Source organism: Homarus americanus, unplaced genomic scaffold, assembly GCF_018991925.1.
Source record: "Homarus americanus isolate GMGI-L3 unplaced genomic scaffold, GMGI_Hamer_2.0 scaffold32583, whole genome shotgun sequence".
In the NCBI taxonomy this organism is placed as follows: Eukaryota; Metazoa; Arthropoda; class Malacostraca; order Decapoda; family Nephropidae; genus Homarus; species Homarus americanus.
In genome coordinates, this window is record NW_024713129.1 from 21,516,181 (window position 1) to 21,580,432 (window position 64,252).

At 40.1% G+C, this 64,252-nt stretch overlaps 1 protein-coding gene across 5 annotated transcripts; it reads right to left on the minus strand.

The window, feature by feature from the left end:
- Positions 1 to 239: 239 nt before the first annotated feature.
- On the minus strand, positions 240 to 36,193 carry LOC121869316 (transcription factor A, mitochondrial-like). 5 transcript variants are annotated; one of them, XR_006089531.1, is made up of 8 exons: positions 27,364 to 27,625; positions 23,861 to 24,006; positions 22,949 to 23,051; positions 17,354 to 17,558; positions 12,965 to 13,089; positions 10,752 to 11,722; positions 9,744 to 9,768; positions 240 to 5,747 (listed from the first exon to the last, which is right to left on the minus strand). XR_006089531.1 is itself a non-coding variant. In XM_042370612.1 (7 exons), the coding sequence occupies exons 3-7, from the start codon at positions 23,913 to 23,915 to the stop codon at positions 11,629 to 11,631; spliced, it is 582 nt and encodes a 193-aa protein (XP_042226546.1). In that variant the 5' UTR covers positions 23,916 to 24,006; positions 31,061 to 31,147; positions 36,078 to 36,162; the 3' UTR covers positions 10,313 to 11,628. The 5 variants fall into 5 exon arrangements, 4 of the variants coding, with proteins under 4 accessions (XP_042226546.1, XP_042226526.1, XP_042226537.1 ...); XM_042370612.1 differs by lacking the exons at positions 240 to 5,747; positions 9,744 to 9,768; positions 27,364 to 27,625 and adding exons at positions 31,061 to 31,147; positions 36,078 to 36,162 and having other exon boundaries at positions 10,313 to 11,722; XM_042370592.1 differs by lacking the exons at positions 240 to 5,747; positions 9,744 to 9,768; positions 27,364 to 27,625 and adding an exon at positions 36,078 to 36,193 and having other exon boundaries at positions 10,313 to 11,722.
- Positions 36,194 to 64,252: the final 28,059 nt, after the last annotated feature.

Here is a 64,252-nt window from a genome sequence, read left to right on the forward strand (position 1 = left end):
ATCTTTCGGAACTCCCGGAAAAAATTTTCCCGTGCCCAGAACAGAGAGATTTGGAGAGATTTTCTGATTTTTTCCAGAAAATTACATGATTTTCTTCCTCAGAAATTCATTGCCATGCCTGGAATGGAGAGAGTTTTCCCATCTACTGAAGAGTTTCTGGGACCCAGGATTCCAGCCAACGGGGAGATTACTCATCCTCTTCCCCGCACCACCATCCTCAGGGAAAAATAAAATAAACATTTATATGAACACTATATTTTGTTTATAATTTCTTCAATTATTATCATAAAAAATAAAAACAATATTTGTAGTGTTCACAAGGTCATATATACATTTTTACAAACATTTATTTCAAGTCCCGTGGTAGTGACATTTGTATTCTTATGATTACTCCAGAAAGGCTTCACATAATCAGTGGTCACTTCAGCATTATCCCATTCATAATCTTAAGAGAACATTTCAGCTAAGTCTCATGAGAATGAATTTATAACAAAATTTATTGAGATGTCACTGATGTCTGTCTATACACTTACAGACCTGATACATTCTTGTACTATATATTCCTACCACTTTAAGTTGAGTCAAAACTTGGTACAATAATCATTATCTGATTACTAATATAAAATTCTCAAAGGCTTAGATGAATTTACTGACCCACAAGAGTTCCCTTAATCTCAATGGAAAACTGTCGGGATGTGTGTGGGTCTCTCTCTTAAGCACAGTAAGTCTCTTGTTTTAAATCCAATATTGACAAAACTCAGTGGAAATGATCTTCAAGATAAAATTCAGGATGGGATTGCACATGAATGGTTCCTGTATGTTCAGCACAATGAAAATATCACTATCATTTTTAAACAGACATGAAGGCCAACTTTAGCAAACTTTATGGAAAACCAAAGTACAGTAACATAGGAAAAACATATAGGAAGCATTATCAAACACCCTGAAGCCCAACAAGTATTGAACAGCAGCAGTAAAGTAGGCCTAACAAACACTGTCCTTCAACAGTGGATTTTTTTAATTTAAGCCTCCCAACATTCACCTAATATACTGCACACAGTTCTTGATTGTAAACATAAGAATCAATTTGCATTCTCAACTTATCTTGACTCAAAAAAACTGAGAATAAGAGGAGATATCATTTAAGTATAATACGTAAATTAATCAAAGGACTCAATAAACTTGATGTGCAAAAGTGAATTGAAATTGAAAACCAGGATTTTACAAAATAGTGCAAACAAAATTATCAGATGGATCTTTTAAGACTATTGAAACAAAATACAGCTACAGTATCCCCCATTATCCCAAATTTTTATTTTGCGCCTTATTTTCATTATTCAAAAGCAATCCTCGCTTATCCAAAAGATAGATTGAAAATTCAAATTCACTAAATTGTAATTCAAATCAGCCCACCCTATATTGTACTTCATCCTGTGGCAAGTCCTGACAGCCCTCCAATAAGGAAATGTACCAACTGTACAGTACAATTTATTTAGTTTAGCAATTACCAGATAGGTACAGTGTTAAATTACAGTAGTTAGAAAGTTTTTTTGTTGTCCGTGAACCGATTTAATTCTTTTAGGTATAATATTGAAGTTTTCTTGTCACTGGGAACTGGACTCTATTTTTCCCAATTGTTCTGTTATTCGCTATACAAATGGTTTTCCAGTAACTTAACCCATTAGGATAACGAGGGATACCTGTACTCATTCTTTAATACTGTACAGTACAGTACTGTAGTAAATTTTATGTGGAATCAGTCAATAACAGAAGTAAAAGTGCTGTACAGTAGTGGGAAGCACTGCAATTATTACATAATATTGGATTCACCAGAACCTCACTTGTCTCACTTTGTTTGTGCCAGTTGAATAATATAAACACTAATACAGTACTGTAATAACTTCTTAATCCTTATTTTTTCCATTCTTACCTTACTAGTCTTTATCTTCTTCCATACTGGCAAACAGCATTGAAGGGACTCATTGCTATATTGCTGTTGGCTATCATTTGTATTTCTCTTAAAGTTGCTTTCTCTTTATTACATTGTAACAATGTGTTTCATGGTGGTAAATTTAATGACTTGAAAAGCAGTTGTGTTGAATGATATATGGTAACAAATATATCATCTACTGTACCATTTTCTTTTATAAATTATCACTGACAGTTTACTCTCCTCATTTTTGTAATGGTAAGAGCTGTCTTCTATCAATAAACAAAGGAGAATAAATTAGAAACTAAAAAAAGTTATATCATAGTATTGTGCTGTAATGATTTAAGACTTTCACACAGGAGAAAAACCAATTAACCCCTACGCCCCAGTTGACATTGTGGAACGAGCGCCCTTTCACGGCATTGTTTGAATGCCCAGCGCAGGTTACAAGGTTCCAGCATGACTATTTGGTGGTCACTCCACACACAGGGTAGCGTGGGTGGGCTCAGTACGTTTAGTACACATTAGCCTGTCGCCATGGAGAGTCGTACCTCAACCTCTCACACTAAAAGTAGTGTAGTATTACTGGAAAATAATGCTATGATTATGTTATAAATGTATTTATTTGTGGAATTATTATTCCGATAATTATTTGTATGCATAACTTGCTCTTAACTTGCAATTAAATATTCTAAATTAATTATTTATAAGAAATATGTATTATGATCAGTAAATATATACCGTATTTTGTGGCGTAGAAGACGCTCCCGATTTTGGAAATGTAATTCCAGGAAAAAACTTTTATTCTTACTAACCGACACCAGTGAAATCTTTGCTTGACATACAGACCTTTTTGCACAAGTACACGCACCTCTTTGAATATCATCACTTAGAACTACTTATCAGTCGTCATTTTCATCAATTTTTAATACAAAATCTGTTTAAGTGGAAATCTTTAATATAGCACTTATTTTCTACACCTGGTCACCTCCACGTCTAGCGGGCTGTAGTGTTTACATTCTTTCTCTTGATTTTGTCGATATGATAATGACGAGAAATATTTTCCATCAGTAGAAGGTAAGCAAATGTAAACAAGTATATCAATGTCTAAAGAAAAAAAGTGTTTATGTTCTTCACTCAAGTGAAAAAAAAAAATTCCTGTGCTTTGAGACCAGCAGACAACCTTTCGCAATTTCTCAATAGATGGCGCTGTCACACCACTGCCATTAGTAAACAAACCGCACAGCAGCAAGGGTTGTGTAGCTGCAGCCGTTTATTTTTAATTTTTTACCTACTAAGTAAATCGTATTTTTCACAGTGTATCAACAATATTAGGTAACAGTCTTTGTAAGGGGCTGATTTCAGTTGACCCTAAGAAAACCTCTGCTACAATCCATCAACTAGGGTCTTGGAAGACGCATGGTAATTTTCAAGGTATATTTTCGTAATAAAAAGTGCGTCTTCTACGCCGCAAAATACGGTATGCATTACTGGCCATCCCGGACACAAAGGCAAACAGAAAATTACCGCTAAGTGCGTAGTGACCACGAGTGCGAGCCATCAAAACAACACTGTCCCCATATCTCCCTTACCACTGTGGCCCCAGGGAAGTTTCTAGAGGGTCAATATATAGTTTTTCTTACTTGTTTTTGATTGTTTTATCATTTAAAAAGGCCAAAAAAAAAAAAATTAAGAAAAGTTGATTTTTCTCGATTTAACCCACATAGGGGATACGGTCAGTAGCACCCTAGCCCAGGGGGTAGGGGTTAAAGAAGAAAGTAATTTTTTGCATGAATATGGGTGTCATGCTTGCTGGCCCATTATAAGCAGTGTGGATACAGCATACTGATGACCAACCAGGTGGGTCAACTGGGGGCATCCCATTTATGGGCTAGCCATAAGACAAAATAATGCATGAGTTTAATAGATAATAAAATGTTGAATGTTTTGAGGGATGGCATTATGATTTATACTTCCCTAAATGAAAAAATAATAATAACCTGGTGTAGACTAAAAGTTATATTTCAGAAAAAAGTAATGGAGGTACACCACCAACTAAAACACCTGATGAAAGACGAAGGAAACACAACACAACTTCATTCCAACATCCAAAGGAAGTGTTTAAGAATCATTCACCACTGGCATAACAGAATTTACTGTACTGTATGTATACATTTTTCTGAAATAATTTTGCCTTTTAATTTTAAAAGAGGAGAATACCAAACTTAAAGATCAGGTAAGTACTATACATGGGTTTCATTACATTATAATACGGGGACTGAACACAAAATTAAAATTAATATGATTAAACCATAAAAAAAAGGAAACTAAAATGAAAATGTTTAAAGAATCTGTTAGTCACAATCTATAGCATAATGAATCAAGATTAGAAAATGATGAACTATGATGTTATAAAGAATGACAGGTGCTCAGATCTTAAATTTGTTTTGCTTGATTACCTATGATGTTGTTTTCAAGTGCCTGAGGTATACTGTATATTCAATCTGGGACGCGGCTGAGAACTAGTTCAGGGCCTCGTGTGGCTGTGGTGTTTGAATGACCCATTAACTGTATGGAAGTACTGTATCAATATCTGTGTGAATAGCTGGATGGTTTTATTGTGACTGGATGGTGTTATTGTGATCAATGGATGACTGGATGGTGTTATTGTGATCAGTGGATGACTGGATGGTGTTATTGTGATCAGTGGATGACTGGATACTGACCACAATAACATTATCCAGTCATCCACTGATCACAATAACACCATCCAGTCATCCACAATCACACCATTTAGTCATCCATTGATCATAATAACACCATCCAGTCATCCACAATCACAATAACACCATCCAGTCAATCACAATCACACCATCCAGTCATCCACTGATCATAATAACACCATCCAGTCATCCACAATCACAATAACACCATCCTGTGGATGGTGTTATTGTGATCAGTGGATGACTGGATAGTGTTATTGTGGTCAGTGGATGACTGGATGGTGCTATTATGATCAATGGATGACCGGATGGTGTTATTGTGGTCAGTGGATGACTGAAGTGTTACCTCTAACTTGTGGATGACTGGATTGTGTTATCTCTACCTGTGGATGACTGGATTATGTTATCTTTACCTGTGGATGACTGGATTGTGTTATCTTTACCTGTGGATGACTGGATTGTGCTATCTCTACCTGTGGATGACTGGATTATGTTATCTTTACCTGTGGATGACTGGATTGTGTTATCTTTACCTGTGGATGACTGGATTGTGTTATCTTTACCTGTGGATGACTGGATTGTGTTATCTCCACTTGTGGATGACCGAATGAGGTGATCCTGATCTGTGGATGACTGGATGAGGTGATCCTGATCTGTGGATGACTGGATGAGGTGATCCTGATCTGTGGATGACTGGATGAGGTTATTCTGATCTGTGGATGAATGGATTGTGTTATTTCTAGTTGTGGATGACTGAATGAGGTGATACTGATCTGTGAATGACTGGATGGTGGCAACTATATTTGGTGATGACTGTTTAAACGTATCCAGAGCTGGAGATGACTGAGTTGATGTACTCGAGACATCCACATTGGGTAATATTTGAGAAGTGGTTTCCACTTTTAATAATGATGAGTTAGGATCATGTAGACTATGGTACTCTTGAGTAGAGGAACTTTCATCTTGTAAATAGTCACTGTCTTGTGGGGAGTTTGGGGGTGAGACACCCGGCAGAGGAGGAAAGACTTCTGCAAGAACATCATCTATCCAGGTCCACAAGTCGGCCCAGCCAGTCCCCAGAAACCACCACCAACCTAGTAAAGACACCAAGACAAAACTGACTCATATGATAAAGAATGAGAACAAAAACAAATACATAAATAAAAAGAAGTATTCCTGTACTGTAAATTTTGTGGAAGAGCCCTCAGTTAGGATGATTAATAGTGTCCCTCAGACACCTGATCACAATACACCTCAGCCAGAACTAACCCAAGGGTGAAAGGAAGTTAATATAAGTTTGGATAAGATTTAGGCGAGTCAATTGGAAAATATATAGTATTAGCGAAAGATATATATTAGTGAAAGCTTAATGTAAATAATTTATGAAAGTGGCTTTGAAGACAGGAGGAAAAAGAAAGACATTCATAAGATGTTAAAATTCCTTGTACAGTAGATTGATTTTGGGATCATTAACAGATTCTAAAAGAGGAATCGCCAAAGGTTCCAGTGTGTGTGATGATTTTAGGTAACAAAACTTCTTTGGTGACAGTTCTGAATTTACCTGGAAAATAGACATTCTAGATTGTGAGAGGGCAGATACCTTCTGACTTACATGATTGAGGGAGCACTAACTTGTGTTCTGAATACACTTACTTACCTAGGTCTCGGCTGTGTTGTGGACAGAGGCTCTACACCTGTATACAGTATCCAGATCCTCATCTGGTTGTTAAACAGTCAGGACTAAAGAAATTTGACTTGTGGCATCACACATTCAGAGTTCTTGTAACCTTACCTATCTTGATGCATGACTCCTTTGGTTGAAACTAACTGTGCATAATTTTTTTAAATGAATTATTGCATGGAAAGAATATGACAACCCAGGAAGTTCTTTTATCAAGCATATTGTCATTAATAGGCTCCAAACCTTATAGGTCCATATCTAAATAAGTTAAGTAAAGATAGGGCTCAGTGAACAAGAAATGTACATTCCCATTCTCAAAGAATTGAAAAATTATCATAATGAAACAGTCAGTAACTTAAGTTCCCGTGGACACAATTTCACAGGAACCCTCTGCTGAGTTATTAATCATCATCATCATCATAGGTGTTACAGCACTTGTATATCTTAAACCCTTAGCATGCGGCCAACTTATAAAAAAAAATTGTAGGTGTTTGCGGCCAGCATATACAGGTACACCACCGATTTTCCGGCACCCTTGTTTCCAAAGCCTTGCCGGATTATCTGTTTTGCCGGACCAACCGAGGTTAGGTAATAACAATTCATAATTCAACAATACACCTCTGACCCACTAATTATACACCTCCTGTGTCTCAAAAGCACCATGGACTGCTAGAAACTTAAATTAAATAAATATGAAATGTAAATTAAATGTGAAAAAGCCATAATTTTGAACAACATATTACTGTACAGGTAGTTCTGCTATAACGCGATAATTGTGTTCTTGTAAAATATCGTGTTATAGAAAATCGCGTAATAGAAATAACAGGGCTTATGGAGAAAATAGGGTTAGGTGCAGATTACTCGAAATCGAAAAAATTTAGTAGTTAGCCTAACACAAAGGATAGCACAGTCTAAATAAATGTTACATTCATATATAATAATGAAATCATACAGTAAATGTAACACTTTACCTTGAAAAAATATGAATGTAACTTGATGGGGGAGAAGGGTGATTTTGAGGTTGATAACATCGAGCTTCTCTTCAAGTGTTATATCCTTTCTTTTACGATAATCACCGGGAATTCTATCATCAGAACGCTTTTTGGAGATATTCTTCTTTACCATAATCACAGTTAATACCACAAAATTGGAGAAATAGTAAGCAAAAATCGCGTTATAGCAAACAGGCGTTCGCGTTATACAAATATTGTTCCGAATTCATAAATCGCGTTAGAGCAAATTCGCGTTATCAAAACACGCGTTATAGCAGAACTCACTGTACTCACTTTGTACTCAAATGTACTACACTAAAGGACTAAAAACTTTATCTCTTGTGCAAACTATGGGATGTTATACTCAAATTAATCATTATCTTACAAGGATTCCAGCAATGCAAGCTATGTTCTGTTAAGTTTAGTCTGTGACATTTTATAAGATAAAAATTTTAAGCCAAAAACTACCTTCACCCTGGCTGGGAGGGAGGGAGGGAAGTTAAGTGCCCTCTCGTAATTTTTTTCAGACTAAAGGAGGTTCCAGACCATCAGTTCCCAGAAAATAGGTGGTGTACCTGTATAAATGTTGTGGCCAACAAATATAAACACTATAATTTTGCAGTGATATTTTTAAATATTTGCACAGGCTTGAACATCTGAGGTGAATTTGGCAGGAACAAGAACTCTGCCTCTGTTCACTGGCTACACATCTACACACATTACACTCTACACTAAGTAATATAGGTAAGTACAGTAAGTAAATAAGATAGAGCGGGAAGTTAATTTTTTTTTAGTTAGAAATACGTTGTGTACCAGTAATTTTATAAAGTTAATCAGTAAAAGGGTTTGTAACTAAGTAATTTATCATATGGTAGGCATGTGATCAGTCCCCTCACCATGGCTGCTATCACTAAACACACCCCTCTACATTTCACTCTCCCCTAAAATGTTGGGGATAATCTATGTATGATTGGCACTAAGAAAGAAACAACTCCACCAGATAACTGTAAAGGTATTTTTTTTAACATTACATCTTTCGGCATGTCTCTCTATTACTATAAGGTTACAGTATTGCACATTTTGGGAAGACTTAATAATCCAATGTTTTTTTTGGGGGGCATTTCGGTGATTGATGAGATATCCGTGGCCACTTAAGGGTTAAAATAATGTAAATTATGCAGAAATGAGTAGTTGTAACCCAGCAATTACCTTCATATTTATTCAGCCATGCATGATATGACTGAACCTTGTCACTCAACTGTGTTGTTGTATACTGTACATATAATAAAAGAATTTACAGTACAGAGAATGTTTACTTAACTCAATACTGTACATGAAGTAACTCCTTAAATTATATAGAGCAGGTAGGATAAAAGCAATAGCCAAAGAGACCTTAATGTTCACCTGGGATGGTTTAGGTTCACATCAGACATAACTCTGAAAGAGAAGTACTGAAGGAACATGACAGAAGCTTCAACAAATCTGAGTCAGCAATTTTTAAAAAAAGGAAGAATATTATAACCTCTGGACAGATGGGCAATGAGCCACACAGCAACAGCTCATCCAGACTAAAATTATGGTACAGTGGTCCCTCGGTTAACGAGTTACCTTCCATAAGATTCTTAACTTCGGTTAACGAGCAATCCCTCAATTAACGAGTTTCTTACGAGTCGACCTGAACATGTTTTCGCTTGAATTTGGCGGTCCACCAGTTGTAGTATTAGTCCGCCAATACAGTTATCGGTTCTAGGGCCTAAATTCCTTACCATTTTAGCAAATATCAAGAAGTTTATACTATTCAATAATTTTAAAAGTTTAATATTAATTTTTTTCGTCATTTTAACAATTATTGAACATAATTGAAGATAATGAAACTAGTTTTATGCGCGCCATCCAGCCTCTCAACACACCATACAGGCGTCAGTCTTTGTGTCTTTTCAGTGGAGGTAACATCTTGCTTGAGACTCTCTTCAACTAAATGCTTTTTTTGTGTTTGCAAGCAAATTATTGGTCATTTTGAAATTTATTTTACATATTGACAATATATAATGCAGTGCAGTGTTGATTTAAAGAAAATAATCTTGAATTACACCAAAAGAGCTAAAATTTTATAGGTGAAATGGCGCCATGGGGCGACTTCTCTTCCACCCCAATGCCTTCTCTTCTCCCTTCTCCTCCACCCCCATTCTAATTCCCATCATCATCATCATCATCATCATCCAGGAGCCTTCTACATACACACCTCAAAGTAAGTGTACTTTTCTACCTTTTTTGTTGAATTTAGGCAATTTTCGGTGAGCTGGAACCATTTACCCAAAAACCCATTGAAACAATGGTTTCGGTTAACGAGCAACCTTCTAGAACGGATTATATTTTAATGTTTTTAATAAATGTTTGTTTTACCAGAAAATACTTACTAAGTAATTTTCCTTGTGTCAAGACCTGGGGAAAAATGTGGAAGTGTAAAAGTGTTAATCAGATCATGTAGAAGTACTGTACAGTATATGAACTAATCTGAATCATTTGGCTGTTAAAACTATTCAGTACCAAACCGGAATTATGCTTGAGAGACAATCTTGTGATCGCCTGAAGATTTACCCTTCCAGAATATTTCACCTAATGATTAATCACTCTGTTACAGTGTGTATGATGGCTGCTTCGTGATTCACCAATGATGTGATGAATATGAAAAAATATACAGTAATTTTCAAATGTTTATATCAAATTTTTTTTAACCTTAACCTGATTTTTCCACTCTGGCCATTGACAGAAAATGAATTCTTATGTTATTCCCTTGAATGTTTGTCCCCATTAAAGGCTAGCCCAAAGAAAACTTTACAATGAGCAATGTTGGTCAGTGTTAAACTACTTTCAAAATAAATCTTTTAAAATGAATTCATTAAAAAATATAATATTTTACAAGCCCAGAAAGGCATTAATACCCAATAACCTAGCTGTTCACAAGTGGTTCACTGAAACATTCAACAAAAAAGACATGTTTATTTTGTATACCGTACATAATAGTTACATTCACTAAATGACACAGTAAAAAATTGTACTTCCCATGAAAATATTGAATAAATCCAAGAGACTTAAGTTGAGGCACTGAGACGCATAATCATGATTCATGAAACAAGAAATAACTGGATGAATTGAAACTAAAAATTGTCCTTCTTTAATGTGTGATAAATGACCCAGAAATGAAGAAACACCTTCCATACTAACAAACACATCAGGATGAAATACTAAATCATTATTCATATCAGATAATGCTTTAAGTTTATTATATGTTAATCTTTTATTACAAGAATGACTATCTTTCAAAAAGTTATTAATTTTAGATTCATCAGTGACTGAACTTTCCTTCATATTAACTACCGGTATATCAACCTTATGCTTACTACACCTGGAATAAAAATGTTTACCTTCCTCCTGACCAGTTTCCTGCACTGTTGCCTCAGGAGACTCTGCTGGTGATCCTTCTTGCTCACTGTTACTTAAAAGTAACGGCTCTGCCTTGTTCTCCTTCTTCAAGTCAGTCTCATTCTCACTTATGCAATGCTTCACTGGAGTCTTTGGCAAATTCTTAAAATAGTCTTTGAGAAACACCTCATCCTGAGATCCAGTACTTTGTGTCAACAACGCCTGTCTCTTAACATACATATATGTAAACTTGGCCACCTCAAGTTCACTGAAATTGCCAATATCTATACAAAATTTGCAATATGCATTTAATAAAAAGCTGCAATTAGTACATTGAAAACTGGATGTCCCTTCAGATATCAGAGGCACACCATAAATAGCACCTAAACTAACACAATTGTTTTTGCTCCTGTTCTTATGTGTTATCACTACAACACTATTAACTTTTTCAGGTGATAATGTAGAAAGTCCAAAAGCCTGCACATTATCTTCCCCTTGCCTAGCTACTGCCTGCCTGTGTGTGGACAATGGCTTTGAATTGTGAATTTCTGGACTTGTCAACTCTTGAATTATGCCCTCTTGAACAAAGATAGTTTTATCCCTCTCCTTTGTTTCACCTTTTTTCCTTTTTTCTTTTTTTACTTTCTTACTCAACTCCACACTAGAAATATTACAAACTGTTTCATCTCCCATCTGTTCTGCTAACAACCCTGATATGATTTTTTTCCCATACCTCCCTGACTCAGCTGCTGCTTTATGACTATGTCTTTCTTTATCGGGTTCCTGCTGCAGAGAATGTCCTACCCCCTCCTGGGAAACTGGTAAAGAGTCAACCTCAGCTTTGAAAAACTCTACTTCACCATCACCTGATGCGTGTCCCTAGTGCTGATGTTTCCGAGACTGAAGGTCTTGTTTCAATTCTGGCCCAAGCTGACTGCTACGAACCAAATCTACTCTGCCGGCTTTCAACATTCTGAAAAAAATAAATAAAAAATTGTGTTTAAATAATTGTAAGATAACTCTATTAACAAAGTAATTCTTTAGTTAAAATTGTGCAGTACAGCATATATAGTGCTGTATACACTTTTCCAGCAGTACTGATCCACAAGGATGCACCATACTTGATTTATGGTAATTCTAGTACAGTATATGGTAAAGAAGGTGTAAGTAGTACCGGGTATCTTAGAATTTAGTTCTATAAAACATACAAGTCTGCCTGATCACCAAAGTGCTTAAGCCCAAGGTTTAAATATATATTTATACACTACACCAAAGTGAAGATGGTTTATGTACACTTATTATCTCTATCTCCTTAATGGGAAGATGAACGAGATGGTCAGGAAAGATTCTCCTGCTATCCTCTCATGATCAGAATGGCTATAAAAAATCTAAATATTATGCTGGTTAAGATTATAATAACAATTAATAACAGTTGATTGTTCCTATGCTTCAATGTGACTGACTCTTCTCTGAAATCTTATCTAGAAGAATATTTCTATCAAGTCTCATACAAACATAAAAGAGAAGACTCATCATGTCTCAAGGATCTCTGCTCACACACACACACACACACACATGGATGAACAGCACAGTACTGTATGTAGCTATATCCAGAAGATGTAGACATTTTCTCAGTCTCATTATTTCACAGCAAGACAATAATATCACCGAGTGTTGTGGCAGCCTGGACAACTTTAGAGAGCATGAGTAACCCATCTATCAGCTTCACTCCATTCCTACTTCAGTAAACCTGGATTCTCATAGTGTATATTTCTTTTCTCCTTTACTAACAATGTGGGAATACTGCTATCTTTATGGAAGAATCTCCAAGTAATTTTGATGCCATTACAAGAGAATCTTTGCTTTACATCTCAAGTGAGCTAATCAAATGTATCCTCACTTCCCCAATAAAGAATAAATCTAATATATAATCCTCATTGAACCTAATGTTACTGTACAAAACTTGCAGATTATAGGTCAATTTACCCTTCGTCATCCACCATTAGGAAAATATTATCAAGAGCTAAATGATTTATCCATTTCATAGCGGTGCTCAGCATACCCTGCCTGACAGTTTTTACCTATTATTCTGTATGAAGGTAAAATACAGAGACTAAAGGAGAAAGAGAGGAAGAGGCAGGGGAGAGAAGGAGAAATACCAGTATATCCTCTGAGCAGAAGAAACTGACATGAATGTTAACAGTCCACCACTTACTTAGCTTCCCACTCTGCAAGTTCACGCTGATACTCTTCTAATTTTTTCTTGGCTTTTTCTCTAAATACATTCTGCCTTTCCTCTGGTAACAAGTGCCACTGTCTTGCTGCTCCCGACACAAAGTCCTACAAGGAAAAGAAATCCAATCCAATGGAATTATTCTTACGTGTGCAGGAATTCCAAGATCTTTATGCGAGCATCATCCAATCATCACTATCATCATCCATCACAATCATCATCCATCACAATCACCATCATCATCCATCACAATCACCATCCATCATGTGTACATTTTTTTTCTAAATTCTAATTAGTGTGTCAGACATTCCCTTTAACTACTGTAACAAAAGTGGTTGAAAAAAATGCATTAGTAACAGCAAATTGTTAAGATATATATATAATGTTGACTTTAGTGAGGAAAAGATTGGCCAGAAATTGTAGAGAACAACGAAGATGAATAAATGAATACGGCATTGACATAAAAGAACGGGAAGACAAGACATAAATAGATGTAGTGGAAACAGGCAGGAATCAATAAAAGATGTGACAAGACTAACACCTGGGAGAAGTTTAAGCCAGAATCTCCCTGCTGGCCACAACAAAGGATATACATTATAAGCAACAGACTACCATACAGTGATTTTTTTTTTACAGGGATTAGCCCACGCAGGCACAGGTCACCGACCCACATCAGGGCCCAGGGAATGAAAAAAATAAAGACAGTACAGTACAGCAGACCCTTGCTATTCGCGATGGATAGGTTCCAAGAAATGGCTCAAATTGGCAAAAACCACGAATAGCCACCTATATATACCTTAGTGCACTAATATACAGGTATACCAATACGTACTGTGTATGAGAAACTTTAGTCACATACTTACATTTGTATGTGGAAGTCTGGAGCTTGATGAAGTGGTGCACTGTACGTAGGTAGACATCTGGTTACTGAAGCTTAGGTGTATCATCAAGATCACTACAGGAAGAGGGTGAATCAGTGGTGGTTGGTGGAGAGGTAGGTGGTGGAGAGGTAGGTGGTGGAGTGGCACACGACCGGGTGGATGCGCATGGCTGGGAGGAAGAGGAGGGTGGAGTGGCAGCGGTAGTAGCTGGTTCTTTCTTGAAAAACATGGCGATTGGTAGTTGTTTCCTCTTGACTTTGAGTTCTTTAAATATTTCCTGATAGAGAAACAATACCTGGTTGATTCCTAGAACCATCTTAAGGCTGCGTCCCATGGAAGGGTCGTGGTCAACAATGAAATCATTCACCATCTTTACCTGATGAAATAGTTCACCAAAATTTTCCAAGCCCCAACCTTCTTGTTGTAGTTCCATAATGTCTTTCTCTTCATCTTCCTTGGCACTTTTTACCAATTCTTCCAAATCCTCTTCTGTCAGTTCCTCTCCATGCCCATCAATCAGTTCTTCCACGTCTTCAGCAGCCATGTCCACAAACCCCTCACCACCCAACTGACGTGCAACACTCACAATGTCATTCACATCCTTTATTATGGACGGAAATCCCTGAAAGTTATTCACACACTCAGGCCATAAGGTGCACCAACAAGCATTCACCGTCTCTGGTTTGAGTTCATTGAATGATTCACTGATGTTGGTAATGCAGTCTGCAATGCTGTACTCCTTCCAACACTTACTAACATCAAGGTCAGGGTCTTCATCCATGGCACTATGTATACGACCAAAAGAGCGGCGTGTATAAAATGCCTTGAAGATACGTATTACACCCTGATCGAGAGGTTGGATAAGAGCAGTGGTGTTGGGGGGTAGGAACACCACCTCTACACCTGGATCGCTAAACTGTAAACTTTCTGGGTGGCCTGGTGCATTGTCTATCAATAATAACACCCTTAATTCCATCTTCTTGGAAGCAAGGTATTTTTCCACTTCCGGAACGAAGCATTAATGGAACCAGTCCAGGAATGTTTGTACAGTTACTCATGCTTTTTTGTTGAACTGCCAAAACACTGGCAAAAGGTTCTTGTTTTTTCCCTTTAAAGCCCTAGGGTTTGCCGAGCGGTAGAGCAAGCCAGGCTTGATCATGTGGCCGGCAGCATTGCCACAGAAGATAGCATCACTCTGTCCTTGGCTGCCTTGAACCCAGAGGCATGCCTCTCCTGCTTGTTTATGTACAATCTACCAGGCATTTTCTTCCAATATAAACCAGATTCATCAGCATTAAACACTTGCTCTGGTCTATAGCCGTTCTCTTCTATAATTTCTTCAGCTTGGCGGGAAATGCACTTGCTGCTGTGTGGTCAGCTGATGCGACCTCCCCGGTTAGTTTCACATTATGGAGCGAGAATCTTTTCGTAAAATTCTCAAACCATCCTTTACTGGCACTAAAAGTTGGTTCAGTTACTGCAACTAGCCCTTCACCACCTGTTGACTCATAAAAATGTGCATAAAGACTTTTAGCCTTTTCACGAATCACGTTGCTGTCAATCGGAACATTTATGCAGTGCTGATCCTCAATCCAAATGTTCAGTGCTTTCTCCGTTTTCACAATGTTCTTGCCACGAACAACCTGCGCCACTTTAGCACTTAAAGAAGCACTCACTTGAACAGAATCACGAATTGCTTGTTCATTCTTTCTTAGGTACAACACTGTGGATTCGTTCACACCAAACAACCGACCAACCGCGGCAGCACTTGTCCCCTCTTTTAACTTGTCTAATAATTAAATTTTCTTTGCCAGGATCATCACTGACTTTTGCCTTTTCTGTTTCACTCCACTAGCATCACGAGCAGTGACACTAAGCAGTCTTTTCGCGGACATTTTCACAAAGAAACATGAAAGTATTGAGAGTATGACACGGGATGCTAGGTCACGGGTACTGGGTGAGGGCAAAGAGAGTGGGATGAGACACCGCAAGCGCGTGGGGTGACTCGTTGCGCTGTGGGAGAAGGCTCACATGCTAGCCACCAGCTGCTTACCGTGGAGTCAAAATAAAGAATCATAAACCGCGAATGGGAAGGGTCTACTGTATATCATAATAAAACAAAGGGTAGATTTCTTTGATTAAGACTATGTAGTTAAGAGCCAGTTGTATTTTTTCATATTGGTAAATATTTATTTTACTAACTTTCTATTTACAAGTTACTCCTTTCCACTTTTGTGTGCTGTAGGTCAGGAGGTAGATACCTCAAACAAATGGAATGAATAAATAGGGAAAAAGGTGAGAGACTAGTGTAGAAGCCAACAGGAAAGAACTCACACAACAACTAAATGTACTCACACATACTTGCTAATATCCTCAGCTTACTTACACAGCATATATATATATATATATATAGTATATAGTGAATCCTTAACATCAACATTGCATTACACCACTTGTGTGAACTTAGTGTAGATTGAGTTGTCAGTTACTGTACTTTATTATCACGCGAAGAACATTAGTCTTACCTATAAAAGCAAGAGCTATTAAACAGGATGATAGCAACACAAGGCACTACAGTGGGGTCGGGATATATAGCGACTTTATATGACGATTTTTTTATATCATGGCTAACAAATTATCGACATTTTCCTATATATAGCGATAAATTTATTTACAGTAGACTCACAACTTACGTGGGGTTATGTTCCTGGGACTTCACATAAAGCCAAAAACCGTATAAAGTCAGAAACACTCCTAAAAATCCCATAAATCGCCTCAAAAATACGAGTTGAAAAACTGTACAGTACTCAAAAAGACAAAAAAATTTCTCTTGTGCAAAATATATATACTTATATTCAAATTATTTGCTGTCTTACAAGGATTCCAGCAATGCAATTCATATTCTGCTTACTTTAGTCTATTACATTTTATAAGATAAAAACTTTCAATCTTGCTGGAAGTGGAGGGGGAGTTGATGTATTATGACAACTGTGGCCAAGGTTACCTAGTGGTATTTATTTATCTGTCATATAGGGGGAGTTTATGTTTTTCTCTTCTAAAATGTCAATGAATTGACTTAAGAGAATATAATTAACATTGCTGGAATTCTTATAAGATAGTGATTAATTTGAATATAAACATGCTATAGTTCACAATAGAAATAAATATTTTAGTAATAATTAGTAATTTTCCAGTACAAAGACTAAAAATTTTATCTCTTGTGCAAAATATATGATGTCTATATTCAAATTATTCGCTGTCTTGCAAGGATTCCATCAATATAATTTATATGCTGCTAACTTTAGACTGTGCCATTTTATGTCAAGTTTAGTCACCTTTATTTTGCCTCCAGAACCTAACCCTATTTTCCCCATTGATTACATGTAATTATATATCACGATTTAGCATATAGCAAACATCAGTGGATCCTATCTCGCAATATATCCTGACCCTACTGTACTGCATCATATAAATTCAACGCTAACAATACCTTAGATGCTGCTTCTCCTCTGTCCAGCGTCGACACATACAGTATAAAGGCATTACCGGGATATTTTGGCTTCCCTAGTTCTTCGACCTCTTTCTTCTTCTCCCGGCGTAATTGACGTTTAATCTTATCCTCGGAGCGTTTTTTCTTTAGATTTCTTATGCTCTCCAGTTGCTTTGGGGAGATCTTCTTCATATAGTCAGTATACCTACAGTGGAGAAAATATTAATACTATACAGTAGTAACAATCTCTCCAAACTAGAGTATAAAGATGTTAACTTTTTTCTTCCTCATTGATAAAAGTCTTGTCCTGCTGTACTGCAGTGACCAGAACCAAGAACAGACACACTCTCTCCCTTCATTCACTCTCATTATTGTAACATACCATAAACCACTTAAAACATATACAGTACTGTACTATACTTTCCACTCCTCTCATTCATGTACTCATGTGCTTCCTGGATGATCATCACCTTCACCTACAGTACAACAATCACTCCATCCTTCCAGTGGGCATTGTCTTTAATGATAAGACCTGGAAGCCTTAAAAAAAAATTCATATAACAGGAAAAAAAAGACAATTTAACTCCAAATGCAAACAGAAAGTTGGCTATCTGCCACTTAAAACCACTTTAAAGAAATATATGAATGAACCGTATTGTACACATTTTCTAGTGTTCCATAATTTCATCTAAGACATGAATAAAGGATACCTTGATGTGGCGAGTCCCAAATTTTGTGAAAATTTGCTATTAAAAAGTAATAGTCATCAATTCAAATATAGAATGTTGCTATTGTATATGGAAATCACACACACACCTCTATCTACAATACAGTACTCTTATCCTGTCACAAATTTTAAATAAAACACCACACATCATAGGCTGGCAACACAGGGGACCTCTAACACCAAATTCTGTTGTTTAAAATCATTGGAACTTCCATCCAGAATTATCTAGCATCACCTCGCCACACACTACAATGTTACAGTGATATGCTTATACAATGCATATATACTGTTGCAAATATTGGTGATGATAATGTTAAATACATACATATAATAATGCATTTCATTACTGGAAGGTAAGATAAAATGTTTCCTTGCAATATGATTCAACCTTCTTAAAGAAAACTAAAATACAACCAGCTTGTGGAGAAATTCCTTCACACATACTTCAATGTTTTTAAAATACAGTATTTGTAACTAACAGAAAAGTAACAGCTGACAAAAGCCACAAGTCACAGAGAAAGAAGAGAGAATTCAGTGATATCTTTTTGGTGGGGTCTATGATCCACCTACCATAGGAAGACCTGGTACAGTAGAACGTCGATTTAAAGCGATTCAATTTAAGATTATTGATTTAAAGCGACACCCACAACTAAGGACAATGCTTTAATTTAAAGCGAATCTTTCCTATTTTGCGCGAGTCAATCTGACGCATCATATTTTAAAATTCGCGCCTAATGTTTCTCTGGGCACGCTACACTGTCCTGCACAGGTACTCAAAATAATGTACTAAATGATTACTGAAATTTTAGTCTAGTGCAAACTATAGCATGATTATAAGAATTCTAGCAAGGTAAATTATATTCTCCCCGTTCACTTCTGTGACATTTTATAAGTAAAAAACAAAAACTCAATCTAAAGGACATAAATAAATAAATAAATACTTCACTAGACTTTCTGCGCCAACTATCAAACATGTCACTGTCACCTCCCCTTCATCCCTTCACCCCTCCCAGCCAGGGTTTGGTGGTTATAGGCTTTAAGTTTTTATCTTAGATAATATCACAGACTAAAGTTAAGAGAATATAATTTGTATTGCTAGATTCTTTGCAAGACAGAGAATAATTTGAATATAAACATCAGATATTTTGCATGAGATCAAAATTTTAGCCCTTTATAATAAAACTAATTAGAGCTGAAATTTGTATGTCTAATGCAAACTATAGCATGTATCTACAGTATAGTCTCGATTTACGCGTTTTGTCATTTACGCGGCACCTTGCCAGACCGATAATTTTTATTTACACGGTTCATTCCATCATTTACGCGGGAAGCGGCGCGAGCAGGGTGCGCACAAGGATATGGACTTTGAGGGGTTTGACAAAGAGACCCTGCAAGCCTCTGTGGTGGATAGTGATACAATTGATACAGGTGAGGGCCAATAATCTGCCCTCTGCCTCGGAACCAACCCCCCATCCCCGTGTGCCCAGCCATCTTTTCTACTAAAGTGTGTGTTAAAAAACCTAATATTATTGATATTTCTCTTAAATATTAATTGTGTGTGCATACCACCATAAAATTACGATGTTTTTTTACTACAACGTACGTATTGTCGGAAAAAGCGTAGTTTGGGGGTCAGCCCAGTCTCTATTTCAATTAATCCCATATGTTCTGTTATTTCATTTATGCGTTTCTCGTTTTACGCGGACCTCCATGGGTTCAATTGACCGCATAAACGAAGACTATACTGTATTCAAACTAATCTTATAAGAATTCCAGCAATGTTAATTATATTCTCCCATGTCAATTCAGTGACATTTTATAAGAGAAAATATTAAAGTCACTCTTAAGGACAGATAAATAAATAAGCATCAGACCTTGGCATCAATTGTCAAACATATAATCTCCCCCCCCCCTCCCCCCATATTCCCATCAGCTGATCGCTGGTAAACAGACCATTTCACGTCCCATAATTTTAGCTGTGTTGATTTCTTGGTGTATATCTTAACATAATACTACAAAAAACAATGTTTTGTTTATTGTAGATGGGCTGAGGTGCATCTGGGTAGACTTTCAGTCTTTTTAGTATTTTGTGTTTCTCTCAAGTACCAAACTAAATTATTCCATTGAAACAACACTTTGATTTAGTGCGAATTCGGTTTAAAGCGACCTCTCTTGGAACATATCTCACGTTATATCGACGTTCTACTGTAATATAGTGAAGGAATACCAAGATCAGTCTGTACATAGGATATAACAACCCCAATCACAACTTTTCTGTTATTAATACCTTCCTGGATATTGTTGATAAGGAAAATAATCTAGGCATTGTGATACATCAATCATGAAGGCAGTGCAACAAGTGGGAGAAGCAGTGAAAAAGTCAACCAATATTTATAAGTTATAATTCAAACTCTTTAATACAGTATAAAGATGAAGTCTGTTATACATCCTCATATGGATTACTGTATATAGGTATGGAAACCTTACTTCCAGAAAGACTTAACATCCTTAGGAAAGTTGCAACAAAGAGAAATTAAGATGACTTCTGAATTATTTCATTTCGATTATCCAAATAGCCTGAGAACCTTAGGAATAACAACATTTCAGGCAAGAAACAACAGGGTAGATCTCGCAAAGATATTCAAAATTGTGAAAGGGACGGAAAATGTGAAACCAGGTAATTTTTTTGTGATGTCACACACCACCAACACGAAGGGGAACAACTTCAAGCTTGTCAAGATGTCTTGCAGGACAATTATATTTCAGACAGAGGGTGGTAGTCCTATGGAACAGTCTCCCAGCTCAAGCTTTGGGAGTGAGAACAGTATTGGGCTTCAAAATTGCCTTTGACAGGTCTATCAAGAACAATGGAGGGTGGCCACCTCTAGTTTGGGTGGCTATTAGATAAATAACATAACAGTGAGAAAAAAAAAATAGAAAATTTACATAAATTATGTACCCAGCTCCAGTGAAGTCTCGATAACTAAAAAAAATCTAATTAGCAGGTACAGTTCTTTTATTACTACGTCTTTTTTTAAACCTTGTGGTTAAATATTCATTATTTGCAGATGAGCACAGGCTGCTGTAGTGTTAATTAACATAAAGCCCCTGTTCTTGAGCCAAGTCCACACCTCTGACCTCATTAACACAACATTATGCACTTTCACCATAATTCTCATGTTGTTTATGTTCATTTGCTACAGAGTTAACAACACACTATTGTAATCAATATAAAAAAAAAAATAAATAAATAAAACAAAAATCCCACAATCAACCCTGGATGAGTTAGTGTGTGGTATTAAATTCCCGATTCTTTGTTGGCAGAGTACAGTTACAACCAACCCAGCGCCTTCCTGTCTTGAAGTTGTTGTATTATCATAACCCCCACGAAATTATGAGAATGGAAGGAGCTGTTTATGTAATATAGAACTACAGTAGGCCCTTCAAATTTGTAGGGGTTAGGTTCTCAAAATGGCTACAAATCGCCAAATCCACAAATAACATTTGCTTACCGGGAGGGGAAGTGGGGTTACATTTTTACTTGTGTACAAAGAATGTATATTCCCTTTATGTGTTTGCCCTTAGGACATTTCTTTCTTTTACCTATATTTTATATATGTGTGTGTGTGTGTAGATACACATACACACAAAACACATACAAATAAATAATAATGGGAAAATCCTCTCACAAATAATCAGAATCAAATGTATATTAATAATGTTAAGTCTACCCTCAAGTCCACTCCGTGGTTTGTTATTAATATAGCACGGAGTGGACTTGAGGGTAGACTCAACAATATTAATATACATTTGATTCTGATTATTTGTGAGAGGATTTTCCCATTATTATTTATTTGTATGTGTTTTGTGTGTAGTGCACACGCACACACACACTCTCACACGCACACACACGCACACAAACTCGCATGCACGCACACAAACTCGCATGCACACACGCACACACACACTTGCACACATGCACGCGCACACACATATATATATATATATATATAAAAAACAGGTAAAGGAAATTACTGTCTCTAGAACGAATGTCTCCCTGTCCCGGCCGCGAAAATGCCGGCAACTTTAATACGACCCGCAGACATTCTTGGCTACATCCAGGGTGCCATCTGCGAATAATAGACGACCGCAAAATAAAAGTCCGCGAATTATCTGGGCGTATTGTACTGTACTTTTTGTTAAACACTATCTGTGTGACTATTTTTTTATGTATTATGTACCATGTTTAGTATTTATTAAAGCAGTTTTTGATTAGTTTATGGATATTTCTTGGTCTCTGGAACCAAACTAATTGTTTTCATTTACATCAATTAAACTATAATGTGATTTGATAATTCACGATATCTTCTGGTACCTAACCCACAAATTATCAGGACTCCACTGTACTATACCATATAAAACCAAAATGTTGATGATTCCAAATTCTGTACAGAATGAGGTGTGTATGTCCCAGCACACCACCTTTGGGAAGCATGTGTCATAAGTACCAACACACTTGTACTTTTTCACCTGTGTCCATGTTTTGTATCTCTATTTCTATGTTTTAATATAGAAAGATATTAATTTTGTTTAAACTCACCCATGCAGGTTATATAACGGGTTAAGAAGTGTTTTAGAGAAAGCCTGAAGTGATCATATCAAATGAAAAATACTGTACGTTATCCCTCTAAGAACAGCTGCCTCAAACTAAGCTCACTCAGCATTATGGTTTTTTTTTTAAAGAAAAAAATGCAGATTTACTGAAGGATGACTGAATAAACAAATCAATAATTATTAACAACTTCCACACAGTACAGTACAGGGCCATCATGAGAAGCACAGACATAACAACTTCCTCTTAAGCCTACCTGATATCGTATAACGTTTTCTCTCTTTCGTATTCTGACGTCCATTTGCCTTTTTCGATTGGACTGATAGTTTTCCAATCTTGTACTGTTTTGACAAATATCTCTGAAATACAAGAACATATACAGTATCTTTAAAAATGATAACTTAATGACAGAAGCTTGGAAATTATTAACCATATCACAAAAAAGTGAAGGTAGATAAAATGTAGGAAGATCCATACACCATTATCTGTATAAATATAAAGTATCAAACTGCTATTAATAAATAGCTACACAACTTAACTTTGAAAAAATTATTATCAACAGAGCTATTCACACATCTCTGAAACAATCAGCTTATGGTTCCTGTAATATTATAAAGAGAGAACAAAAATTTACCAGGAATTTTTTTCACTATAGCTAGTCATTACCTGTTACAGAGCATCATACACAACACACACACACTCCCTACACTCACAGTCAGTCACTCTTAGCTACCGTAACACCTGTGCACTAATAATGTACAGAGGGTCCCCGGGTTAAGAATGGGTTCCGTTCCAGAGGGCGTTCGTAACTTGAATTTGTACATGAGTCGGAACACATGCTGTATGCATACCATACTTACAAAACAATGATTAAAATCCTACTATATCATAGCCTAAGTCCTTATATACATCGAAAATCACTTAATTTAAGACAAAAGAAAAAATAGAATGACAAAAGACTGTAAATTAAATTAAAATATAAGTCATCAGGTAAATAAAATAATATAAATGTCAAGTTTAACCCCATTTGTATCAGTGGGTGTACATAAGTTGGGGATCCCTGTAATCATCTTGCCTCATACATCCCAGCACCACACATCTCAAGAACTACACTAATTACAATACAGTATTCATCGCGTCTTACAAAAAGTGAATGAATTTACAGTACCTTGTGTTGACCATTTGGGTAACTTTCTTTTATTTTCCTCGAGGAAGTGTTTCATGAATCGTAAGTGTGGTGCTAAGGGTCGTTTGGGGGGTTCTGGAAGTCCAAGCTGTTCAGCAATAGTCTGCTTGCCAGCCGACAACACTACACTGCAGAGAAAGTACAAAATTAAATCATGAAACAATAGAGGTAGGTACCAGACATGGGGCTGAAACTGGCATAGGCTTGGCCTCAGTTTTGAAACTTTCTAAAGATTTATAGCAAGACTGTTTACATGTATTTGCATATACAATATATATATATATATATACGGTATACAGTAGAGTCAACCCTCACATTACGCGGTCCCGCATTCCGCGTTTCACCGTTAACGCGGTGCCCTGCCGGAACCTAACATGCTCACATTCCGCGGTGCGTGTACCCCATTACGCGGAGAGCGGCTGGCAAGCCGCGCCATTTTTGGATCCAAACCTCCCGCCATCCGCCATGTTGTGTAAGAGGCGCGAAAATGGTGCGCACAAGGTCGCCCAGTCATCAAAACATTACCAGTTCTTCACCCGCCACCCACTACAGCCGGCCCAAGTCAGTGATAGTGATAATTATAGTGAGGATATGGACTTATATGAACTTTGGGGGGTTTGACAAAGAGGCCCTGCAAGCCTCTGTGGTGGATAGTGATACAATTGATACAAGTGATACAGGTGAGGGCCAATAATCTGCCCTCTGCCTCGGAACCAACCGCCCATCCCCGTGTGCCCAGCCATCTTTTCTACTAATGTAAGTGATAAAAAACGTAATATTATTGATATTTCTCTTAATTATTAATTGTGTGTGCATGCCATCATAAAGTTAAGATAATATTTTTACTACAACATAGTTGTGTGTCGTAAAAAATTGGAGTTTGGGGGTCGGCCTGGACTCTATTTCAATTAATCCCATATGTTATGTTATTCACTTTACGCGTTCCTCACTTTCCGCAGTACCCTCCGGGTTACATTAACCGCGTAAAGTGAGGGTTAACTGTATATATATACAGTACTATATATATATATACCCTGTATATATATATATTTTTTTTCAAGAAATTGTCCCAAATCATACTTCATGAGCATGAGAGTAAAAAGACCCAACAATACTTCACTAACCACACCTTGTATCAAGAAACATGAGCAGAAGGCAGCAGCAACTTTAATTATAGGAAAAATTAAAGAAGCAAAACAGAATACGTAGTATGAAAAGTGTTATTCTTCCACCCAATTTGCTTTAGTCTTGAGATAAGAAATAAGCTATCTTCTATCTTTATCCTTAAATATTACTGAAATTAGTTATCGTCTATAAAAAATTCAGTTAATATTGACGCGTTATTTGATTTGGTGATTATTTTCTTACTATATTTTCATCAGTGAGTACTGATATGATAATTATTTCTTGTGCAAATGCTTTGTTTCGTAGATAATTAGCTGCCCATGGCACGCACAGCTTTGTCTTTTCGGCGGTAATGTGGCAGTGACGTTTCATTTCCATATGCAAACAGCCAATCATATTGACGGATTTCAAAACACTGCCGTGCTCCTTGCCACTTTCCCGCGCGCCATGACCGCCAATTTCATTTTCATCGTGGCATGTGAAGGGTGTCTTATATGGGTGTAATTTGAGATTTCAGGGGGAAAGATGATCCTGCCCTCACCTTTCAAAGACCACTGTATCCTTCCTTCCAAAAGAGACTGTCCAGACTGCAGGAATCCCTGTGATTTATGACCAGAGAGAAATTTGCTCCAGTGCAACAAGAAACTAATTAAAAAGAAAAACGAGTGACTGGAGTGTTGTAGCCACAGTTCTAGTGTTTACAAAGAAACTTGGCTTGAAAATGCCAATGTTAAACCTAGTGTTGTACTCTTATTTATACAGTACATGTTTTCATTAGAAAGTACCGTATTTTACGGCATATAAGATGCACTTTTTTGTGACGTTGAGGTCTCCCCAGTTGCTAAACTCTACCTAACCCAACTCAAGAATTAAAAATAAGTTATTGCTTACTTAAACATATGATATAATTTTCAATTAATTAAAAGCTGGATTTATAACTACTATACTGTACTGTCATGATGATGATAACTTGAAACTATTAACGTCTGTACGGCAGACACCCAACTCTTCGGAGGTAGCTCGGCAGTAACCATTTCTGGACTCTTACAAGCATTACAATCTATAAATGCCATACCTGCAACATTATTTTAAAATCTACAAACACCTAATACAAATGAAGATATACATATAGCTTTCTTTTCACATTTGCATCTGTTAACATCGCTGGCAGGATTGTAGCCAGGTGAGACTGGTCACTGTAACCACCAAGCTACTGGTGTTAGCATGTTTTTCATCTCGTATTTTTGGGTAGATATACGTAACTTTCTTCATTTATTTTTACTCTGTAACATGCACACACCATCCTACATACAAGGTGGTCCAATTAAAGTGAACCAGTTTTAGGTTGGCAACACTGGGTAGGGGTTTGAGTGCGAGGAGGAAGCGGGGAGGCAGATGGTTGCTGGGGCCTTGGATTCAGTGCACATGGGATCGTTGGCTGGTACAGCAGCATGTGTTTGCCATGGAACAGGTTCTTCCCAGGACGCATCATTTCTTGGTTTGGTGACATTCCGTGGCCTCTGCAGTCACCAGATTTCTTCTTATGGGGGTATCTGAAAGAGACGGTGTACTCTCATCGATTCCACAATATTGATAACCTGAATGCCAGAGTTTGCCAGGAGATTGATGCCATTTCTCCAGATGTGCTTTGTAGAGTCATGCACAACTTTCGCCAATGACTGCAGCAGTGTATTGCGAAGAGGGGTGCACATTTGGATGACATAACTTTCAAACATTAATAACTATTGTTTCCAAAGGTTTCCAGAAACTTGAGAACTGCTTAAATTCAGATTTTGTCCATTTCATGAATTTTTATTTAATTTTCAACATGGTTCACTTTAATTGGACCACACTGTACCATTGTGAAAAAAGTAAAAGAAATAATTGTCCTAAGGGCAAACACTTAAAGGGAATACAGTATACATTTCTTTGCACACGAGTTAGCTGGCTGGCTCAGTGGGGGTGCAGGAGGCGGCGGGACGTGAGGGGGGGAGGGGGGAGCGTTCCTAGGGAATCGGCTGAGGTGGCGTCTGCATTGCTATGGTGAACCAGGTAGTACAGTAGAACTTTGATTTAACGCGAGATACGTTCCAAGAGAGGTCGCTTTAAATCGAATTCACACTAAATTGAAGTGTTGTTTCAATGGAATAATTTAGTTTGGTACTTGAGAGAAACACAAAATACTGTACTAAAAAGACCTTTATTACTAATAAACATGAGAAAAATATATGGCATAATGATATATATGCAACAAGCATTCCCTGCAGTTGAGTTGACAGCTGGACGGTACTGTTACTGCACCAGTTCCACACTGCAGTGCTTCCAGCACCTTGTTTTTCTGCTCCAATGTAATTGCTTACCTTAATTTCTTGGTCTTTGGGGTAGTTAATGATGTAGTAGCTGGCCTGTTGGACGATGGTTGATGCACGTCGTAAAAGGAGATAGTGTCACACAGTATTTCCATTCACTAGAGCATCAGCGTGAGAACTGAGGATGCGGCAGGGTGTGGGAGAGTGGCGGACAGCCTTGTGCGGGCCCAGAGAGGCGTCTGGAGGGAAACATTAGGCGCAGAACTTAAAATAGTGTGTATTTCCATAGGACGCGCCAGATTTGACTCACGTAAAAGAGGAAAGACTCACTTTAAATCAATACGTTGTCCTTAATTGTGGGTGTTGCTTTAAATCAATAATTTTAAATTGATTTGCGTTAAATTGACGTTCTACTGTACAGTATATGCAAATGGCAACCGTGTTAAACTTTCATTTGGCTTTTACTTACGGGTTTGGCAATACAGTATATTTTTTTGTACCTTATTTATTGGTGTTATTTTTATTCATTCCTCACATTTACTGGTACTGTATATATTATTTTAAGAAAACTATGGCTACAAGAGGAAAATCCACACAAAAGTTTTTTCCTAAATACTCCCTGCTAAAATTGGGGGTGCGTCTTATACTGTATGCCATAAAATATAGTACGTTTCACAGCAATATCGTGATATAGAACTGGATTTGTGTGCTAAGTCGGTTGTGGATTGAAAACAGTTCTGCAGTGCACTGGAAGGAAAACCAGGAACCTATTGGTGAGCCAAATAAAGTGGTAGGGATTGATGAAAGTAAATTTGGCAAGAAGTTCCAACGTGGGCGCTTAGTGAAGGGTGTCTGGGTATTTGGTGGGATCCAGCGTGGATCAGGCAGCATGTTTGATGTACCGGTGGAAAAAAGAGACGCCAACACCCTAGTTCCTCGGTGTCAGAAATTTATCCAGTCAGGCACCACTGTCTATAGTTATTGCTGGAAGGCCTACTCCAACTTGGGGTCCTTGGGTTCAACCACGAGACCATTAACCACGGCAAAAACTTTGTTGACCCTATTACTAGCGTGCACACGAACACTGTAGAATGGCTGTGGAAGGATATAAAGTCCTGGGTTTGGAGGGCTGGCAACAGGGATTACCACTACGAACAATACTTCGCTCGCTATCTGTTCTGCCACATTCACCAAGACTATGGTACAATCATTCATTACTTCCTCAACGCCATGACCACCCCGTCTCAGTAACAGTAAGTTCGCCCATAGCAGGTGTTAAGCTATGCTAGATATTATGTTGATATTATGTTAAGGTTAAGTTAGGCTGGGTTAGGTTAAAATTAAAAACAAACAAATACTTTTTAGCACATTTGCACAACTATGACAATGTCCGCTATAAAACACAGTGAAATTACAGCATTAATAAAATAATTTTCTGTGAAAAATCTTCGGTGGGTCTGTCGTCAATAATTACCGAAAATTCTTCTTGAGTTGCTGGCTAATGTCAGTCCGCGTTCCCATATAGTACTGTACATGTATATGCTGTGTTGTCATATATCAGTTAATAAACATATGCCCCTACACTATAGGCTTAACAATAAACTACCACATTTCCACAGAAATAATCTGTAGTGTAAAATAAGACAAACAACTGCCTGCAACTTACTATTTCTGGCTAACAGTTTCAGTTTGACCCACCTGTCATGCTGTAACTGGTTAATGGTTGGTATTTATGACAGTTCTGTGTTATAATATGTTTATCTATTACAAAGGATACCAGTAACAGCATTGTGTATAAGCATGGGAACATTACCTCCAGAAAAACTTTTAGCATCCCAAAAAAATGCAACACAGAGTGACGAAGATGATTCCTGAACTGTATCATCTCAAATACCCAAGTAGACTGAGGACCTTAGGACTAACAATTCTTCAGACAAGACAAAATAGGGGAGACCTCAAACACATTCAAAATCTTAAAAGGAATGGAAAGTGTGAACCCGGGCCATCTTTTCGTAATGTCACGTGCCACAAACGCAAGGGGACACAACCTCAAGCTCACGAAGACGTCCTACAGGACAAATATAAGGAAATACTTCCTCATACAGAGGGTGGTAGACCTATGGAACAATCTAGCAGCTCAAGCTGTGGAATGAGAACAGTACTGGGCTTGGTTAATATTATAATATTCTGTAGTGATCATTCACGGAAATTTAAATTGATTCTTATACCTTGTACGTACAGGGAGATGGAATAACAAAACTATGAATGCTTTACTCTATAGTATTTTCACTTTTTATTTCACTAAGAAAGTATAAGTTTCTAACTCGGCCAATCAGTGAAAATGACGATGTGTCATGTGATACTAGTGAGTGTGCGCTTAGTTCTTACTCAACCAATCAGCACGGGTCTCGATGTCACATGAATTTGAATTGGTCTGTGAAGGTTGCTTGTTGGAAGACTGGTGTATTATTCAATGAGTATTTGAGAAAGAAGTTGCAGCTGGTGACATCTATAAGTCTCATGGTGTTCTGCTTGGTTCAGTAAAGTGTCCAAGGTGTAATTCAGACTGTCAGTATCATCAAGATTCCCATGCTTGGTATTGTAGTAAATTAAGATACATTTGGATCAGGTAAAGTTAAGTTAGGTAAGGTTTATACACTGTGGTTAAGTTAAGTTACACATATATAATGATATTTGAGTCATTTTTGCACGTTTTTACCCCCACAATGCTAATAATAAGGGGGTGGGGGTTATACCTCCAAAAGTACTCATTTCTGCTGGAAATGAAGATCACTTTCATGTGAAACAGTGAAAAATATTGTAAATAAAAATTTGTTTAAGTAATTTCTGTGAATGGTCACTGCGGAACATTTATCCTGGACTTCAAAATAGACGGTAATTATTGACGACTGACCCGCCGGCGATTTAACAAAGTAAACAATTATAAAAATGTTGCAATTTCAGTGTCCATTAGAGAACAGTGTTGTAGTTTGTGCATTTTTTTTTACCCAACCCAACCTAACCTAACCTTAACAAAATACAATACTGTTGTATAGAGGAAACTGTCGTAGTTTGTACATCTTTTTTTAACCCAACCTAACCTTAACAAAAAAATTGCCACATTACCGCTGAGAAGACAAAGTAGTGAGCACCTTAGGTGCTTAAATATCTACCAAACGAAGCATTTGCACAAGAAATTATTATATCAGAACTCACGGTAAATTTTTACAAGTTGCCCATAATGATTTTGGACATGAAACTTGCTTTATCCGATGGCTTTTGATGTATTTTGAATGATTCTGACCTTTATTTTCTATTGCAAATGACTCTATTTTAAGTCTGACAATCTTGGGGGCCCGTGGGAAACCGGGTTTTTTGGGTGGGTGGAGAGCAAAAACAAGTGATATGCTCTATAAATGACCAAAGTTGGCTCAGCTTTTCCATTTAAAAAAAAAATAAATAAATAAAATAAATCCGAGCCAAGTTTTGGTGAATGATTATACTCAAATTCGAATGAATCACACCAAAACCCAACAGAAAAACCAAGGTTTCATCTAAAAATCAGTTTCTGTGCTAGCCTAACCTAACCGCCATTGTTCAGAATATATATTACCAGGTACCTAACCAAGGGAGGCAAACTTCCCAGCTGATGAGGGGGGCCTCCATTCCCATGACCCCAACAGAGCTCATATCGAAGCAACCAACCTAACCTAATCAAATTAACCTAACCTGACCAAACTAACCTTACCTTATTAAGTGTGAGCAGGTAGTGGGTCTCCTAGGCCGTCTTTCTCGCCACTAAAACAACTCCACCAATGAATGTCCAAAGAACAGCCTGCAGGCGATTTTCATAGAAAACGATTATAAAAACACTGCAATTTCACTGTGTTTTATACCTGACCTAGCTCAGACGCTACCTGACCTAGTTCAGACGCTACCTGACCTAGCTCAGACGCTACCTGACCTAGTTCAGACGCTACCTGACCTAGCTCAGATGCTACCTGACCTAGCTCAGAAGCTACCTGACCTAGTTCAGACGCTACCAGACCTAGCTTGGAGAAGGACGTGCCCCTAAGTGCTCTTGTCAGTGACCATAGGAAATGTCCGCCGTGGATCGTTGTGTTGTGGGGAAAGAGGGCCGGTGTGTGAGGAAAGACGACCCCATGGCCACTCTGTTAAGTCAGCTGGAGCAGTTGAGGAGAGAGATAGACGTTTTAAAGGGGGAGAACGAAGCCCTCAGGACTGAACTCCTTTAGGTAGGTGTACTGCCTAGCAGGACACCTGCGAAGGAGGAGCAGGCGTGGAGAGTGGGTGTTTCCATGGGGACTAGGGTCAGACTTAGGAAAGCTGACCAGGGTGTGGAGTGCAGTAACCCCTACCAAGTGTTGGAAGAAGTTGGCGAGGAAGAGAAGAGGCAGGACGGTGTGGTGCCAGGACAGAAAAGGGCAGTTGTTCAAACCCTGCCCAGTGGTAAGGTCGTGGTTAGTTGGGGACAGCCAGGTGATGTTCTCAGATAGGACTTTTGTGCAAGAGATAGGAAATGTAGGACTAGGGTGTGTTTTCCTGGGGCTGGGATAGGGCATGTAGCTGAGAGGTTAGATAGGGTTTTGTCAGGGTAGGGTACCAAGCCAGTAGTGTGTCTTAGTGTGCGAGGAAATGACATAGGAAAGGTTAGGAGTGAGGAACTTTTCAAGAGGTATAGGGAGGTGCTAGGGAAGGTTAGAGATAGGGGAGGGATCCCAATAGTATGTGGTGTCTTGCCTAGAAGAGGAGTTGGTGGTGAATGGCTGTCCAGGGCAATTGCTATAAATTGCCGACTGGAAAAACATTGTGCAAGCAATGGTTGGGCGTTCATTGATAACTGGCAAGCATTCTATGGCAACGACTACCTGTACAGTAGTGACGGAGTACACTTGTCCCGTGCAGGGGTAAAGACGTTGTCTGCATACCTGGAGTGTGAAATTGTCACTCCAAAGAGGGGAGGATTTGCCAGTAGAGAGAGGTCGGGGTAAGTGGCAGTAAAAACACAAGCATGTCCTGGGGAGTAAAATTGGTTACTCAGGACGAGGGGTAAAACAGGACCAAGGAAGGGTAGGTTTAAATGTATACTATACAAACAGTAGGAGCATTAGAAATAAAATAGACCTGCTAAGAGCGGTTGTATGTACCGAGAATGTAGACGTCATAGCAATCACCGAAACTTGGATGAATCTGGCGAGCAAGAACTTTTTATCAGAGTACCACAAAGAAGGGTACAACCTTTTTCACAAGAACAGGGAAGGTAGGAAGGGGGGAGGGGTCGCACTCTTTGTCAAGGATACATTAAAATGTTGTATTAATAATTCAATAAAGGGTGAAATAGGAACTGAGTCTGTATAGAAATTGCGGAAGGAAGAGAAAAACTAATTATGGGAGTGATTTACAGGCCCCCCCCCCCAAGTCTTGGGAAAGAAGCAGCTCAGCCCATATGGCAGGAAATGAGTAGGGCAGCAAAATACAACAACATGTGTATTATGAGGGATTTCAACTTCAGAAATATTGACTGGGACAACATTGTAGGAGACTATGAATCTAAAGACTTTCTAGATGCAGTACAGGACAATTTTTTAAAACAACTAATACAGAACCTACTAGATGTAACAATACATTAGAACTAGTATTAACAAATAAAGAAAATATTATCAGAGATATCACAGTAGGGGAAGAACAAGGGAACAGTGATCACAGAGAAATCAGGTTCACCCTAAATTGGGAAACGAAAAACAATGACAATATGGTCAGAGTCCCAGAATTTCGATCGGCGGATTATGAGGGGTTAAGAAGGTACCTAGGTGAGGTCGCCTAGGAACAGTCATGTCAGTCCCAGGTAGGAATGGGTGAGGTCACAGGCGACACAACAACTGATCATGACTATAATATATTCATTAGTATACTCCGTAAAGCACAAGAACAAAATATACCATACAGAAAAATTAGGTTCAAATAAGAATGAGCCAAGATGGATGACTAAAAAACTTAAATATGACACAGGAATAAAGAAAGGAATTTATAAGAAATTAAAGGGAGGGGAGGAACAGCTCAGAAATAGGTATAATGAACTATCTAGGAATGCTAAGAAAAATTTAAGGAAGGCAAAGAGGGACTACGAAATCAGGATAGCAAGAGAATCCAAGGCGAATCCCAAGGGATTTTTCCAGGTATATAGGACAAAGGTCAAGGACAAAGTGAGACCTTTAAAGTCAGAGAGAGGGGAAATGATCGAGGATAGTGAGAAAATAAGCAAATCATTAAACAGCTACTTCTTATCAGTTTTCACAGAAGAAATTCATGAGGAAATTCCAGAGATGGAGCTGATATTTAGGGGAAATGAAGAATAGAAATTAAAGAATATCACAATTAGAAAAGAGGATGTTCTTAAGAAGATGAATAAATTAAAGAAGACAAAATCCCCAGGGCCGGATTAAATTTTCCCTCGAGTTTTGAAAGAGTGTAAGGAACAGATTAGCGGATCCCTCGTAAATTTATTTACATAAAGAATATCACAATTAGAAAAGAGGATGTTCTTAAGAAGATGAATAAATTAAAGAAGACAAAATCCCCAGGGCCGGATTAAATTTTCCCTCAAGTTTTGAAAGAGTTTAAGGAACAGATTAGCTGACCCTTCGTAAATTTATTTACAAAATCATAAGACACGGGAGTTGTGCCAGACTTGTGGAAACAGGCAAATGTAGTACCCATATTCAAAAAGGGAGACAGAGCATCAGCATCAAATTACCGGCCGATTAGTTTGACGTCAGTAGTGGGGAAATTACTTGAATCAATTATAGTAAATAGCATCCGGTCGCATTTAGAGAAAAACAAATTAATCTACAACTCTCAACATGGGTTTACAAAGGGAAAATCTTGTCTAACAAATCTGCTGACGTTTTTTAGGAAAGTCTTCGAGGTAGTAAATAATGAAGAAAATTACGATATTATTTACTTAGACTTTAACAAAGCGTTTGACAGAATACTGCATCAGAGGCTTCTGAGAAAACTTGAGGCTCATGGTATCGAGGGGAAGTTTTAAATTGGATAAAATCATGGCTCACCGATAGAACACAGAGGGTCAGCGTAGATGGTGTTAAATCTGAGTGGGGATGTGTAACCAGTGTGGTTCCCCAGGGGTCAGTACTGGGCCCACTCTTGTTCATAATCTACATAAACGATCTAGATACTGGCATCAGCAGTGACATAAGCAAGTTTGCGGATGACACCAAAATAGGGCGGCAGATTAATTCAGGGCAGAATGCAAATGCACTACAGGAGGATCTAAATAAACTGCAGGATTGGTCAGAAAAATGGCAAATGAAATTCAACACCAGCAAGTGCAGCGTACTTAATATTGGAAGAACAAATACTGTCAATGTATACAGCCTTAAGAACTTCAACCTAGAGAAATTGACTTGTGAAAGAGACTTAGGGGTACTTGTAAGCCTGGACCTTCGGCCTAGAAAACAGTGCGTTAATGTTCGAAACAAGGCAAACAGAGTATTAGGTTTTATATCTAGAAGTGTAAGTGCAGAGGTCTTATTGCAACTATATCTTGCACTAGTCAGGCCGCACCTCGATTATGCTGTTCAGTTCTGGTGCCCTTCTTATAGAATGGATATCAATTCACTGGAGTCGGTGCAGCGAAGAATGACGAAAATTATTCCGGGACTTAGAAACCTTCCATATCAAAATAGGGTTAAAGAAACTAAACTTGCATTCCCTAGAAAGACAAAGAGTGTGGGGAGATATGATATAAGTATTTGAGTGGGTAAAAGGAATCAATAAAGGAGATATAGATAAAGTTCTCATAATATCCAAGCAGGATAGGACTCGTAGCAACGGATTTAAGTTGGATAAGTTTAGGTTTAGGAGGGAAATAGGAAGAAACTGGTTAACAAATTGGGTGGTGGACGAGTGGAACAAGCTTAGCAACTTTGTAGCGGTCCGACTAATTACCCAAATGTAGCCGCAATGAAGCCAAATAATGGTCCTACATGAATAAATCGGACTGCCAACCACTTCTCGACTAGTATTTGGTGTCACAAAGTCACAAAAAATTGGAAAACTTAATTTAAACTGAGTTAATAGATCGCGTGCTTGTACCGAGGGAGCGCGTAATTACCCAAATGAACCCAAATGTAGTCGCAATGAAGTCAAATGATGGTCCTACAAGCGTAAATCGGGCTGTGAATCACTTCTCGATTATTATTTGGCGTCATAAAGTCACAAAAAATTGGTAAACTTAATTTAATCTGAGGTGTGTTAGGTTAGGTACATGCACTCGATCTATTAACTCAGATTAAATTAAGTCTTCCAATTTTTTTTTACTTTGTGACACCAACTACTAGTCGAGAAGTGATTGGCAGTCCGATTTATTCATGTAGGACCATTATTTGACTTCATTGCGGCTACGTTTGGGTAATTAGTCGGACCCACTTTGTATAAGTGCTGGAACGCTGGAGTTTTAAAAAGAGGCTGGATAGATTCATGGATGAGAGTGGTAGTAACTCTCGACAGGAGCTGCCATGCACAGGCCAACCGGCCTATTGCAGACTCCTTATTTTCTTATATGTTCCAATTTGGGTGGACATTAGGTAAATAAGGTAAATTTGGCGACCTGAGACTGGGGAAACGTGCACCCAGGAACCATACAGCTACCAGAGCTATGAGGTAAATACTGTATCTACGTTGTTAGATAACTACTGTGTACGTCAGCTAACTTATATACACACCATGGGATGTCGACATGCCTCAGTAACACCCCTCTGGTGCTAGAACACTGGGCAGACAACAGTCGAGCTAACGCTGCCATGTTTGTTATGTTATGGCGGCGAAGGTCTTTAATGTCTTCCACGGAAAGTTTTCTCGTTTGGGCCAAATAATCATTAATACACAAAATTTCCCTCACACACCCCTAATAATACGAAGTAAGTCTCAATTATATAATAATTAAACTATTTGAGAAACACCTTAAAATGCTTTATATTCTGGGAAACGCATACAAATTTTTACTAGATAATAACCAAGGTGTGGTATATATTTAGTTCATTAATACACAAACTAAAAAAAAAATCTTGGAAATATTACAATAAGATGATTTTATTATTATTAAAATTTGGCTTTAATTTTACTCGTTTTATTTTAATTACACATGATGACATTGTAGTGGATTTCTCCCCTACAAACGCTGTTTGTCGCTGAGTAGCCGACCCCGCGAGTTCCCCAGTGTATGCCTCGTGGTCTAGGTCAACAAGCACCGCCCACGGAGCGGGGGTCAACTATCTTCCCACGCCTACCTCCGCTATAAAAGACCTGACCTCGTGGTGACCTGTCTCTCTTTCTACCTATACCAACCAGCCAGCAACACCTCCTCCTCCTCCACCTCCCTGGCGGCTCTCGCTCCCGCCGGCGAGCATGGCGACCCACAAGCTGTCCTCCTCTGAGCATCCTCACCAACCAGCTCTCTCTACATCACGCTTGTAACCACGCTGCCACTTCCCAGCACCAAGCTGCATTGTACATCCAATACAACATGTATATAGAGAGCACATTGTGAGTTTCCTTTCTCCATCCCATCCTGAGTCCGAACCAAACATCCCATACCCCACAACATGCCCTAGCTGTTTAAACACTACTATACTGTAATATCACCGGTCAACAATGTTTTTGGTTTTACGACTGTGGGGTATGGGTGGTTTGGTTCGGACTCAGGATGGGATGGAGAAAGGAAACTCACAATGTGCTCACTGTATACATGTTGTATTGGATGTACAATGCAGCTTGGTGCTGGGAAGTGGCAGCGTGGTTACAAGCGTGATGTAGAGAGAGTTGGTTGGTGAGGGTGCTCAGAGGACAGCTTGTGGGTCGCCATGCTCGCCGGCGGGAGCGAGGGCCGCCAGGCAGCGGCGGAGGAGGTGGTGTTGCTTGCTGCGGCTGTAGCTAGAAGAAGAGAGAGGTCACCACGAGGTCAGGTCTTAAATAGCGGGGGTAGGCGTGGCTTAGTAGTTGACCTCCGTGATGTATGGCAGCGGTTGTTGACCCAGACCACGAGGCATACACTGGGGAACTCGCGGGGTCGGCTACCCAGCGACAAACAGCGTTTGTAGGGGAGAAATCCACGACACGACTACACTAATTGAACTTCTTGAAGATTTGAAGCATGCTCATCCCGAGTCCTGAAGTTTATTATTATTATTATTAGTATTACTTTTTTTAACTTCTTTGGGTATCGAGGGGGTTACTAAGGTTGTCCACCGGCCGAGGGGTCACAGCTCAAGATTGAAGAAGCCGCAAGTCTAGAAAACTGTGAGGGCAAACTTTTTCCGAGTAAGAGTTGTGAACTCTTGGAACAATCTACCAGAAAGTGCTGTGACGGCACCGAGTGTGAGCTCTTTCAAGACAAGACTTGACCAACACTGGAGCGGGTTCAGGTACATTCAGGAGCCGGTGCATGCCCAGTACATGTCAACAGTGCGTAACAGAGACGTGACCGATCGCCCAAGCGGCTACGAGCCGATCAGTGGTAAAGAAGATAAAAGTAAATACTGCAAGGGCGAATCTATGGGGGGGTCCCGTTACACCCAATCCCTATCACTCATATATCCATCCAACCTACGTTTGAAGCTATCCAGCGTATTCTTTTTACTTTAATTTTATCCTCTTCACTGATCGGCTCATTGGCCGCTTGGGCGTTCGTCACGTCTCTGTCACGCACTGTTGGCAAGTACTATTCATATACTGGCTCTCTGTTACGCACTGTTGGCAGGTACTGGGCATGCACCGGCTCAATGTACCTGAACCCGCTCCAGTGTTGGTCAAGTCTGGTCTTGAGAAAACTCACACTCGGTGCCGTTGTAATGACCACGGTCGTGGATGTTAGTTAACGTAAAATCAGACAATTCATATTATGCTCAAAAGCCCACAAAACATGTAGCTATGCCTTCTTTATTGAGTCCCCCATCTAAGGCGTTCGTTTTCTCATCACTTCAGGGAGTCTGAGTCCTCCGTTTTCTCTCAATTTTAGAGTGCAACCGAGACTTCGTTATTCCTTAGTATAACGACACAAAATTTGAAATTGCAGCTATAGTAGTATATGTTGAGGCAAATTAGATATGTACAATTACAGATGAAACATTCAAGATCCATTTTGAGTGATGTTGAAAGCTTCAACTGTCTTTATTGTTAGTAAAACTTGTCAAATGAGTGAGTGTCAAGACTGTTAGTACGAGTGGCATGTCCTTATATCGTCCTTGGGGATAACCATGAGCTTCCAATTGCCACTGAAGTTAGATTATTTTGATGCCCAAACATCAGAGAATCTGATGTTTGTAGTTCAGTTAGTGTCAGTTGTCTATTTAAGAAAGTCATTAATCTCCTGAAAAGATTCTGTCAAACTCAAAATCTCCAAGACCTAACGGCTCCCCAGGAAAAGTTCCTTGGCTGTGATTTGCGGTTTCCGGAAAAGTAGAGTTGTTAGTGTGTGTATTTAACGCTCATTTCACTTTTTCCTGGCAAGCTCATGTCATGGTCACATTGACTGCTAGTCTGTTTTAACTCTGTTGATTCTTATTATACTACACACCTGCAGAACATGAATGGGTAGCTTGGTTAGCTATCCCTAAGAAAAATTAAGGCTCATGGTATCGAGGGGAAAGTTTTAAATTGGATAAAATCATGGCTCACCGATAGAACGCAGAGGGTCAGCGTAGATGGTGTTAAATCTGAGTGGGGCCGTGTAACCAGTGGGGTTCCCCAGGGGTCAGTACTAGGCCCACTCTTGTTCATAATCTACATAAACGATTTAGATACTGGGATCAGCAGTGACATTAGCAAGTTTGCGGATGACACCAAAATAGGGCGGCAAATTAATTCAGGGCAGGATGCAAATGCATTACAGGAGGATCTAAATAAACTGCAGGGGTGGTCTGAAAAATGGCAAATGAAATTCAACACCAGCAAGTGCAGCGTACTTAATATTGGAAGAACAAATACTTATAATGTATACAGCCTTAACAACATCAACCTAGAGAAGTCGACTTGTGAAAGAGACCTAGGGGTACTTGTAAGCCCGGACCTACGGCCTAGAAAACAGTGCGTTAATGTTCGAAATAAGGCAAACAGAGTATTGGGTTTTATATCTAGAAGTGTAAGTAACAAGAGTGCAGAGGTCTTATTGCAACTATATCTTGCGCTAGTCAGGCCGCACCTCGATTATGCGGTCCAGTTCTGGTGCCCCTATTATAGAATGGATATAAATTCACTAGAGTCGGTGCAGCGAAGAATGACAAAAATGATTCCGGGACTTAGAAACCTTCCATATCAGGACAGGTTAAAGAAACTTAACTTGCATTCCCTAGAAAGACGAAGAGTGCGGGGAGATATGATAGAAGTATTTAAGTGGGTGAAAGGAATCAATAAAGGGGATATAGATAAAGTTCTTATAATATCCGAGCAGGATAGGACTCGGAGCAACGGATTTAAGTAGGATAAGTTTAGGTTTAGGAGGGAGATAGGAAGAAACTGGTTCACAAATAGGGTGGTGGACGAGTGGAACAAGCTTAGCAACTTTGTAGTAAGTGCGGGAACTCTGGAAAGTTTCAAAAGGAGGCTAGATAGATTCATGGATGATAGAGAGTGGTAGTAACTCTCGGCAGGAGCTGCCATGCACAGGCCAACCGGCCTATTGCAGACTCCTTATTTTCTTATGTCTTATGTTTTCCCTCGCGACGTTTTACACTCAGGATCCCTCCGTAAGCCCCGCCTTTGTGAAGACAGTTGTCAATACGTTTTATTCCACTTTCTCCTGGCAAGCTCAATCTTGGATTAGTTTATGTAAATCAACTTAAGTAATTTGCCAGACCTTTGTCAACTGAGGGTCATCTTTGAATGAGTAACAGTTGGTTTGTTTGTAATTTCTGTCATTGCGTGAGATAGCCACGTCTGGCAACTTACGAGTATGTAACCACGGGCGGGAAGGAGAGAAAAAAAAATTTACATATGACTCAATACAACTATTCATTAGCCACACAAATCATATCACCCCTAAAAAATCCTACCATACTATAAATTAACCTAACAACCTCCAAAGCCCCCCTCTCCTCACCCCTCCTCCCAACAACTCACCATACCTGACCTCACAAACAATTATCCTCCCCTTCCCCCTCTCCCCTTACTATATTAACACACAAACACACACACACACACACACAACAACCCCCCTTAAGCAATTCTAATTCAGCACAAATCAACATACCACCGCCACCCCCAACCAATCCCCTAATACAAACTCCCCCCCCCACAACCAATCTCCAAACACAACCCCCCCGCCAGACAAAGCCTCTCATAATACTACAACTCTCCAGAACCAAATCAAACATACCCAACCCCTGTGACATCCAATCTCAATAAAATCGACCTAACTCAAGACTGAAACCAATCAACCTATATCTCATTCTCATCTCCGTTCATAATTTGACAAAAAAGCTCAAATCTGTCTCCTGCTATTACTAAAAACTCTCCTACGATACGCTCATCCTTCCTTACTATGAATACTTTGACATTTCATGCTCAAAGGTTCAAAACCCTTCCTCCAACTCGCTCCGTTCCTCTTTGACATAGCTCAAAGACTTTACCTTCATCTTTCTCCAAACAACCCTACGACTAGCTACATTTCCATATTTTCACCTTCTCTGTTACTTTGATCGTGTGTTGCCTGTGCGTCCGTCCACCTGCGCTTCTCGGCTTGCGCCGCCGCCGTGGCGGGGCGGTTCTTCCTCCGCTGTGCCAACACTGCCTAAGCTAAGACGACAACCAGAGCACCCGCGTTGGCCCTTTGCTTGCCCCGACCTGCTCCCGCCCTCCTTCTGCCTCGTCCTGATTGTGATTGTTACACCTACCGGGCACATTGCCTACCCCCTCACGCAAGCGGTGTTTAGCCACTGCACCTATTCTCTCCTTCTAAAATTCACTTCTATCCTCCCTTTATCCTTCCCCTGAACCTCTTTCCCCCCTGTCACTAGCTTTTATGTATGTATGTATGTAGAGAGCGTCCCGTGACGCCTTCCCTCCAACTTTGTTCACAGGTATGTAGCTGTGTTCCCCTGCCGATATAGTCATTTAGTTTGATTTAGTCAATTTTGTGAGTATCAGTGTTCATGTTGTAACAGTGGAATTGTCATTCACCCAGTGTGAGAAGTAATATAAAGTAAATGTCGTCTGACGTTGCTAGATGAAGGATTTGTTGTGATTGAGTCTTCCATGCTTCCGCCAGTGACGCCTTCTCTCCCGTTGTTCCCCAGGTACAGTGGATGGCTTATTAGAACACCCACCGGGCCCCGGAGCCCATGGATAACTAACAGTGAGCGATATATGGACGATGTCGTTGATTCGACATGATTAACTTACTGCAAATCAACATCGTGGTGCTGGACACCAGACCCGCCACGTGTCGGAGTACAACCGACCACAACAGCGGTCGTCAGTGTTATAGGCGCCAGTGTTATACCCTGGGTACCCTGGGACATGCCTTGAAGTTATGTGGTCCACAGAGTGTGTTGTTGGATGTGTTTGGGGATAATTAATGGAAATAATTATCCCATGTTGGGTAGTGAACCCATGTATAAGTTGTTGGTTTCAGTATTAACGTGTTGTGTGTTGTGAGTGCATCTCATATGTACTAACAACAGTCTGTGAAGGTATCAGATGTAAGTTTGTCTTATAACTGGATGTAATGCCATGTACCACCAGAAGGTGTGAGAAGTAAAGCATCTGATTGGAGTTGTAATGTGAGTAAAGCCAAGGAATTGGTCCTGGTAACTGTAATGTGATGTAACACCAGCAAGGTTGTCAGTAATAAGAGTACAGTATCTGAGTAAATTGCAGTTGAGTAAAGCCGAGGAGTTGCACCTTGGAGTTGTACGTTAATGATATATTTTTCCCTAAATTGATTTCATATTAATAAACCTTTTCTTAGAGTATGTTAGGAGTATCCATTTTCCTGCAGTATGTCACCTTTATTTCCGTCCAAGTGACTTGATACCAGAATTACAATACCCGTGTGCCGACCCTCGCCATGCTACCAAAGAACTGAGGTTATGTAGTAACCATGAACTGAAGTAAGTAGAAAGAACAATTGAAGGAACTAAGACAAGAGAAGTAAGACAAGGGGGGCAATTTGAGAGTTGAGAGAGAACCCCCCCCCCCCCTTACACTCAATCTCTGATTAGATTATAGAAATAGACATAAGAAATTCACCTGACCCATGACATTGATTTTCATAGTTGAGTGTACACTGTACAGCGACTGAGTTGAATAGAATTTTTGTCGTTGGTGAGATTAGCCTTTCTGGCATGCAAGCATAGGCTGGAACTGCCCAAGGCCGTATATAAACGAATACACGAGGAAGACTCACATGCTTGTGACTGTTCCTCAACGCATCTCCAGGTATGTGAATGATTATTTCCCGCTGCCAAGTTAAATCAGTTTAACTCAGTCGAATTTTGTGATTATCAGTGTTCATGTTTTTACATAGTGAAATGATCATGTGCCAAGTATAATTCAAGTAAAGTAAGTATTGTCTGTATTGTTGCTAGACGTATTGTTATGTGTAGTTGAGTTAGACATTTACATGCTCGTGACTCTTCCTCAACGCATCTCCAGGCACAGTGTGTGTGTGTTAGCTGAATACCCGACAGTCACTGGGGGACCGGCAACTGCATACCAGCTGGCTGTCTTGCAGGATGTCGTTAATTTGGCATGATTAAATTGTGCAAGTCCGGGCCCTGGGAACTAGGCCCGAACTACCTCGCAGTGTGTAGGACGGCAACCGATCCTAACAGCGCTCTTCGTTTGTTGTGGTGACACCAGTGTGACACCCTGGGGACACTCCTTACAGTTATATGGGCCGAAGTATTATTGTTGTATATGACTGGGGATAATTAGCATAAATATAGTTATCCCATGTTGAGTAGTGAACCCATAAATATTGATAGTACCAGTAATAATGTGTTATGTGGGTTGTGAAGTATTATTCATATATACTACCAACTGAGGGAAAAGTGCCATGTTGTTCATGCCGAAATAACATGATGTTCTAAATAATATGTTAATTTGGGATATTGTCAAGTGTGTCATATAACCATCTGTATTAACAATGAAATAATATAATAAGTGTGTAATGTTGTAACCAAGAAGTGTAGATCTATTTTGCTATGTGTAAAGTAAGACCTAAGTGGTCAAGTCTTGTCTGAGTGTACTTAATTATCATCTTGTTCACTCCTTATGATCACTGGTGTGTACACACACACACAGACACGTATAATCACTGGGAGGGTGGGCTGGCCTGTCCGGAATGAACAATAACAGCCCGTCCGCTCGGACCGAAACGTTACGACACTGTCCGAGTGTAATGAATATTCGTTCACGCTCGAACCGAAACTTTATGACAACTCCTCAGATATTTGAGCACTTCACTCAAACACGCGACACTCTACGTCACTGTCTTTTGTGCTAACGTTATGACAATCTACGTTGTCCCACGCTGAAACTCCCGGCATTGGTGGTTCCTTTGTTCCTCATGGTAGTTGAGAATTCCCTTCGACGCTCCCCCCCCGTACTTGTTTTGACTGTAAATGCCTTAGTTAAGGACGTTCAGGTTACGGGCAAGTCGAAGGGAATGATTGAAACCCGTCTTTTGACGTATTTAATATTTATTGATGTGATCAAAACCTGCAGAGGAGAAGGCGTTCATAATATTACAAGGTGATCCATCTGATACATAATTAGTTAGTCTCACACAATTTTATCTTAATTACAATTTATTAAACATACTAACATAACACAAAGTTCATAACTCTATTAATCTTAGCTTCGCTTCATTCTGCATTGTCTTATTGCTCCAGGTTAGGCAGAAACGAGTAGGCGTAATTAGCCAACAATATTTCAGTACCGAGGGGTATATCATCACTTAGGCTGTACTTACAAGTGCGGGTTAATGTAGATCAGTATGGTGTTCCAAGAGAAAACAGTATTGCGTAAATCGTCCCAGCACAAATTCTTGGACAGGAGAAGGCTGGTCGTCACAGCATCAATCGAGAGGGCGATCTGTCTCATGGAGGGGCGGGCAGCCACCGCCACCAGTCTAAGACAATCGACTCAGCAGAACCAGGACTTGTCTGTAAACACTTCTACATATGGCAGGGTCACAGGTCGAAAGATTTTAAGGCATCTCACTCCAGCACTGTAGCTGAAGCCAGCGGCGATAACATCACCCTTTATGTTGTTGGGGAGAGTTTGCTGTTGGCCTTGAGTAACAACAACACCAAGAAGCTAGCGCACAAAAACGTATACTGTAATGTGATTAATTAATGAGTAGTATAAGTGAGGCTTGACTGTAAGAACAAAAACACTACAAAGTCACTTTCAAGCATCTGTTGCCTCAGACAAAACATTAACCTGGCGGCAAACATTATTACAACACATAATTGCCTAATGTAGAACATGTAACATGTTACCAAAGAATGCCAGTCACTTTGAGCTTTGTTTCTTGGTGTTGTATAAGCCTTTCGCTCGCCAGTCGTTACCAGAATTATGTTTTTAAAGAGTTTGTAGTGAAATTTGTTTACCGGAAACAAATGAATGTCTGAGTCTTCCGCATACATGATTGGCTGGCAGATAAATGTGAAGGACCAAACAAGAAAGTTTAAACTACACACCCAGTAAACACACTCCATGGCGGCCTATATATATATATATATATATATATATATATATATATATATATATATATATATATGTGTGTGTGTGTGTGTGTGTACGGTTTATTGAAAAAGTTCTGCAGCCCGAAGGCTGAAAATATACATTGGACATAAATGACTTATTACATACATTGGTGGTTTAACAAAAGCCTTCATTAGAGAAAGGTAAAGGAACATACAGTGAACATACAGATTAATGTAGGATTGTACGTGTTGAACAGCAAACACGTAGTGTAGTAACTCCCTCCCAGATGGTGTTAGGAGGGACCTCACGTGATGTAGTAGTTCCCTCAGATGGTGTTATGAGGGACCTGACGTGGTGTAGTAATTCCCTCGCAGATGGTGTTATGAGGGACCACGTGGTGTAGTAATTCCCTCACAGATGGTGTTATGGGGGACCTCACGTGGTGTAATTACCTCACAGATGGTGTTATGAGGGTCCTCACGTGGTGTAGTAATTCCCTCACAGATGGTGTTATTAGGGACCTGACGTGGTGTAGTAATTCCCTCACAGATGGTGTTATGAGGGACCTGACGTGGTGTAGTAATTCCCTCACAGATGGTGTTATGAGGGACCTGACGTGGTGTAGTAATTCCCTCACAGATGGTGTTATGAGGGGGCCTCACGTGGTGTAGTAATTCCTTCACAGATGGTGTTATATGAGTGAGGTTGGGCCCAGGCCTTCCTATCGTAGATGGATTAACACATCGCTGGTTGTTGTTGGGTCTCACGGGCCGTTATCACACACTGGTGTGTGTGTGTGTGTGTGTGTGTGTGTGTGTGTGTGTGTGTGTGTGTAACTAGGGGTTAATACTGGAGAAAGTGTAATTAGGTAAAGTTTGTAATATACTGTCTAATCCTAAGCTTTACTTAACTAAATCCAATCAAATCTAATTTAACCAATATGTTAATTTAATCTTACCTAACATAACCTGAGTTAACTTGACTTATATTCTGGTTGAAAACACATACTTCCCCATCTTCATTTAAACTGTTACCCCTGTTGTGAAAATATCAAATTTTAAGCAGCTACTGTAATCAGATCCGTCGATTTTTAGCAAGTACCTGTTGCCTATGTACTGTATCTTACAACAAGAGGGAACCAGCTCACTCCTCCGCCAAGAAGTCAAGATTCACTGATAACGTAACTTCATCTAAGTACTGTTTATCCCAAATATATGAACAACTAGTTAATTCCTGTTCGTTCATTAGTGTTCATATATATTGTTCAACGTCACCACTAGTACTAATATCATGGTTTTCGTGGTTTATTTACCGTCAAACACGTCACTACGGCCACGGGTTTCTCTCTACTACATGACAGTAATAAGTGCCTGCCACCTGCTGGTCGCGTATAGTGATGTCTTTTAGTGTTTACGATTTTACATAATTGATATCAACCTGATACTTCGTCTCTCTCTCTCTCTCTCTCTCTCTCTCTCTCTCTCTCTCTCTCTCTCTCTCTCTCTCTCTCTCCATGGGAATTATTTTACCCCTGTACGTTTGTGTTAATAAGATAGATGGATCGATAGATAAATATATAGATATTCATTAATTCGCCATAAAAGTTCACATAGATTCAATACGTACAGTTACATACAAAATCCAGGTATAAAATTTATATACATAGACAGTGCAGGTGTACAAGCAATATACGTACAGTACATAGACCGTGTACTTATATAAACATAGTACAGGTATGCAAATCGTGTTCTTTTTTTTCCTAATTTGGGACATAATGGTTCTTCTTCTTCTTCTTCTTCTTCTTCTTCTTCTTCTTCTTCTTCTTCATATTATTATTATTATTATTATTATTATTATTATTATTATTATTATTATTATTATTATTATTATTATTATTATTATTATTATTATTATTATTGTTATTATTATTATTATTATTATTATTATTATTATTATTATTATTATTATTATTATTATTATTAATATTATTATTTTTATTATTATTACATATTTTCACTGCAAAAAAGGTATACAAAATAGATTTGACAAAATTTATGAATTCTGTAAACTATCGTATTTCTGAATTTATAATATATTGTATATGGTTGGTATACAGTATACGTGTAAGCTTCTGTATTATTACATTCACAAGTACTATATTACTTTACTGAAGACAGACGATATTGTAGTTTACGATACACTTGCCAAAAAAAGGAAAAATATCAAACGTTTACCTTTGTGAATTCCATAATATATTAACTTCCAACTCTGTGGAGAAACTGTGATTTTTAGTTTTTAAAGTTTGTGAAGGGAGTAAGGGACTGTGATATGCTGTGGGTCTTACTGTAATGTGCTTTGGGTCTTACCGTGGTGTGCTGTGGGTCTTACTGTGATATGCTGTGGGTCTTACTGTGATATGCTGTGGGTCTTACTGTGATGTGCTGTGGGTCTTACTGTGATATGCTGTGGGTTTTACTGTGATGTGTTGTGGGTCTTAGTGTGATGTGCTGTTGGCCCCGCTGTGATGTGCTGTGGGCCCTGCTGTGATGTGCTGTGGGTCCTGCTGTGGTGTGCTGTGGGTCTTACTGTGATGTGCTGTGGGTCTTACTGTGATGTGTTGTGGGTCTTAGTGTGATGTGCTGTGGGCCCCGCTGTGATGTGCTGTTGGCCCTGCTGTGATGTGCTGTGGGTCCTGCTGTGGTGTGCTGTGGTCTTACTGTGATGTGATGTGGGTCTTACTGTGATGTGATGTGGGTCTTACTGTGGTGTGCTGTGGGCCCTGCTGTGATGTGCTGTTGGCCCTGCTGTGATGTGCTGTTGATGTGCTGCCTGTGATGTGCTGTGGTCCTGCTGTGGTGTGTGATGTGACTGTGATGTGATGTGGGTCTTACTGTGGTGTGCTGTGGGCCCTGCTGTGATGTGCTGTTGGCCCTGCTGTGATGTGCTGTGGGTCCTGCTGTGGTGTGCTGTGGGTCTTACTGTGATGTGATGTGGGTCTTACTGTGGTGTGCTGTGGGCCCCGCTGTGATGTGCTGTTGGCCCTGCTGTGATGTGCTGTGGGTCCTGCTGTGGTGTGCTGTGGGTTGATTCCGCTGTGTGGATAAATCACATTATGACCTTGGGAGAATCTAATAATCGTCCTGTTTTTGCCACTATTGTCCAGAAATTTGAACTTTGACCTTTATTGTGGCGCGGTGGTCCACATGAACTTACCTGATGACACACACACACACACACACACACACACACATACACACACACACTACATTCTCTTAAGCTTCCCGGGTCACTTGACGAATACTAACACCAATGGCTAAATACGATCACTTCCTGGTAACTGAGAGGGTCAAGGCTTAGGTGTCTAATTTCTTAAGGGTTTGTACGATTATTTTTCCCCGTAAGTTAATATATAAAAATGTACTTAGCTGGATGAATTAAACAAGAACATAATGAGGTCACCTAAAGATTAGACACCCCAGCTTATTTCACCTAATCTAACCTAAGCTCCCCCCCTCCCCCGTTAGCGTTAGAGTGTTTAATAATCAAGTGAAATTACCCCGGGTGACTAATATTCAGTTGATCTAAATAGCGTCCAAAAATAACATTAAATTTATACTGTGATTTTTTACCTTAACTAGTTACATTCACTTAGCCAAATTAAGCTAGAGAACTTTTTTCAAGAGATAGTTGCTTTAATTCTCCACAGTGTTTAGGTATAGAGTCTCAGTTTAGCTTTAATGTTACTCTCAGACATTTATATTTGTGTTTAATTCAAGTCAAATATTTAATACATTCTTGTATCTTCAGCTACGAACCTTAATTTCAAGCTTAATTCTGTGTTTTTTTACGATAATTTTGCATTTTAGTTGAAGTCAGCCAGCGAGATACATTCTTATACGCTTACAGTATACAGTAGGCTCATTTACAAGGAATATTCCATCGCCTCAGTCTTTGTGGATGGTAACCCTGGGTGGTGAGGTGCTTCAGGCCTCGCACGTGCACAAGTCGACGGCCGTGAAAGATTTCTTCAACCTATCGATGATGCCACACATACACACACGAGGTGTTAACTGCCTCTTCTGTGTCACACTGCTCTCTCTGTCACACATCATTTCCACATAGTCCATAAACTTCGAACCCGAGTCCTTGTCTTGAGACTCTCACAACTACCAACCAGACGTTCCCAAACCCCACTAATAACTATACACTACACACTGGTTTCACGTCAGCATGAGGCCCTATCATTCAAATACTCTCACCATGACCTTTATGAGTCCTGAAAGAAAAAGCGAAGCAGCTACAGATGTCGTGAGGAATATATGTTATATGTTAGGTGTAAACAATGCGATATAATGTGGATATATGTGGGTAGATAATTACATATGTGTATATAAGTTACACTGACTGCTTTCCACACGCGGTCAGTTCGGGAGTGAGTAAGGAAAATTCTTCTCTTTAGATTTTTTGTTCAGTCATCTGTTGTATTGTTCCCCTTTCTCCTTCAGCTCTATCGTGAATGTCTCCCTGCCTGCCTCCACTCATTCACTCTCACTCTCTCCCTCCCTCCTTCCTTCGCCCCCAACTACCATCTCTTCACTCTCCCCTCTCCCTTTTCCCGTCACCTTCTCTTCCTCTTCGCTGTTTTCATTAAGACCTAGGTCACGCTCACTTGCATTCTGCCAGTCATAGTGTTGACCACAACCTCACTCCTCATTTACCTCTCGACTCGCTGTGTTGTTGTGGCCACACTTGATAGACTCTGGGCTTGTTGTTGATGGTGTGTGTGTGTGTGTGTGTGTGTGTGTGTGTGTGTGTGTGTGTGTGTCATTACTAGACGCTACACAACCACCATCCTCCACTGGTTAACTTCGTCCAACACACTGGATGATAACACGAATGTATTGTGTTGTGTTTTGTTAGATTACTCCCCCTCCCCCACACACACTACCATGGGTCGGTCTTCCATACCCCAACCAGGTAGAGAGACTCACTACCTGGATCACCTCGAGACAAGAATTTCACCATTAATCTTGTAAGGTCAAGTAAGCTCTGGTAGGTATGCATTTTTACCGGGTGTGTGTGTGTATGTGTGCAGAGGAGAAGAAGGCCTTCACTACACACGGCAACTTTCATCTCCACACACACACACACACACTCAGGTGATGAGTTTACCTGAGGAGCAAGCACGGCCAGCTCTCGGTAATTAAGGCTGGTGGCAGCTCGTGCTGGATTACGTCGGTGCATATAATGTTGACACAACCTGAGGACGTCAACACCGCGTCAGGCTGACAGCTTAGAGGAACACATACACTGTTAATTAGCCCTAATCTAACCTAACCTAACTCAATCTAACGTAATTTAATTCAACCTAACCTATCTTAATCCAACATAACCACCATCACCACTACCATTGAGGTTTCCAGTGTAAATAGAAGCTAGTGCTAGTAGTTAATTTACGTTTATATTGGTAAAAAGGACAGAGACCTGTCTGCCTCACCATCCGTGTATAGTGAGGCGTGTATCTTATTTTGTCTAAGTCAGGCAGGAATATGCATCCTCAATTTACGAACCTTTAAGAATCCATATTTGTGTCGTAGTTTAAGTCGATCGTTAGATACAGTACGTTCTTTTACCTTTACAGTTACGAGAACAACCCATTTTATGAATCCACCTGAATTTATTTCCAGGATGACGACACAGGTAATGAAAAAACACAAAAACTCATTATCGTGACGGTGTTTGAGAAAGACTGGAGAGTTTCACAAGTTACCAAAGATGTTCTCATGATGGTCAACGTGCCTTCCATCACTCGCCCACGACACTGACCCTAACCTCACCTTGACCTATTTGAGTGATGTCATCAGAGGGGGTGAGGCAAGCTGCAGTAGTTCATATAAAGGGAGAGTTGACGTCATGTGGGTTTGTTGTGTATGTATGTATGTATGTATGTATGTATGTATGTATGTATGTATGTATGTATGTATGTATGTATGAATGTAGTCATCTACGTAATTCTCCCCTATGGTTATTTTTGTTAATATTAACTTTGGTCACAGTCAGTACAAAATACACACACACACACACACACACACACACACACACACACACACACAGCAGGAAGATCCTTCACGTGTACTAACTCAAGAAATTGTAGTCAGTGGGCGGGGAAGTTCACCCTGGCCCCTGTGACGGCCACCTACCACAGCTAACACCATCCTCTACCACCACCTGCCACCGTCTTCTAACACCATCCTCTACCACCACCTGCCACCGTCTTCTACCACCATCCTCTACCACCGCCTGCTACCGTCTTCTACCACCACCTGTTACTACCATCAACAACTACCACCACCAGCTTCCACTGTATACCACCATACCTTTCCACCATGTCACCACCTTCCACAACTTCCACAATTAGTGATCGGATTTAGGAGTGGTCAGTGTGTGTAGCCGAACAAGAACACCACATTTTCCAGACACCCAACTTTAAATATAAGAACATAAAAATAGTGGAAACTACAGCGGGCCTATTGACCCATACTGGGCAGTCCCGTTTACACCCAACCCCTATTGCTCATATATCCACTCAACCTATGTTTGAAGCTATCTAGCGTATTCGAGTTGATGATGATGTTTGGTAACTTGTTCCATTCATCCACTAATGTATTTCCAAAGCAATATTTACCTATTTCGCGCCTAAATCTAAATTTGTTTAATTTAAAACCATTGCTATGAGTTCACTCCTGGTTGGATAGTTTGAGTACCTTTGTAATGTCCCCTTTGTTTAGCCCTGACTTCCATTTATACACCTCGATCATATCGCCCCTCACTCTACGTCTCTTGAGGGAGTGCAAATTAAGATGCTTTAGCCTGTCTCTGAAGTTAGTTTTCCCGTCGTGTATGTTTTGTTACCACGAATAAACTCTTTTATAACTTGTGGGTGTGCTACTAAGATAGGTACTTTGAGGAACAGGGCCCCCACAGTTCTGAACTGTACAGGGCCCCCACACGTCTGAACTGTACAGGGCTCCCACACGTCTGAACTGTACAGGGCCCCCACACGTCTAAACTGTACAGGGCCCCACACGTCTGAACTGTACAGGGCCCCCTCACGTCTGAACTGTACAGGGTCCCCACATGTCTGAACTTTACAGGGCCCCCACATGTCTGAACTGTACAGGGCCCCACACGTCTGAACTGTACAGGGCACCCACACGTGAACTGTACAGGCCCTCACATCTGAACTGTACAGGCCCCACACGTCTGAACTGTACAGGCCCCCTCACGTCTGAACTGTACAGGGTCCCCACATGTCTGAACTGTACAGGGCCCCCACATGTCTGAACTGTACAGGGCCCCCACACGTCTGAACTGTACAGGGCACCCACACGTCTGAACTGTACAGGGCCCCCACACGTTTGAACTGTACAGAGCCCTCACACGTCTGAACTGTACAGAGCCCTCACACGTCTGAACTGTACAGGGCCCTCACATGTCTGAACTCTACAGGGCCCCCACACGCGGGACCACAATCTGCCACCTTCTACCATCATCTTCTACTACTATCTTCTACCACCATGTTCCACCGCCTACCTGTACCACCACCTGCCAACGTCTACTACCATTCAGTACCACCAACTACCACCGTCTACCGCCATCCTCTACCACCACCTGCTACCCTCTACTACCATCCTCTACCACCATCTGCCACCGTCTACCACTATTCACTGCCACCACCTACCACAGTCTACCGCCATCCACTACCACCGTTTACCACCATTCGTCAACCAATTTCCATCGTCCACTAATATCCACCATTCGACAACCACCTACCATTACCTACCACCATCCACAACTACTCACTATCATTATCTACGACTGCAAAAGAATTTAAATTGGTTTAAATCATACGTAACCTGAATTCTGATCGGTTCAATCGGAATGCCTTACTTAAATCGGAATCTCCACCTTAAATCGGAATGTCTACTTTAAATTGGAATGGCTAACTTAAATCGGAATGGCTAACTTAAATCGGAATGCCAAATTTAAATCGGAATAAGCTAATCTAACTAACACAGCTAATATAATCTACCATAACCTAACTCATTTAACTAACCTAACTTAACCTAACGCTGAGAAAGAGGTGTAGCAACGATTATATGACTACCCAGGTCGATCCGTAACACTGATGAAGATGACACCTGGGGAGAGAGAGAGAGAGAGAGAGAGAGAGAGAGAGAGAGAGAGAGAGAGAGAGAGAGGTTATGTGTTCATGTTACTGTATGTAAGTTTATACAGATTCCCAAACTATATCCAGAAATACAGAAAAGATTTAAGGCGCAGATACAGGTACAATTACAGTTACAGGTACAGTTACAGGTACAGTTAAAATTACAGTTACAGGTACAGTTACAGGTACAGTTAAAATTACAGTTACAGGTACAGTTACAGGTACAGTTAAAATTACAGTTACAGGTACAGTTACAGGTACAGTTAAAATTACAGTTACAGGTACAGTTAAAATTACAGTTACAGGTACAGTTACAGGTACAGTTAAAATTACAGTTACAGTAATTCTCATGCTGTGATTTAATTATTAATATGACGCCTCGACTTAGTACAGAATAAGGACTAAATTACAGGCACATTAAAGACATGAGCGTTGGGATTATGAGTGACATGAGCTTTGGGATTATGAGTGATATGAGCGTTGGGATTATGAGTGACATGAGCGTTGGGATTATGAGTGACATGAGCGTTGGGATTAAGAGTGACATGAGCGTTGGGATTATGAGTGATATGAGCGTTGGGATTATGAGTGACATGAGCGTTGGGATTATGAGTGACATGAGCGTTGGGATTATGAGTGACATGAGCGTTGGGATTAAGAGTGACATGAGCGTTGGAATTATGAGTGATATGAGCGTTGGGATTATGAGTGACATGAGCGTTGGGATTATGAGTGACATGAGCGTTGGGATTATGAGTGATATGAGCGTTGGGATTATGAGTGACATGAGCGTTGGGATTATGAGCGATATGAGCGTTGGAATTATGAGTGACATGAGCGTTGTGATTAGGCGTGACGTGAACGTGATGTACATGACACACACACATCTGACTTTAACAGCGGTGAGGCTTCTGTGGTTCCACCGTCACACACACAAGGTCGACACCGAGAGTGGCTACATCCTCCCTCTCCCCGCCCCACCCCGTCCCGCCCAGCTACAGAACCCCATCCCACCCCACCGCACCAACCTACCCCTCTCCGCCGCACAACCACCCTCACCCCACCCCGCCGCACAACCACACCCCATCCCGCCCCGTCGCACCACCACACACCACCCCACCCCGTCACACCACAACAGAGTCGGATAGGCCGTTAGTCAGTACGATGACGACATATACTGGTCCAATGTCTTGTTGTGATATAACCACACGCCAAGTTTGGTTCAGATCCCTCGGTGTGTGCTGGCGGCAGGGCCGGATTTAGAATGGTGGAGGCGTGTGGGTCCACTAGCTGTGGAGACCTGTGGGTCCACTAGCGGTGGACGCCTGTGGGTCCACTAGCGGTGGAGGCCTGTGGGTCCACTAGCTGTGGAGACCTGTGGGTCCACTAGCGGTGGAGGCCTGTGGGCCCACTAGCGGTGGAGAACTGTGGGTCCACAAGCGGTGGAGGCCTGCGGGCCCACTAGCGGTGGAGGCCTGTGGGTAGCAGTGGAGGCCTGTGGGCCCACTAGCGGTGGAGGCCTGTGGGCCCACTAGCGGTGGAGGCCTGTGGGCCCACTAGCGGTGGAGGCCTGTGGGCCCACTAGCGGTGGAAGTCTGTGGGCCCACTAGCGGTGGAGGCCTGTGGGCCCACTAGCGGTGGAGGCCTGTGGGCCCACTAGCGGTGGAGGCCTGTGGGCCCACTAGCGGTGGAGGTCTGTGGGCCCACTAGCGGTGGAGGCCTGTGGGCCCACTAGCAGTGGAGGCCTGTGGGCCCACTAGCAGTGGAGGCCCTTTTCTCAATGAAGTTTAAGAATTATGTATTAAATCAAAACCAATTTTCGTAAATGTGAGATTAGCATAAAACAAACAAACAACAGTTACAAGTCTATTTTTACAGGCTCACAACAATCTAAATGTCGTTCCATACTTACTTTTATTGACATAAAACATTTGTTGGTATTAAATGTTAAGCTCACATATGGCTATACAGTATACAAGTATATAACTGTAAACTAAATCGTTCATATGATTCATAAACTGAACATCAACCAAAGTGAAACATACAGTATAATACAGAAAAAAACTTCAAGTTGGTTTGCTAAGCCAGAAACTTTCCGTACCATCTTATTAGTAAAGTTGCTAACGAGTTGGTCGAAATACTCGAAAAACGCAATTTGAGATAATTACCTTAGAAGTGAGAGCCCTGCCTGTCCCGTACTGTACCTGTCAACTACTGAACGAGCTACACTGGCAGCCAGTGTTGCCAACTCGTTCTGTCCGAATTCCGAAAGTCGCTATTTTGACCCAAAAGTCTCTATATTTTCTATGTATAATTTTTAGTGTCTTGTTTTTTAACAAGTCTTCTTGAAATAATCTAAGTAATATTATTGTATATATTTTGAACAGCACAAAATCAGCATGAACTCTGCACAATTGCACATAATAGAATGAACACTGTACAGTCCCCTTCACTCGTGCGTTTACAGGGGCTCATCATATAAACATTCCACAGATCATTACATTGAGATATTCGATTTAATACTGTTTTACTTTGATTCCATAGTATGTTTATTATTGCGAATTTCCTTCTGTCGAATGTATACAAACACTGGGCTGCCACACTGCACTAAACATGACGAGCCCCTGTAAACGTACTAGTGAAGGGGACTGTACATTTTGGGAACACTACAAGCTTATTTTATAAATGTTAATATTTGTTAACTTTAGTGGCTGGGGCCATCGTGTTGACAACTCACAACCTCCCGGACAGACGCACAGGTGCACGGGCGGACGCACAGGTGCACGGGCGGACGCACAGGTGCACGGGCGGACGCACAGGTGCACGGGCGGACGCACAGACAGGCACACGTACTGGATACGTTAATTGGTGGTGTCCTAGCTCCCTCCATCCTCATTGAAGGACTTAGATGGGTCCGGTTCTCGGGTCCGGTTCTCGTGTCCGGTTTTCGGGTTTGTTATAGCCTTAGTATATTATAACTGACCTTCATACTCACGAGAATGATTTGGTCAGAGTACAAATGCGAAGTGAATTGTATCGTATGACGTGAAATACTGACCTGACCCAAGGCCACTTTGCCTGACCTGACCTAACTTCAGATTGTTAGTTTAAGTTAAGGTAAATTAGACAAGGTTAGGCTCGCGCGCTCTCTCTCTCTCTACGAAACTAAAAGCTGTGGCGAACTTGTGTGTTGAGATGTCCGACTCTCTCTCTGTCTGTCTAATGTATGTGTGTGTCTCTGTCATTTATGTGTGTGTGTGTGTGTGTGTGTGTGTGTGTGTGTGTGTGTGAATGCCTCTTTCATTAGACATTTGTTAGATAATATATAGTTTGTTAGTTAGGAACCCATTATTTATTGATCTCGCTGCTTAACTGTCTAACTACCCAACTAGCTATTTAATTATCCTGTTAATACTTTAGCTCCTAGATCCTAGTAGTGTCAAATACGTGCTAGTGGTATCATATAGTTAGCTCCTAGTGGTATTAGACTGTAAGTAGCTAGCAGTACCAACTAATTTACTCCAAGTTGCAAAATATAGCTAACTGCTAGTGGTACTAAATACTTGGTTAGCTCCTAGTGGTTTAAAATAGCCATTTCCTAGTTTCGTCGGATAACTACTAGTAGCGAATTCCAGTTTGTTAGATCCTAGTTGTAACAGACCTAAGACTTAGACATAAGAACATAAGAACATTAGAGAATAAGGAGTCTGCAATAGGCCGGTTGGCCTGTGCATGGCAGCTCCTGTCGAGAGTTACTACCACTCTCTATCATCCATGAATCTATCTAGCCTCCTTTTGAAACTTTCCAGCGTTCCCGCACTTACTACAAAGTTGCTAAGCTTGTTCCACTCGTCCACCACCCTATTTGTAAATCAGTTCCTTCCTATCTCCCTCCTAAACCTAAACTTATCCAACTTAAATCCGTTGCTCCGAGTCCTATCCTGCTCGGATATTATAAGAACTATATCTATATCACCTTTGTTGATTCTTTTCACCCACTTAAATACTTCTATCATATCTCCCCGCACTCTTCGTCTTTCTAGGGAATGCAAGTTTAGTTTCTTTAACCTATCCTGATATGGAAGGTTTCTAAGTCCCGGAATCATTTTCGTCATTCTTCGCTGCACCGACTCTAGTGAATTGATATCCATTCTATAATAAGGGCACCAGAACTGAACCGCATAATCGAGGTGCGGCCTGACTAGCGCAAGATATAGTTGCAATAAGACCTCTGCACTCTTATTACTTACACTTCTAGATATAAAACTCAATACTCTGTTTGCCTTATTTCGAACATTAACGCACTGTTTTCTAGGCCTATGTCCGGGCTTACAAGCACCCCTAGGTCTCTTTTGCAAGTAGACTTCTCTAGGTTGATATTGCTAAGGCTGTATACATTGACAGTATTTGTTCTTCCAATATTAAGTACGCTGCACTTGCTGGTGTTGAATTTCATTTGCCATTTTTCAGACCACCCCTGCAGTTTATTTAGATTCTCCTGTAATGCATTTGCATCCTGCCCTGAATTAATTTGCCGCCCTATTTTGGTGTCATCCGCAAACTTGCTTATGTCATACCTAACTCAGTGGCTGGAACAAGACCTGAGACATAGACATACCTAACTCAGTGGCTGGAACAAGACCTGAGACATAGACATACCTAACTCAGTGGCTGGAACAAGACCTGAGACATAGACATAACTAACTCAGTGGCTGGAACAAGACCTGAGACATAGACATAACTAACTCAGTGGCTGGAACAAACCTTTTTTATATTAGCTCTGTGGGTGGACATGGCTCCACTCGTGTTTCAGGGCTGACAAGAAGACAACACACTTTCAATGGTCTCCACAAAAACTAGCTGACCTGTCCACCATGACACTCATCTATGGAACTCAAGCCGCCACTTCGTATCCAGTTCACCTTTGTTTCATTTCCTTTGTTTTATTTATCTTCAGCAGAATCTGTATTGGTTTATTATTTAGTTATGGCTGTTTCTTCTTTTCGTGTCAAGCGTTTTGTATTTATCTTTGTATTTCTATGGTTTGTTTATTCCGTTTTGTGTGTGTGTGTGTGTATGTGTGTGTGTGTGTGTGTGTGTAATAATAATAATAATAATAATAATAATTAACGGTTTATTGAAAGAGCTTGGCAGCCAGAAGGCTGAAAATATACAGTTACATATTTGGGGAATGGGTTACGAGTTACAAATAATATACAAGTGACATAAGTGACACAAATAAGACATATAATAACTTAGATGGGGATCAGCTCAAACTACAGTTCATTTCAACATAGTGACAGTGTAGGGAGCAGTGTTTACTGGGAGTGAATACACTGATTTATTACATGTTATTGATAATTTTTACAATGGTTGGGACTGGGCTGTTCTTATAGCGATCAGTTCGTGCACGTATGGGCTGGATGCGGTTGTGGTGTCGAACAGCAATTCTCGGGCAGGGGATCTCAGGTGGTAGTAGGGGCCGGTGTCGGGGGTGGTGAAGAAGCTTCTTACCAAATTTGCAGATGAGGCCGTGGTGATGGTCAGTGAGAGTCGAAAGGGTCAGTGTGTTGAGCGTGTGTGTGTGTGTGTGTGTGTGTGTGTGTGTACGGGGTCACATTTAAAGGGCATCCACTATTTCTGTGTTTCTTATTTATTTGTTCTGTTAGTATACAGAAGTGTGTTTTGTTATTATTATTATTATTATTATTATTACAGGTGTGGTGTCATATAAGTGAGGTTAAGTGATGACTCTAACTGTATGACTGGGTGATTTACAACATGACTGTATGATTACATTCATGACAGCATGACATGACTATGATGTATGAGTGCATGACTAACTATGACTTTATGACTATGTAACTGTATGCCTGTATGACTGAGACAACGACTGTACACCTAACTATGACGATATGACAACACCTCCACCTTGACACCTGAACTTATTAATGACACTCATCAATATCACAACTCTTCACGCTCACTCACCACACACACACACACACACGCGAGAGCCAGGGTCATTACAACCACACTCCTGTCATTACGATGTGCTAATTACCGCAGTGTGGCGGCCAGGTAGCTCACGTCACATATGTGTACTGCAATGTATAAAGGTCTTTTAAACGTCAGTGTAGTTTAATGTTACTTTAAATATCATCATGAGTGTGTCAGAAAGATACATTTTCATACCTCCCGTAAGGTAATAAAATTAACTTAAGAACCTTTGAGAAATGAAATACTTGTATAGGTGAAATAATTTTAATTAATAAACTGTAACTCCAAAAATGAGTCTTAGTAGATAGATAAATAATAATAATTAGAGTAAATATATATATATATATATATATATATATATATATATATATATATATATATATATATATATATATATATATATATATATATATATATATATATATATGTGTGTGTGTGTGTGTGTGTGTGTGTGTGTGTGTGTGTGTGTGTGTGTGTAAGTAAATCACTGTGGGTGCGCGTGATCCAGGTATATGCTGATAACCACAAGGAAAGAAGAAAACACGAAGTTCCCAAGCGCTTTCGTGTAAATCACATCTTCGGGGGTGAGTACAGACGAAAGAGAAGTACAAAACAAGGCATATATATATGCAGAGGAGGGTGAGATCAGGTCCACAATGGTCAGGTATTAGGTAATGACCCTACTAATCTTCAAAAAGCACCGCAGCAGTCGGTAGTCAGGTCAGAGGGTAAGCTGACCCAACCTTCTCACCTTAAGAAGATTTGTAACCAGGTGAGAAGGTTTAATATATATATATATATATATATATATATATATATATATATATATATATATATATATATATATATATATATATATATATATATATTTTTATATTATAAAAACACTAAAGACATTTATGATGACGATAATTGTGATCATGTTGACTACTACAACTACTACTACTACTACTTTTTTTTTTTCAACAGTGGCCTCCAGCCTCCCCCAATAGCCACACCTTCGCCACCATTTATTTACCTTAATAGAAGCTATCATATCTGTGTTAAATTAGTTGAGCTGCAGATCTATGTGGCATTCAGTGACTGTAGCCTCATAGTCAATATCTGCAGCAGTTGTCGGAGTAGGGGCAGAAGCTCTCGTTCCCCTGAGGCAAAGCAAAGTCGACCGAAGGAGAGAGAAAGACAGTCGACATCTCATCCAGGCTGTAACATAACTGCTGGGCTGCTGCTTCTGTTCGGAGATCAACTCCGCGAGTCTGGCGTAGAAAAATCTTGCACTTGGGCCCATCCTACCAGAGGTTGTAAACACTAGAGGAGTGAAGCTGCCTTGATCAACGTTTTGAATTCTCTCCCCATATGCCCTTCTCCTGTCGTTCTCGTTCCTCCTATGTGCAGCATCGAGAGCTAGGTTACGGTGACATGCGGCCATGGGATCAAAAATCCTGATGTCGAAGAAAGCTCGCTGTCCCAGCGTCCAGAATCCTCGAGCACTGACGTCCACGCGGGCTTCGTTAGATGTGTTTGAAGTCCTGTGTTGGAAGATCTCGCCATCCAATGGAAGGAGGGTCGGTTCTACCATGACGTCCCGGCAGATTTCCTTCAACATATTTGCTGTGAGATCCCTTACCTCGTCATGCCTCATAGGAAGAGCCACACACGCATTGGGAGGGCAAACCTTCTACTGGCCAACCGTACCTTAGAGCAATGGCATCTGTAAATTCTTGTTTATTAAGACTGAAACCATTTGCCCTTATCGGTAACGTAGTTAACCAGTTCGAGGCGCCCACCTCCTGCGCTATAGCTACTTTTTTTTCAAAATTTCTGGAACCTGCAGCAATCGTTGCTGCAACTTTTCATTTTGGCAGTGCTGTCGATCTGTTGTAATGGACCTACGAATCTTATTTACTTCGCTGGTATCCACTTCCCCTGTTGCATTCTGGGCTATTATGTGGTCCGTGAGGGCTGCCGTGAGCTTAAGTGAATTTTGATGTTCAGTGGCAGCAATCTCCTCTGGATTAGTTAGTCCCATCCCTCCCAGTTTTGGTGGAAGTGCAAGAAGTGCTCTTTCTGCTGGGGTTAAGTCAGGGTGTTTCACTAGTTTGGGAATGAACTTGACACTGATAGCTTCTTCCAGAGGGTGGAGGAGGGGTCCGATCTCAGGGATGGTACGCATCAGGTAGTTCCAACGATGCTTGACTCCATGGGTGAACGCTGCAAAGGCCGCATGTGGCTCTGTGTTAGCAATCTCAGACAGAGCTTGGATTTCACTAACCCACTCATTCACCTTTCCCGCCACGTACTCGGTCTTGAAGTCCGTAGTGCCAATTACTGCGCCTAGATGTCTTTGGCCGTCCTTAGTTATTTTGACCTCACTTCCGCCAAAAACATCCAATGCCCGTTCATAATGTTCTGGCTTCACGATGAGGAAGGACTTGCTGGCGTTTGGGTGGTACCCTATTTGTGGACCTCGCGATGTTACCAGGTCCCACCACTTTTTGATGCACTCCACTCTTCCTGCTCCTGTAAGGTCATCAGCATATGCCACTTGTTTGACCTCAGTTGTTTGAAATTTAATTTCTTGTTGGAGCACTGATAGGCCAGTTGCATACATTGCCATTGCAACGGGGTCCCCCTGTGTTGTTCCCTCGGTCGACTGTAAGATGGTATCACCGCTTAGAGCCTTGTTATTTACTATGTAGAGGTCTGATGGATTCCTATACGAATTTTCAACATACATCGCAAAGCTTGGGCACTTGATCTTGATGTTGTGCAGTGCAGCCTTGCGGTTAAGTATGTTGAATGCGTTTGAAGCATCCACCAGGAGAACGGCCTCACAATAACGCTACTACTACTACTACTACTACTACTACTACTACTACTACTACTACTACTACTACTACTGCTACTACTACTGCTACTACTACTACTACTAATAATAATAATAGTAATAATAATAATAATAATAATACAAAATTACGATACTTATAATAATAATAAAATCAAAATTGAAATAAGAAATTGGCGATCTCTCTACTGTACTTGGCGTTTAGAGCCACAGTGGTACTAATGGCAGTCCCATGAACGTGTATATTCAATTAATTTTCGCGTTCTCATAGTGCACTCTGTCAATAAGTGACCTTATACACCAGTGCCTATCTTTATAAACCATTTACACGAGAGGGAATGCAATAGGAGCTAAACATTACACAAAATGAGGTTTTATCAATATAACAAGTCACTCTTAATTGCAACAATATCAAGAATGAGTCATCAACAGCGGTGTGCAATACAGCGACCGTGAACAGCTTGGGATGAGTAACCACTTGTGTCATGTTTCACAACTATTGAGAAATAAGAGAGTGAGTTACATTTCAGGTGTTGGCAGGTAGTTACTGTTGGTAAGTAGGGGCGCCACCACACACGCAGCCTGACGCTGTCTGTACACACGGATATTCGCATCACTGCTCACCTGTTGCTTAACTTTATACTAACTGTTGAGCACAAAACACACCCCTGCGTCATCATGTGTTTCATCTGAGAGAGAGAGAGAGAGAGAGAGAGAGAGAGAGAGAGAGAGAGAGAGAGAGAGAGAGAGAGAGTTGGGTTTGACGTCACAGCGACTGATAGGTCATTTTTTTTAGCTTACGTTAAGTTAAATTATGTTACGGTTGATTGAGAGATTATCTAGACTAAATTATCTTTGATTAAATTAGGTTAAGTTTGAATAGATTTTTAGTTAAGTTGGATTTGGTTAAGGGTTAGTTTTTGTTAGATTTGGTAAGGGCTGGTTAAGTTAGGTTAGATTAACTTAGATTAGGACAGGTTAAATCAGATTACGTTAACTTAGGTTAGGTCAGGTTTGGTCTAATTCAAGTTAGGTTAGGTTAGCTTAGGTTAGGTTGGGTTAGGTTAGGATCTAGGGTTAAGTAAGTGTCTTCCTCACACCCCGACGCATACCTGCAACGCTTCACTACACGACAACTACTCATCCTGACACTACTGATGACCCTCCTTCAGTCTCGTCTCCCACGTCCTTCCTCCCCCAGCTCCCAGGTATGATGCTAGCTTACACGTCCATCTTAAACCAAACACATCATATATCCCCGAATGTCCTTACGTCTCCACCTAAGTCCCCAATGGGTGTTAAAACACACACACACACACACACACACACACACACGATCACTCACCCCTCTCGCCACAGGTAAATAATTACATACCTTAATTAAAACTAAAATCATGTAAACACACTTTTCATTATCAAACACACCCTATCACGTAAGGCCCTCACCACTTCACAGTAAACATCAGATAAAACACACTATCTACCTGCGAATACTCTCATTAACCTGTAACATAACATTATACCTGAGGGCGTGGTGCCGTGGCAAGACTTACCAAGACGGTTGATGTTGAATTGTTGCGAAGTTTCTAGTGTTAAATGAGGCTCTCTTGAGTGTTGCAACGTGGTGGAAATCGTGCGAAGTTCATGAGACTTTCGTATCTTTTAGACGTGAATTTCTTAATATGCCATTTTGTTTCTTATACAATAAACTAACTCAAGATATCTAGCTTACCTGCATTGTAAGTGGCAGTGTCATTTAACTAATCTTCATAGTAACAAGGTGTCAAATAAGTGAACCTCATACTAACAAGGTGCCAACCAAGTGAACCGCATACTAACTCCAGCTGTGATCCTTGTCGATATAACAATGATCATGACTACTGTTGACCTCTCAAAGCACGATAACTGCAAGGGGTCGTTGTGGTTGTTACAGAACATGTCCTCGAGGGGTTAAGTGCCAACCCGAACACATATAATTCTCTAGTGGTGTATATAGCGTGTCTCTCTGGGCTGTGTTAAGAAATATAAAGTTGAAATACTGTTTTCTTTCTTTTTCTTTCGTTTATTTTTTTCTTTTTCTTATTTTCTTCTTTCGTTTATTTCTTCTTCTTCGT

What these genes read in the sequence shown, in the direction of transcription:
- LOC121869316 (XM_042370578.1), bottom strand. Translation starts at nt 27,467, where the DNA reads ATGGAAATACTGTGTGACACTATCTCCTTTTACGACGTGCATCAACCA. An exon ending in GAGGAGAAGCAGCATCTAAG is followed by an intron (nt 13,090 to 17,353) that starts GTATTGTTAGCG and finishes TTTTCCTTGTAG; the next exon opens with GACTTTGTGTCGGGAGCAGC. An exon ending in CTTGCAGAGTGGGAAGCTAA is followed by an intron (nt 11,723 to 12,964) that starts GTAAGTGGTGGA and finishes TATTTTTTTCAG; the next exon opens with AATGTTGAAAGCCGGCAGAG.